The sequence below is a fragment of the Sorghum bicolor genome, chromosome 3, assembly GCF_000003195.3.
Source record: "Sorghum bicolor cultivar BTx623 chromosome 3, Sorghum_bicolor_NCBIv3, whole genome shotgun sequence".
Lineage (NCBI taxonomy): Eukaryota > Viridiplantae > Streptophyta > Magnoliopsida > Poales > Poaceae > Sorghum > Sorghum bicolor.
The window spans coordinates 10,015,711-10,085,567 of record NC_012872.2 but is presented as its reverse complement, the minus strand read 5'-3'; the positions used below and the strand labels follow the sequence as shown (position 1 = coordinate 10,085,567).

The following is a 69,857-nucleotide window of genomic DNA, read 5'->3' as shown; positions in this document are numbered from 1 at the left end:
GAACTCTGTACTGAAGCATGAAGGATGTACCACAATTCGCCTGCAAATCTTTTAAACTTACATGGGAAATCATTGTGGTCAAACTCTCCCAATCACATGGGAACTGAAACACCGTGGAGTGGCGCCTAATTTAACTAGTGTCAGCTGAAGCAGGAAGGATCACGATTCGCGACGGCAAATCCTTATCCCCAGCTAATGATTGAGGTCAAACAGCTGGAACTGGATGACTAATAGCAGAAGAAACCTTCCCAGAACAATGTAAAATTGTGAACAACGACAGAGAGCTCTAAGCCTGTAACTGTGATGCAGAGCATCCTGAACTCACTAGCTGGGCTACGCGAAAATGATAGGAATATAGGTCAATAGGATCACGGACAGAATTCTACCAAGTGTAGGATGGCAGCTCGTGATCGTGGAGAACATGAGATGAAACTCTCCCTTCCAAGGAACAACCACCGCGTGTAGTCACTAATCACAAGTCACAAGACCATAATTCAGGCGGAGGAAGAATCATGTCATGTCACATCGCGTAGATTCATCGGTTGAATTGATTCAGCCATTGGCTGTCTTCATGGATAATCAGCAAGCATCTGCATGTATCTACTGCATGATCGTGACCCATGAGCAAATGATATGATTGATGATCCGTTAATAATCACGCAAGCCACATGCAACGTGCATGATCACCCCTACTGTGTCGCCGGCCAACCGTCGGCTCGCCGGCAGTTGCAAGCTTATAAGTACCACACAAGCAGAGAGAAGACAGTGTGCATCATCAGTCGCAACACATTGCAATTTGCAAGTGATCTGGCTTGGCCCTGCCAGTCAGCCTCCTAGTGAGAGACGATGGAAATGGCAATGCTGCTCTTGTACTTGCTGAGCTTGTGCGCCTCTCGTCTCGGCGGCGCAGTGGCGCAGCAGTATCAGTACTGGACGCCGGCCACCGCGACGTTCTACGGCGGGAGCGACGCGTCCGGCACCATGGGTAACACTCTCACTGAGGCCTGACCCATTTTCTTGGCAATGCATGCAACTCTGATCCACGCCGGCGTTCGCCGCACTGATGCGCATGTACTTGTCGTGCGCCGGCCGTGCGCAGGCGGATCGTGCGGGTACGGCGACCTGTACAGCGCCGGGTACGGGACGCAGACGACGGCGCTGAGCACGGCGCTCTACGGCGACGGCGCCTCCTGCGGCGCGTGCTACCTCGTCACCTGCGACGCGACGGGGACGCAGTACTGCAAGCCGGGGTCGCCGTCGGTCACCGTCACGGCCACCAACTTCTGCCCGCCCAACTACGACGACGCCAACGGGTGGTGCAACTCGCCGCGGCGGCACTTCGACATGTCGCAGCCGGCCTGGGAGACCATCGGCGTGTACCAGGCCGGCGTAATACCCGTCAACTACCGGAGGGTATCGTGCCAGAGGTCCGGCGGGATCAGGTTCGCCATCAGCGGGCACGACTACTTCGACCTTGTCACCATCACCAACGTCGGCGGCGCCGGCGCGGTGGCCGCGGCGTGGATCATGGGCACCGGCGGCACGGACTGGCTGGCCATGAGCCGCAACTGGGGGGAGAACTGGCAGAGCGGAGCCAACCTCACCGGGAAGGCCCTGTCGTTCAAGGTGCAGACGGACGACGGCAAGGTCGTCGTGGCGGATAACGTGGCGCCGGCGAACTGGCAGTTCGGCAGCACCTACCAGGCCTCGGTCAACTTCTACTAGAGTTGGCCCAGTTGGCCGCGCCACTTCTGATTCTAATGAGTGGGCCATGTTCACTAACAGCCCATGAGCCCCGCAGAAAATCCTTACAGTAAACACGTTTATAAATTTTTTAAATTTGACTAGGTAGTGTGCCCGTGCGTTGCTACGGGACAACAAAATATTTATACTAAAAACACAAAGATCGCACGATAAAATGATGATACTATAAAATTAGATATCGACATCAAAGTGACATTTGTTTATTGTTTTCTCACTTCAAAATACAAAGATAATTACCATACAATATTTACCTTTGTCAAATGAGCAAATAATCAATGTTAGGTGGTTTATTAACACTAATATCCCAGGAACAAAAAACACTACTGAATACCAGAGGATCAAGCAAGTACATGAATAAAAAAAAGGCACTTGGATACACAGAGATTTAGTGCTAAATACCAGAGGATCAAGATAATGTTTCAAGTAGCAGCAACTAACCTTTTTGTTGCCACTTCCAGGAAGAAGAAAAATGCAAAACATATCTCTATTATCATAGTCATGTAATGTTGCACACAAGCACACCCTCAGTGAATATTAGTAGGTGGTAAAAAATATGCAGCCTGACCGCGAGCCACTGCTGCCTCACCGCTAAGCACGTCACAGTGGAGCAGAGTTTACTTTCACCATAACACTAGGCATGCAAGCCACAGCCGCGGCCTCGTTAGTTGGCGACGTCTAGCACAGGCTCATCAATCTCAAGTCAATGAATATGTAAACATGATCTTGTAAATAGCTTCTTAATAGGACAGGCTGAAGTGTGCAGCTTTTTAGTTACGGCATATAGTTTCTATAACCAAATAAGTACAATAATTCAGTCATGACACAAATTGTTAAATATTCAAACTCTAATATACTTTGGTTAAGATGACAACAAGGGGAAAAGGAATAATATTAAGTAAAAGGGAGAACAATAAATTAAGATAATATTGGCCTTATTGACTACTGAATCTTTCTTTGAATTTAACACATTTAAACTGTCAGACACCTAAACTGAATATGTGTGGCTATGCTATTTTGAATTATAAGATCTTTTGTTATGATTCGCTGCACTAATGATAAAATTCACTTGTGTGTGTGTGTGTGTGTGTGTGTATATATCATTATAAGTTATTTTGAATTTTGTTATAGTTAGCTAGACCTATATCTAGCAATAGGAACCTACAAAAGTGAATTATCGATCCATTGCTCAGTAGAGTAATGATCTGTTAGCTAGACCTATATCTAGCACATGTATTACAGTTATGTCCTAAAATTTAATATTTACATCTCAACTAACATATAGAAATTGTAGCACTAAATATGGCAAAGTGGTTTTGGTCCGAGGCAGAGTCAGGAATGTGCACTCAATGGGCCTCCTCCCTGGAATTATATTACTGCCTTCTAACATGTTGGTCTGTGATAGAATTACAGAGTATGATAGGGGCATTTCAAGTATCTGGGAAACCAGAAAAGCACTGATAAATAGATCTGGGCACAACCTTGCCTAAGTTCAAAGTTCACTACATAGGTACAGTTTGAAAATCAACAATTACAGGTTATAAGATCTTGTCAAAGGCCATCCTAAGCTTTGGCAGTAATATGCAAAAGAACCGAAGAAACTGGCACCTTCTTATGATCATGTGACAACATTGGTGAGCCAGAGTCAGGAGTCCAGTATTCAAATTTTTCATTATGGCTGCACACCGCCAAAACCTAATTTCAACAACCTTGCGAAAATAGCATAGATTTTCTCTCCAGAAAAGAAATAGACAACACACATTCAGATAGCAGATGTGCAACCGGAAGTATGACAACAGAGTACTAAAAATTGATTTTTGAGTAACCATTATATTCATAAGCTCATTTTTATATAAAAGGGTTATCTTCCACTCATTGTCACACTCAAAACACAATTAGTCATGCATAGTCTTCCAATTTTTTTAGTGTGCACAGTCCAATATAAGAAAGAAATTGTTTTTATGTTCCTATGTCTACTGAAAGGGGTAGTTACATACGTTGACAAATAATTTTTTTGTTTTGTTTTTGCTATGGCATTCGTCATCTATATCAGAATGACCGAAACATCAACCAGTAGATTTTACTCAGATTATGTGGCTTTGGTCCCAATCAGGTAAGAGGAAGTTGAAACCTCCTGCAGAAATATTATAATTAAATGAAAATATTTGATTTTGGATAGTTTATTTTGCAGCACATGTCGTTAGTGTTATCGAATGCTTCGGTGTAACACCGGGCATATGCATCAATTAAATTTATCAATGAGTAGATATTAAGGGTCACATAACTACCATGAGGAAAGCAGAGTTCTACTCAATACAACAGCTATACCTGAATCAAATCAGTATTAAGGTGGAGGAAATGAGAAATCAGTAAGTCACTAATGGGAGTCCAATAATTGACAATGCACGGAAAACCCTTGATTGCACTTGAGAACCCAAATATCAGACAAACCTTGCATGGAACCTTTAAGTAGATTAAAACCAAACCCCCATAAAAAGTAAATTATGAATATGCATATCAGAATAACCTCAATTAAATACGTCCATAAAGGTAAAAGTTATGAATAGCCATACCAAACTAACCTCCCTTAAACAGATATTAATCCATGGAGTATTGTACTGCTGTTTGAAGAACATCCCACAGAAAGGGAGCACACCAGATAGATGTAACATAAACATAAGCATAGTTGCTTGCTCCTAGCATACAATCGGCACCCACAGAAGCACACCCTCAATATTGCAGCAGGTGTGATTACTGGCTTGCTGCTAGTGTCTGCCTCCACCGAATGTTTTATCCTTCAACGCAGAGTTCTTCAACCTCTCCTCCATGAAATCAGTTCCAATAGCTTGTCCAGGAGCTCAAGAATGGCCACAACCTGCACGCATCCATGAAGAAGTTACTATGAACCCCTGAGATCCAGTGAAGTCGGGTGGGCGCAACTTGATCTCCAACCATGAGGCGACTGTAGAAAACACAAGCGAAAAACAACATTATTCAAATACATAGTTTCTTGGTCTCTGCATAAGGTCACCCAAAGAAAAGAATAAAAAAACTGAGAATATTACATACTACTACTTAATGCAAAAATATTATGAACTGACCTAATAAAAATGGAACAACACAGATCCCTAGCTGCTAAGTACGGTACAATATGTAGTACACAATAAGCAGTCCAATATCTGCATGTCATGGAAGCTTTAACAACAAAATGAAAAGATCTTGTGGATACTTAAACTGATAGGATCTGGTGGAGATGATGCTCTTCCTCTGACTGCCCTGTCTCCCATGTCGTCTCTTAAACAACAATTCTTCAGATTGTTCTCTTTTGATTCTCTCACTTCATAAGCAAGGCAACATCCATCAAAATTTAAGGATCCAAAACAGCTCGCCTATTTCTAGATCCAAAATAAAATAAAATTAACAAGAAAAGAGGAAGAACATACCAATATGGATGTATGGATTGGAGGCGGATGTCCTTCAACAATGCTATACAGGACATGGCAGTGATGGATCCATCTCCTCGCATGGCCTCTGTGCCGACGGCCAGGCGGCGGGCGACTCCACGTCGTGGCCATGCGTGGCTTCCGAGCCCCAGTGGCCAGCGCAGAGGACTTCTTATCGGCTTCATCGTGCCGGTGGCCGTGGATTACCCTGGAGCTTCCCCTATTGTTCACCGTGCCGGCCTTCATCCTGCTCGCCGCATCTGTCGCCAGTGTTATGTGAGTGCCTACTGCCGGCGACAAATGGAGACAGCGGGCTCGCGGCGGGGGCGCGACCACCGGCGTGCGCGTGCGCGGCCGCGGGCACCGGTGCGGCCGCTCGCTCGGCCATCAGCGTGCGCGCGGGGCGCGGCCACCGGCATGCGCGTGCGCGGCAGCGGGCACCGGCGCGGCCGCTCGCTCGGCCACCGGCGTGCGCGCGGCCAGCGGGCTCGCGGCGGGGGCGCGGGGCGCGGCCACCGGAGATAGAGAGGAGCGGGCACCGGCGCGCCCTCTCGCTCGGCCACCGCTCGCTCGCACGGATCGAGTGGAGGGAGAGAAACGCTCGGCCACCGGCGTGTGCGCGGCCAGCGGGCTCGCAGCGGGGGCGCGGGGCACGGCCATCGGTGGCCACCGGAGATGGAGAGGAGCGGGCACCGGCGCGGCCGCTCGCTCGCGCGGATCGAGAGGAGGGAGAGAAATGCGAGCAGAGAGAAGGAATGGCGAGTAGGAAAGGAAGAAGGGAAGAAGGAATATATGTTTCCATATTAGGGCCTGTTTAGATTGGGAGGATGTCACATCGGATGTGTCGGAAGGATGTCGGGAGGGGTTTTTAGAAACTAATAAAAAAACAAATTACATAACTCGTCAGGAAACTGCAAGACAAATTTATTAAACATAATTAATCTGTCATTAGTATATGTGGGTCACTGTAGCACTTAAGGCTAATCATGGAGTAACTAGGCTTAAAAGATTCGTCTCGCGATTCTTAACTAAACTGTGTAATTAGTTTATTTTTTTATCTACATTTAATATTCCATGCATGTGTCCAAAGATTCGATGGGATGGATGAAAAAATTTTAGGTAGGGAACTAAACAGGGCCTTAGACGCGCGGGTCGCGTTCGCAGGTGCGAGGAGGCAGGACGAAAACAATTGCTGCAACAAAAAAAATGTCCCCTCTTTAGTCTTTTTAGTTGTAGGAGATAATATACGAACAGATTGTAAGCGCACTTAAGTATATTCCTATAAGTAAATGTCCATCTAAACGAAGTTCCATGTTGAATTTCTTGTACGAGTTCCACCATACTTTTTTATATCATTTCATGAAAAAAAAAGGAATTCCAGCATGAGTTTTGTTACTTTGTTATCCTGGCCCTCTGTAAAGACTGCAGCCTGATGCAGATCTAAATATTGTTAGCAGCTATATTTAAATTTTTCTAGAAACATATATATATATATATATATATATATATATATATATATATAATGTCCTCTCCGTGCTCGGAGAACTTGTTGAGCCAAATGGCCGCAGTACACTGAACGGGCCTAACTAACAGCCCATAAATTCCAACAGAAATTTTCACGTTCAATTTCTTATTGGCAAAGTTCGACGGCTAGCATCTTTTAAAGCTCCTTAAAAAAATTACTTGGTAAACCAATAATTAAAAGTAAGATCACGACCTTACACACCTCAACCTCGCGTCAATCACACATCACACAAATTCACCACGTGTGCGGCTCCGTCGCCCGCCGCGAGTGCGGCCGCAGCTCACCCGGTCGTCGCTGCTCGGCCGCCGCTGCCCGCCCCGGTGCTGCGCCGCCCATCGCGCCCGCCGGAGCTGTGCCAGTCCACTAGCCCGTCCGTCCTCGCAGCGCGCTGCCCGACCATCGCCCGCCACCCGACGCCCGGCGCGCCTCCCGCCGCGAGTGCGACGCCCGCCGCGAACGCGGCCGCAGCTCACCCGGCCGCCGCTGCTCGGCCACCGCCCGGCGCGCCGCCGGCCATGAGCGCGACGCCGGTGCCAAAGCCGCGAGACCGTCGCCGTGCTCCGTCCGTCCGTCGCCGTAGACGGAGAGAAGGGCATCCATGTAAATAGAAACTTTTTACCGTGTTCACTTTGTAAAACTGCTAGAGAGAAGAATTTTCTGATTTGGGTTTGATTAAATACGAGAAAGTTTTGTGTTAACTTTGCAAATAGCCCTAGAAAAAAAACGACACTTATGGTGATTTTACCAAGTTAGAATACTAACTGTTGGAGAGATATCTTTTTTTGACTTGCGAAATAAAATAGCGACTTGCTAAAACTAATGATTGTTAAATAAACCTTCATATCATAGCAGTAAAAGGGTGGCTGCTGCTTTCTTTACCATGGTGGCATAGCAAGCGGATCCCATACCAACTTGAGAAGATTTCTGATTTTTTTCCATGTTGTATTTGATTGTTCCATCTATTTTATCTTCCATAGTTCCTGCTTTAGATTAGTAAAGAAGTAATATCCTGTCAATGGCTTTAGTATTTACATGAGTTTGTTCATGCAGTATGTTATTTTACTTGAATAACAGAATCAGTTTGATGTGAAAATAGATGGGGCTCATTAGCTTTTTCAGTCTAATTCACCAGATTGTCAGATCAATTTATGAAGACTTGGAATGGTCTCAGTTTGAGTATTTGTGCAATACAATTATACAAATTGCTTATAGTAAAATATTCTATCTGGTGATTGCTAAGTTTGATATGGTAAATGTGTTCCTGAATTACAAAAGTTGGTGGAATTTTAGTCTTCAATATTCAGGCCTTAATTTCTGGTTTTGCTCCTGGTTCAGTATTCAAGAGTGAAAATTTTTTGGAACTTTGATGAACTTGGCAGATAGTCCTTCCAGCGTGAGCACCAGAAAAAAATGGAGAGAATATAATGTTACACACTAGAATGCCAACTTTGTATGCACCCTTAATTCGTGATGGGGGGAATAAATAAATTCTATCTATATGTTCTCCTATCTAGAGCAGTTTTGTACAATGATCTAGACCATCTGAAACTTCTGAACAGGAGTATTTTAATTTTCCTTTAGTCTTGTGTATAATTTAGTGTTTGCTTGTCTTCTTGGCATTGCATGATAGACTGAAGATAGGTGTCTGATTTTGTCAGTCATTTTTGTTTTATTATTCCTTTAATCGATCTCTACAATTTTGTTTTTCTTGATTGTTTGTCGAGTAAGGTAGGTATACACATACACTAACTACAATCAAATATCTCATTTTTTATGGACTTGTTACCAAAGTTACAAGACAAATGATGGGCATTTATAGATCAGTCGTGTTTCTCAACTTTTCTACATAGCATTTGTTAAAACCAAATATATGTTCCCAAATGAAGTACCGTAATTTTCATATAGACTTTTTTGTTGGTGAGGTAGGTTTGTTTTTTAGTTTTATGATTTATTTTAATTTTGTATTTTTTTCTAAATGTCATCGTAGCGTTAGCACGGGCAATATACTAGTGTAATACGGTTAAATATTTGTGAGTCGAGGGAGAGATTTATCAAGTGCTTCTCTTTAGGGAGATCAAATAAAAAAAAATTTGTACGGCTGGTTTTTCCTATTTGTTAGAAAAAATGAATTAGTGAGTTGTACTAAGGAACTATTGGAGATGTTTTTCATATACTTTTTTTTCCTAATCATGACTCTTGTTAGGATGTAGTGTGCAGTTTGCTATATGTTATGATAGAGCATCACCAAACAACTACCTAAATCCACCCCTTACTCAAGATTTATTGGGTGGAGCAAAAAAAAAAATCCAACAGACCCCTTAACTAGCCCCAAATATCAAGAAAACCCCCAAATCTCCCTTCCACGTCTTTCTCCCACAGGTTAAGCATGAGGCCTATGCTTTATCTGCTGGTAGTTTTTTTATCTTACTGTCGCTCTCCCATTTTTTTATCCCTTTTGTTGTGGTGCTCGCGCAACGCCCATATGGCAAATGCCGCATGACTCCCCTACATGTTTCGTACCTTCTCATTCGTTTTCCAAGCTTGACGATGTCATAATCCAGAGGAGGGACTCTGGTTGGTGACAATAGGTTGTTGTCTGTGGCCACTCCTCTTTAGCATTACAAAACCTAGATCCGACCACCATAATGCTCACCCATCAGGGTTTTCCATCCATCTCGTTTACTTTGTTACCCTCGTCCAACCCCTTAAAGCTGCCAAGCTTTGGAATTCATTTTTGAATCTAATTTCCAAATAGCCTCGGATGGAGATACAACCTAAACCAATGTTATACTACTCAATGAGATTTAAAGCTTTTCATTTTAACTTTTTTTATTTGAATTTTTAGGATCTCAAATATTTATTATAATATTCACTAAAGCGATTACAAAAGAAAAATAATCATTCACTTATTATGTCATAAGTTCTCTCAAGGTTTCGTGGTTGGTGCGCTTCACGTTAAGCCTTACGGGGTTCCTAGGAGTGCTCAGTCATCAACACTCATAAATGATTTAATTTCTTAGTGGTTTTCATGATTTTCTTAGGTTTTGGCCGTAAAAATTATTCTCTGTTTTTTTTTGTTGGTAGGTGGTGACTTTGACAGCCCGTTCTCAATACTAGGAAAAAATTGGGTGCGGACCGTCCACACCAGAGCGCTGTACGGACGTCTAATCAAATTACGACACGTGGACAAAACGAGTCCGCCTCGTGCGCTGGATCGACGGGTGCTCGAGTCTGTCTCCCTGGTGCAGTCTGCCTCCGCGCGCTGGCGGCTGGCTCACGAGCCGCAAGTCTGAGTCTTAATTCCCAGCGCTAGCTTTAATCTTGGCTGAGTTGCTTCGGCTCACAAAGTCATAGGCTTGTATAGGAAAAAAAGATAGATTCGCCTGTTGACTTCGTAGACAGGAAAAGCGCCGCAATCTGTTTTCTTGCGGCGGGAGACATCGAGAGCGATCTTCGTCGCCGCTGCAGTTACACAGCAACCACGCAGGCCATCAGGCGCAATGGAGCTTGACCCTGCCTTCATCGGTGTTGCTTTGGATGGTGACCACGACCCGGCCAAAGCAGATTCCTCACACACCACTTACCATGCAGTGCAGGTATGTATAGATCGCCATAGATGTTTGTACTAGTGTTTTTTTAATGGTCTATTTATTAGAACATGAGAACACGTGCTTTCTGCAGGGGAACATCAATCCAATTGCTATGCCTATGTTGTCATCTAATCAATTGCAGAATGTCATCAATCCACTTTGCAGTACATCAATCCACAATATCATCATCTGCTAGAAAGTTATATTTCAATGAAAATATGTAACGGTGTTCTATTGATTAGTATCCCACTTTGCAGTACTCTTATTATGCCGAGCTGGATATTGTTGTGCTGACCTCTACTGTTAATCTTCCTTTTGTGGGTACATCCATAAGGCCTTGTTTAGTTCCGAAAAGTGAAAAGTTTTCGGTACTGTAGCACTTTCGTTTATTTGTGACAAATATTATCCAATCATGGACTAACTAGGATCAAAAGATTCGTCTCATGATTTACAGCTAAACTGTGTAATTAGTTTTTGTTTTCGTCTATATTTAATGTTTCATGCATGTGCCATAAAATTCGATTTGACGGAGAATCTTGAAAACTTTTTGGTTTTCAGTGTGAACTAAACAAGGCCTAAGATAATGAGATTTTTAGCATGCTGAGGTGTCTCAAATTTGTGCTTGTAGAGATGTAAATCATCTAGATGTAGTACCACAGAAATTTCAACATTGTATTATTGATTATAATTTGTGACACATCCATGACACTATAAAGTTAAAAGGGGGCTCAAAATGCCATATTTATTTCATATAAAAAATCATATCAGCGTATTACGACATCTGTGTACAAAGCCTGAATAAGTGAAGACGAGCAGCAACTGCAGGTTCGGACGCTGAGGAGCAGTTGCAGGCGGAGAGGCGGCGGCTGACCAAAATTATTGCGGTGCTTTTTCCATCTAGGAAGCCGACGTCGGAGGTGCTTGGCCCTGTGGCTTGCGAGCCGAAGCAACTTAGCCGGTTTTGATCAGGGCAAAGGCTGGGACCTGAGAGGCAGACTAGCGAGTAGCGACTCGCGAGCCGGCGCACGACTTGTCTTGTCCACGCGGCGTAGTTTGAGTGGACGTGGTGCTCTGGTGTGGACGGTCCACACCTAATTTTTTTCGTATTACCGGGCAGAGAAAATTAAATCCCGTATATCCTGTTCACTTCATGAAATGTGTGTATAATAGTAGCCTTTTAATTTGCTGGCACGTCTCCAAAATAAGGAGACACCGGCCTGTATAATTTTTTTGTGAGAATATATAATTAAATTACGCTTGGACTTGGAGCTAGGAGAGGTACTGTTGTTTCCTTGGCCCTAGAGCCTAGTCGCGATACAATAGTGGTGAAGGAACGGCGGTGGAGAAGACGACTGGGCCTTGTTCAGTTCGCAAAATGTATGGTTTTTTTTGTTATTGTAGTACTTTCATTTTTATTTGACAAATATTATCCAATCACAGAGTAACTAGGCTTAAAATATTCATCTCACAAATTACAGATAAACTGTGTAATTAGTTTTTATTTTCGTCTATATTTAATGCTCCATGCATGCGACTAAAGATTCGATGTGACGAGAAATCCTGAAAAATTTTGCGAACTAAACGAGGCCTTGGATATATGGGTAGAGAGCAGCAGAAAAAGGCGGTGCCGCAGCGCCCGGCGCCGCACGCCGTCGTCCCGTCCCTGAATATATGCATGAGCACTCACGACAGGTGCTGGAATATAGCCTCTTCACCTGAGGCCTTGTTTAGTTCGCAAAAATTTTCAAGATTCCCCGTCACATCGAATCTTGCGGCATATGCATGGAGCATTAAATATATATGAAAATAAAAACTATTTGCATAGTTTATCTATAAACCGCGAGATGAATCTTTTGAGCCTAGTTACTCTATAATTGAACAATGTTTGTCAAATAAAAACGAAAGTGCTACAGTGCCGTTTTTCATAAGTTTTTGCCAACTGAACAAGGCCTGATATGTGGCTGCGATAAATTCCGCAGCTTTGACTAGCTTTTTGTACAGCACAACGAAATGGTCCGTGTGTCCATCGTGCATTCGTACAGCTTTTTGATGTTTTCTTGTCTTGACTGATGCCAACTTGATTGCCAAGTCTTGCAAATTGACATCTCACCCTGTGCCAACCATGCATGTACTACCTCCCCCCCCCCCTGAAAAGAATATAGTCATGGGTTACATGTCACGAAAAATGATTTATATTTAACCAAATTTTTAATAAATAATATTTATATTTATAACTTTAAATTGATTTATTACAAGAATATATTTCATAATTAATCTAATAATGTTTATTTGATATATATCTTTTTATTTATAATTAATCAAATTCAAGATAACACTGCTGAGTTGTATCTTTCTAGAGAGGTGGTATTAATTATTAATACTCTAATATAACTCAGGTGACACCTTCTACGCCTGCGACACGAGGGGCGGTGACTACGTACTTGACCTCATAGCGTGTCAACCGTAGCAATCAAATCTTCTCGCCGTATGCATATTCAAACATGTTTGGTTACTGACGGCCGCTTTATTGATCGATTCCTGCGTTTCTTAGGCCTTGTTTATTTTCTCATCTAAAAACTTTTTACTTATACCAACAAATCTTTCAACACATGCATTAAACATTAAATGTAAACAAAAAAAATTAATTGTACATTTTAGTTGTAAATCATGAAACAAATCTTTTAAACCTAATTAGTTCATTATTAATTATAATGGCTACCTAATAATGAATTAATTAGGCTTAATAAATTCATATCATAATTTAATTTGTTTTTTAATTAATCTATGTTTAGTAATTTAAATATGTTTCGGCATATCCAATGTGATACCCGATTTTTTTTCACGAACTAAACTAGGCCTTTGTCTAGCTAGTTTTTCACGTGTGTCAGTGGCGTAGTTAGGATCTAGAACAAAGGTGGTCCGTTTTAAATGTAAAACTAAATTATAGAGTGATTCATATATAACTTTTATAATTTTGAAGAGCTTATCTACTATAGTTTAACCTTGAGCTAAATTTTAAAGTGGTCTATGAACTACCTGTCCACCTAGCTAGCTCCGCCTATAGCTCACACATTGCTGACCTCTCTGTAATTTTTCTGGGAGGTTGCATTTGCATGCGCCCTTTCAAAATTGTACGTCTTGGTGCATGGTTTCCATCCATAAAGCTATGTCAAAAATCCATTTTAATTTCGCACAAAGGCAGTCACGCGTGCACGCCTCATTGTCCAACAGTGTTCGCTTGTCCTGACACTAATATTGTCGTAGTCAGACCTCAGACAACCGGATATAGACGGCGTCGTTTTTATAGACATTAACATAGATTCCCGCATATAATTTTAGGTCGTTAATTACTTCCGAAGTTCCGATATACATATGATAGCTGAAAATCATAAAACAAAATTCTAGTATACACATATTTTGTTGGCAAACTTCTTCCAGTTCCTTATTTTTATTTTAAAATTCCAAAATTTCTTTATGTGTATAAGGAAAAAATAAAAAAAAAAGTTTATTCCAACAAACAGTAAGTGGTATAATTTTGTGCAAAGTATCGTTGGTATTTAGATACTAAGCTATTTTAAGTATGTGTCGGGTACCATAACCTGGGGTACCCAAAGCGAAAAACTAAAAATCTCATCCACTCCCCTTATAAGAAACTAAACCGACAAAAACAGCCATTCTCCACCCCGCCCGAGACCCAACGATGAAGCCTCGAACAGAGCCGAGACCAGTCCACTTTCTATGCCTCGCCCGAGACCCAACATCAAGGCCTTAGACGAGGATGAGACCCGGCAACCTCTGACTCGCCCAACCCCAGGGCTCGGACACCTTTCTCCCATCAGTGCGCTCGAGACCTCTAGTGACATCAGCCACGATCCCACAACGGGGCAATAGTGCAGCCGAGTAAGACAGGAGTCAAACATCCATCATGCCCACGCCTAGGCAGAGCAGGCATGGCACTCACTGTGCTATCTACTCTCATCACTGTGCTATCTACTCCCATCACTGTGCGTACGGCCGAGACCGGCATAGACCATCAAACATCCATCCCAGTCCATGTGTCCACGAACTCATTAGGTTCTAGGGTATGGGCTCCGACTCAGGGGGTCTCATGTCCCTACGCCAATCGATGACCAAGGGTCAACACGTCCGCTATAGGTACAGACATCCTTTTCTCAAGGCAGGCATGGTTCAATGACAGGGAAGCCTTGCACCTGAAGGACAAGGGGCCATCCCTCCACGGGATTACGCCATACCGTCGGTGGCCTCGGATTCATTAAGAAGAGCACAGTAGCACACGCACATGTAATCCTTGCCTCCCCTTGAGGCTATAAAAGGAGGAGGCAAGGTCCCATGCAGGGCGACACAAACTCACCTTTAGCAACACACTAGACATCACAACAACCTACACTCAAGAACTCCACACATGGGGCCGAGACCTGGGTTCCATTCCCTCTCTCACGCTAAGCTTGTAACCTCTACTACAAGCACTTAGATGCAAGATACAAGATCTTCACTTCCACTGGACGTAGGGCATTCTCGGTCTGAACCAGTAGAAATCGCTTGTGTCCTTGCATCACCATCCGAATCCAAGACACGTAGACACAAAATCACTAACCGGTGGGAGGACCACGTGTCCAAGCACCGACATTATGTTTTAAAGTTTATTACTTACTTTAAAAATATTGATAAGGATTTTTAAGTATATTTTTCTTATATTTTAATTAATTATATATTTGTATGATAACATGCTACATTTACCTATGTTTGGTGAAGGCGCGACCAACTTCGGCTTCGGTTTTTGTTCCTTCATTCACTAGAGCAGGGAGTCATTTTTAGGACTAATTTGGCAGACCCCCCAAAGCAGCTTGTAGATTAAATCCAGGAGAAGCTCTACCAAACGATCTTTTAGTAAGAAATAATTCTTTACTTATTCTGGAAAGCAATTCTTTAAAATAAACTAGGAGGTTGGAAGTTAAAAAAAAAATAGCTTCTCCTTATTCACTCTACAGATACAATCACCGTATGCATACAGACTATCCTATAGCAGTCAAATAATTATTTCTCACGGAGAATCGGTTTCTAGAGAGAGCTCTGCTGAACTGAAGATGTGTGTTAGTGGACGTGTTAAACGAGACTTTTTGTATTATTAAAAAAATATATTGAATCGGATAGTGTCATGGTAGCTAGAGCCTAGAGGTCAACGCAACAGAGAATATCAAGATTTTCATACGTCTTTCGGGAGCATGCATGACGCAGCTTCTGACCGAATTCTAATTTGGCCTCTGACTAATATTTGCCTGCTTCTCTTGGAGTCTTTCTCTTTACACGAGTAAATCTACGGCGAGCTAGTAGTAACTAAACCAGGCGTAGTCCACCTACTCGCGTCTATATAAGGCTTTGGAGTTTTGGTGAATTAAAGCAAAACCTTGGCATAAGCACGCCGGAGAAGACATATGGTTACCAGCCATCATAGAGGAAACTAACACTACTCCTACCAATTGAAAACCAAGATGAGCAAGATGCTTCCCATGGCAGCAGCCCTCTTTTTCTTCTACGCCGCCGTGGCCCTGCTCCGAGCTGCAGGCAGCCAAGCGGCGGTGGTCGAGCACACCTTTGTTGTGAGTAGAAATGCATGCATGCCTTCTGATCGGGCAACCGAGATATGTTTTTCATTTTCAAGATTAATATTCAGGAATGAAAATCAGGAACAATTATTCAGTACCTTATTTTTTGCACTTCTCTACATAATTTTTCTTATTATTTTTCATTGTTATATATCATGCAATGTGGAGAAAACAGAGCAATTTGTATTTGTTTCTTTGTGCACATGCTATGAATAGGCAAAACAAGTTAGAAAAATCTGCAGGTGCAAATAATACTGTTTTCTTTTTGGGTAGGTTATCTTTCAACCTCTTTAAACCACTGTCGAATAAAATTTTAAAAACAGATGTTCTTTTTTGAAGAATGGATACTATAGTTTATTTTTGTGAAGCACAACCTCACTGTTAATGGATGCCCTCTATCACTGAAAGAACAACGTCGTTAGTTAATTCTTCGAATAAATCTAGAAATAGATGCTATAGTTATCTACTTCTTGGCGTTGATATATATACACAGTTCTGTTCCATCCAATCAAGATATTACTTTAGCATGATCCCATAAAAGAGTTGTTCACATCTTTTCAACTGCAAGCCTGATAGATTTGTTTGTTTCTTTTTTTTTAACCTGGAAAGGTCATAACCCGGTGCAACTGCTTAATCACAGGTAAAGCAAGTGTATATGCGACACCTTTGCAATGATACGCTGGCCACCGTGGTCAACGGCCAGTTTCCAGGACCACCGGTAGAGGCTACGGAAGGGGACACAGTGATTGTACACCTCGTCAACGAGTCACCCTTTGAAATAACAATTCACTGGTACGTATATACATATCCCCAAGATTGTAACCTCCTCTAAATTTTAAAAAAAAATATTGTAAACGTTAATGCGTATCATCAATTTGGAATGGTAAATAAAACAACTGATTTCAGGTAACATCAATAAGAGCAGAATTCGGTTTTGCTAACGCACAGCTAGCAGCTATGAATCCCTATTGCATAGGAGTATTAGTTTCTTTTAGTATATGTTTTCGGAGCAAATACATAAGTTATCTGACGATTACGGGCGCTGCCCCGAAATGGAGAAAAAGATCACTTAATTAAAATCACAGTACAATACACTAGGATTCGAGCTAATTAAGCCGCCTCCTGGATGTGCTAGCTCTTCTTCATTCTAATCTAATTAACCCTAACATATCCTCCTATGATGATACACAGGCATGGCGTAAAGCAGCGACTAACGTGCTGGGCGGATGGCGCCGGAATGGTAACACAGTGCCCAATCCAGCCAAATTCCACATTCACCTACCGTTTCAAGGTGGACGGCCAGGAGGGTACGCTGTGGTGGCACTCTCACGTCTCCATCCTCCGGGCAACCCTGCATGGCATCATCATCATCCGCCCAAAGTCCGGCTCCTACCCTTTCAAGAATCAGCCTCACATGGATGTTCCTATCATCATAAGTACGTAACTAATTAACATACCTACTCCCTCAATCTCTTTTTATTTGTCGTTTGGGTATATGTGCCGGTCAAATTTTGACTAGATTCCCTCAAAAAAAATTTGACTAGATTTGTAAAAGAATAGTAGCAATATTTATATTTTCAAATAAGTTTATTATAAAAATAGATTCAACAATGTATCTATTTATATTGATTATGTAATATAAATATTAATATTTTTTATATATTTAGTAAAATTAAATACGTTTCACCTCTCGAGAAATGGAAACAAGAAACAATTATAAAGGGAAACAATTATAAAGGGACGAAGGGAGTATGTAAATGACACTTACAATACAGACTCTATCATAGAGTCTAAAGTTATTTATTACCTCGAACAATATGGACTTAGAGTCTAAATAAGACTTGGAGTCTTATTTTTTATACTTTTTTCTTCAATAAATATGTTGACACATCAGTAAAAATTAATTGTCTTGGACTCTGTGATAGAGTCTCGCATTGTGAGGGCAGTCCCAACGGTGGAAACCATACACAATGTCCAAGAGTACCACGTCATCAAAATTTAATCAATAGAAACTACACCACACAATGGGGGTGTCTTTATGTAATAAATATTGTGCTTCTGTCTCTTTCTTCATTTGATAGTCTCTCTCCTCTCGCATCTCTCTCAACATCAATCTGAAGAGGAGCGAAGGCAACATGAGAAGTAGAGCAGCGAGCAGAAAGCCTAGCTGTGTACTACATCACCAGCAGCCTGGGCTCTCGGCCGCTTGCATGTGCGCCGCCACCATAGACCTCCACCGGACAACGCCGCCCGCATGCGACTCTTCTCCCAATATTGTGTGCCAACACGCGAGCTACAGCAAGGCCACACACAAAGATCCTGCTTGCCCGCATAAGAGAGCTCGCGGCGCCCGGCGAGCACTCACAACAGCACGGTCGAGTGCACGTAGCGGCCGGCGAACGTGGCAGTGCGAGCAAGCACTCGCGGGATGCAAGCGAGCATGGCTAGCGCGGGAGAGCGCGACGTTGCGTGCCGGGGCGCGAGCGAGCACGGGCGGCAAGCGAGGGCAGCGGCGCGCGCGAGCGAGCTCCGCACTGCGGCTCTGGCTACTCCCCGTGTTCCAGCGCGGCAGGGCACGCGAGCGAGGCGGCTCCGGCGAGTTCCGTGGACAGGTCGACGGTGCGCGCAAGCGAGGCGACGTCGACAGACAGCGCAGCTGCGAACGAGGCAGCTCCAACGATTTCTAGCGGCGGTACGCGCCTGCGCGGGTCAACGCGGCAGCTCCGGCGAGCTCCCGTGGTGGCGCACGAGCGAGCGCGGCTAGCATGCTGTAGAAACCGGTAGTTTCTCCCCAACGCCGAGATCGTGATTTCTATGCGCATCGGCTCAAGTGTAGACGTCGTTTCCCTCCTAAGAAACGGTTTCCTTTTTTTTTCATCTCTCCTCATTAATCAAGCTGTCATGTCAGTATTTTGTTTAGGTGTCATCTTATTTAATACAGATTGAAACTATCATTAATAACCATTGGGAGTGCCCTGAATTAGACTTGGAGTTAGATGCATGCATCATTGTCAAGTCCAATACATCCATTAATATCTCCAGATATCTCTTAGATTAATTGCTTGTTGGATCGACCTTGCTTGCTTGCATGCAGGTGAATGGTGGCAGAGAGATTTGATGAAAGTGGACAAGAACTTCTCCAATGGGGGCTCATTCAGTGATAACCCCGCTGGGGCCACCATCAATGGAAAACTTGGTGATCAATACAACTGCTCCGGTACATAATATATATATACATATATACTTTCGTAGTCCAACAAAGTCCTTGTGAAAAATAATTATTTGCCAGACATATAATAACGTATGCATGCCTTGTGTTCTGCTGCAGGCGTCGTAGAAGACAACTTCGTTCTGAACGTGGAGCGTGGCAAGACGTACCTGCTCCGGCTAGTGAACGGGGCGCTCTTCTCCGAGTACTACTTCAAGGTCGCCGGGCACAAGTTCACGGTGGTCGGCGCCGACGCCAACTACATCACGCCGTACACCACCGACGTGGTCGCCATCGCGCCCGGCGAGACGTTCGACGTCCTCATGGTCGCCGACGCCCCGCCCTGCCGCTACTACATGGCCGCGCTGGCCAACCAGCCGCCGGCCCCGGACCCCCAGATCCCGGTGTTCGCGTCCAGAGGCATAGTGCAGTACACGGACATGGACAGGTGCAGAACCCAGGCGCCGCCTCCGATGCCGGAGATGCCCGACCAGCACGACACGACGACGACGTTCTACTTCCACGGCAACCTGTCCGGGCTCCCCACCCACCCGCTGCTGCCGCAGCTCCGTGGCCGCATCGACGAGCACCTCTTCGTCACGCTCGGCAAGGGCACCGTCTGCCGAGACGACAAGCCGTCCTGCAAGAGGGGAGGCAGCGACGAGGCCGTCGAGGTGGCCTACATGAACAACGTCTCCTTCCGGCTCCCCGACAAGATGTCGCTGCTGGAGGCGCGGCAGTACGAGTACGGCGGCGGCGGCAACGACGTGGCGGCGGTGGTGGTGGAGGAGCTGCCGACCAGGCCGCCGAGCGTGTTCAACTTCACCGACCCGGCGCTGATCCCGGTCGGCCCCGGCGCGCCGCTGGAGAAGCTGGAGGCGACGCGGAAGGCGACGACGGTGCGGCGGTTCAGGCACAACGCCACGGTGGAGGTGGTGTTCCAGAGCACGGCGACGATGCAGAGCGACTCCAACCCGATGCACCTCCACGGGCACGACTTCTTCGTGCTGGCGCAGGGCCACGGCAACTACGACCGGGCCAGGCACGTGAGGACCTACAACCTGGTGGACCCGCTGCTCAAGAACACGGTGCAGGTGCCGAGGCTTGGATGGGCGGCCGTCCGCTTCGTCGCCGACAACCCGGGGGCGTGGTTCATGCACTGCCACTTCGAGTTCCACATCGCCATGGGCATGGCAACGGTGTTTGAGGTGGCCAACGGAGCCACGCCGGAAGACACTCTGCCCCCGCCGCCGTCAGATCTTCCAAAGTGCATACACAAGAAGGAATAAGCTAGCTAGAAAATACAGGAAGTGTGATACAGTATTACTAGTATCTTTGTATTCGAGGAGGTTTGCAGAAGATGGACATTATATTTATATTTATATTTATATTTAACCACGCTACACGGCTGGTTAAGGCATCTTGCATTTTGGAGTAATAATGCTATTGTATTAATTACCTTAGTTTTGAGTAATTCTTGTAACGACACCAGGCAGTCTAATTTTGAATAAATTGATTACTGCTTGTATTATTATGTTCTTATTTCTAATGAACACGTGAAATCTAAAAGAATAAGGACAGTTGTATTTAGAGCATCTTTAACAATTTGCCATCCGGCTTTCGCATCCTTAATTTTTTGGCAAAATAAGAAAAAACTTCTCTCCAATAATTTGGCATTTTCTTTTCCCATCTTTTCCAACCTTGTAAAAATTTATCCCGGGTGTGTATATATGCGCGCAGCTTACAAGCGACCTTTTGGAGTTTCTTGACCCGTCTAGTAAAAAGAAAGAAAGATGGGGTTCTAGATGAGTAAAATATAAGAGAGAAAGATCCGGTAGAAAGGTTTAAACACGTACAGAAACAAATTTAGGGTTTCCTTATATAAAATATGAGACCGAGTCATAGAAAAAAGTGCCGAGAAAAAAAATTAAGATAGAAATATAAGAAACTACTGGCGATGAATTTTTTTTCTCCTCATACTAATTTAGTAGTTGACAAACACTATATTTTGAGGAGCAAAATATAAAGATCTCTTGGAGATACCTTTAAGAATTGGCAAACACTATATTTTTTTTTTACATCTGTGACCACTAGTACAGATGATTTCTCCTGGTGGTGATGATGACACAACTAGTGTAAAATCGAGCCCAAGCTAAGAACCGCCGGTATAAACGGCTTTAATAAGCGGTTTTACTACAAATATCGTGAATGTTAATACTGTATTGTGTATTTACACTGGCGCTTCTTGTTATAGAACCGTCAATGTAAATTACATTGGCGGTTTACTTAAACCAACTGCCATAATTTCTTGCTAGCTAGAAATTACACGAAGTGTGATACAGTATTACTAGTTGTCGGTGTTTTTCCCCCGGGGGGTCACACCAACGAGTAAATTTGTATGCGTGCTCCCCTTTCCGGATGGTGATGCAAGAAGACACAGAGATTTATCCTGGTTCGGGCAAGAGAAGGCCCTACGTCCAGCGGGGGGAGAGAGTTTTTATTATTTTGCACCTAAGTGCTTGTACAGGGGCGAATACAAGCGTGGTATGAAGTGTGTAGCTCTACTACGTGTGTGTTCTTGTGTTGTGATGTCCTTCCCTTCTATTCCTGTGTCTCTCCTTTTATAGCTCCAAGGAGAGACACAGGGTACATGCATAGATGTTAGAGTAGGGATCGATAGCCGCATGGAGCGCTGACCTACTCGAGGCTTCCGTACGGCATGGCCTCGAGCCGTCCCATCTTGATAGCTCGGTGATGATTACGCGTGCTCCTGTGTTCTGCCCTACCTGCCGCCTTGTGCTGGTTCTGAGGTCGCATGCTTGTACGGTATGGTGGCGGACCCGACGGGGTAGCTGTGATGAAGTCAGTCGACGCCCAACTTGTCCCTAGGAAGGGGCCCTGTTTGGTCGAGGGTCTGACGCCGTGTAATATGCTGGTATCTGGAGCGCTGACCTTGGGTGTCTCGAGGGGGTCCCGATTAGATGTTCCATCCTGGTTTCCTACGTCCTGACACGCCCTGGGTCGTTCGGTGGGAAGGCTGCAAAAAGAACGATGGGACAGAAGCTTGCTCCCTATCACGCCTTCCATGACCTGTGTGTTAGGTGGGGAAGCGTCAGGTGCATTTAATGCTCCGGCTCGCGTGCGCGCGTCGGGCGGCGGACAGTGTCCTCGCGCCCGACACCTCTCGGTTCGCTCGAGCCCGCTTCCGTCATCGACGGCAGTCGTCGCTCGAGTCCTGAACCGATTCGCTCGAGGCTATTTCCGTCTTCGAGGCTGCGACCGTCGATGGCGGCGCATACGTAAGATTAGGGCGTCGAATTAAGGGTCTCGACCTTCGTACGGGCAATCTCATAATGCGTATCGCTGAGGGTACCCCTTACCGATACCCTCGACAGTAGCCCCCGAGCCCTCGAGGGAGTTTTTGACTCCTTCGAGGGCTATGTTATCTAATTCGCAGAAACGCTTTCGACACCAGTGGTGGAAGATTCCGATTGGCTCGTTTTTGCCCGGGGGTTTCGACGTACTCTCGATAGAGCGAGCGTCTTCCATCCCAAATTGAGTTCCTAGCGGGTAGTCCAAGTGAGAACCTGTGCCCCTTTCGAGGGGGTCAGCTGTAGCCCGGAGGCGTCCTCATAAAGCAGGGTCGACGTGATCGGGGATACCGGTCTCATTCGATAGAGTCCAGCGGCTCGATGCCTCCCTTCGGGGGGATTCCTCTCGACTGTCTCGACCCTATCTTGAACATCGCCAGCGAGTCCTCGAGGCGGGCCTCGATCTTCGACCGCTCGCTGGGGATCCCTGACTCTGGCGCTCGAGATCGGCTGTCGAACCCTTTCGGCGGGCCAGCCATCGACCTCTCGAGACTTTTGCGGTTATGTCCCTTGGCTTACGAGGGAAGGAAACGGCCGTGGCGGTTCGCCTTTCTGCCCGTTGGGCGCGTCTTTTTAGGCGGATGACGTTACGACACCGTATCGGCGAGGAATTCGGAGAGTCCGGCCTGTGAGGAGAGAGAGAGAGCTGTCAGGCGGCGCATTTATGGGGGGAGTTACCTTAGTTCTCGGATCTGTCCGTTGGCGGACAGCTGCCTATAAATACGTCGTCGCGTCACCGCCGTTCCTCTCCCTTCCGCCTTCTCGCTCTTGTTCCTTTGCTGCCTTTGCTTTCTCGTCATCTCACGCGCACACGCCCCCTCGAGCCGTAGCGAACCCACCGTCCCGTTAGCCGAGATGCCTGTAAGACTCGTCGCCGCCGACGACTGGCGCCCGTCGTCGATGACGGAGCGCCGGCTGTTAGAGCTCGAGAAGGAGGGACTGCTGCGCCGCCGCACCTCGCTGTCGTCGCCAGAGTGGATCGCGCCGCCAGCGAGCCACAGGGCACCTCAGCCACCCGAGGGCTACGTGGTGTCGTTCGCCAAGTTTCACCGCCACGGTCTGGGCGCGCCTCCAAGCCGCTTCATGCGGGCCCTCTGCTTCCATTATGGGGTGGAGCTGCAGCACTTCTCTCCGAACGCCATCACCGTAGCGGCGGTCTTCGCCGCCGTGTGTGAGGGCTTCCTAGGGATGATGCCGCACTGGGAGCTGTGGCTCCACCTCTACAGGGGCGAGCTGTTTCACGCCTCCACCGGAACCACGGGCGTGAGGAAACCCGTGCGGGCGGGTTGCCTCAATCTGGTGCAGAAGACGGGGAAGACGGACCGGCCGCGGGAGTACATCCCGGTAGGGTTGTCGACCAACCACGCCGGTTGGGACTCCCAATGGTTCTACCTGCGGAACGACGACAACCTCCTACCTTCCTACTCGGGCCGTCTGATCTTGGAGCGCCCAGCGGACTGGACGTACGGCGTCGTCCAAGCTCATCAGCCTCGGCTCGACCCTCTCCTCGACGCCCTGAAGAAGCTTCGCCAGGAAGGTTTGACCGCCGCCCTCGTCCTCTCGGCCGTCCATCATCGGAGAGTTCTCCCTCTGATGTCACGACCGCTGAGGATGGACGAGATGGGCCCTGGCGTCTCGTCTCGGGACCTCGAGGCATGTCGGATGTCCAGCGAGCCTCCGGCGGACGATGAAGTCGCGGCCCGAGTCAGGGCCGCAATTGCCGGTGATTTTAAGCCGGAGCATGTCAACGGCTTCCCCATGAGACCTGACGCAGGCTCGATCGATCTGGTACGCTTTCTTCTTGCGCGCATCCTCGATTCTAGGTTTCCCCTCTCCCCTCTCTTTTTTTCTAAGTCTACCTTAGTTTTGGCAGGGTCGGATTGATGTCCGGTCCTCGAGGCCTCCGGTAAAGGAGGACGAGGTCGATCGCGACAAACGGTGCCAATCCGCCGAAAAGCTGAAGTCTGCCAAGGACTCCGCAAAGAAGGGGGAGAAGAAGAAGAACCTCGACCGCCAAGCATTAGAGGCGCGTCGAGCCAAATCCAGGCAGAGGGGGGAGCCTGAGGAAGAATCCCCCAACGATGACGATGACGACGACGAGGGTAGCGACGACTCCGAGGGGATGGCGTCGCGCCTCGATCGGATCCTCGAGGGCCCGCCTCGAGGTGACGTCGACGCCCCCCGGACGGAGGCGCCGGAGGAGGGTCCGGTCGGATCTCGTCGTCCCCGGGCCGACGCTCCTTCCGCGCTCAAGGCGGGCCAAGACGCACCGCGCCCTCCCCCGGCGCCCAGGGAGAGCGGTCCGGCTAGGTCCCAGGCGTCGGGGCCGCTAACTCGCGGTCGCGCCGCGGCCTCTGAGAAGGGAAACGCCGGCCGTAGGAGCGCGAGTCCCGGTGCCCGCCAGGCGGGGACCGACGTACCTAGGCCAGTTTCTGCCCTCGAGGGGCCTAGCGCCCCGACGCGGGGTGGCTCGAGGCCCGCTGGTCGGGGTGGCGGAAGGCGAGCCATTCTGCCCGTGGGGTAAGCCCTTTTGTTGTTGCGGTCTTTGTCCCCCCATTCTTTCACCTTTCCTCACATGCTGACTTTTTCTCAGGCTGAAACGGACCCTCGAGCAGGCCCAACCATCGATGGCCAAGAGGCTCAGAACGGGTGCCGCCTCCATGGAACCAGGTTCGTAGTTAATTCCTGGGTGTCGCGATATTATTACGTCGGTTATCATAACGTCTGACCCTTACCCTTTGTTTTGTAGGCTCGTCAAGCACCCAACCTCCAGCCGGCGTCGAGATTGCTTCACCTCGTCCCGCGCCTACTCTGCCGCCACCGACTCATGATGCGGCCCCCCAGACGCGAGCGTCAGAAGGAGCCCCCGAGCCCTCTCGATTGGGGGTCGAGGGGGAACCCATCACCATTAGCGATACGTCTGATGGCAACGAAGCGTCTGGGGGCGCTCGACCCATGGAGGAAGAAGCGTCGACTCCCAACGTCGCGGGACGGACTCCCTGGCCCGCGGGCCTTCGAGCCCTCGAGGCGCAAAGGAAGATGGTGGAGGAGGAGGGGCGGGAGCGCGAGGCGACGCAGCCGTCGCTGGAGGAGCAGCAGCAGCGACCCCAGCCGGAGGAGCAGCTGCAGCATCAGCAGGAGGAGCAGCAGCAGCAGCTGGGGCAGCAACAGCAGCTGGGGGGCCAAGAGGACGAGCTACTCGAGCCCCCGCCTCAAATTTTGGCCGAACCGGCGCCACTGGCGTCGCAAGAGCCCGGCGATCAAGAGGGAAATTTGCCGGTGTACGGACCTCCCACCCCAGCGTGGCTCCTCCCGGGGGCGCCTGCCGCGATCCGGGCAGAGTCGGGGCGAGCGGACGGAGTGGTGGCGCTCGCCTGCATGATGCGCACCCCACCGACCCCGAGTCCGAGATCAAGAGGACACTCTACGGCATGGACGGGATCGCCCCAGGGTTCCTCCGGGAGCGTCGAGCATGGGAGGACCGCTTTCCCTCTGAGGAGGATGAGATCGGGTCGTCTGGGAGCAAGGACGGTACGTGGAAGACGGTGGATGACGACGGGCGGTTCCCTTGCCTCGCCGACCTGTTCTTGCGCCACGGGGGTTCCCTCGAGACCGTCGAGAATTTTCTCCGCGGCGTCAAGGTGCGGGCTGATCGGGAAATGGAGAACTGGTGTCCCGATCGGATTCGTATCCGAGCTTCCACCGACCCGTCCGAGCCCAATATCTTCCTCGACGACAAGAAGGAGGTTGAGAAGTGGGAGCATGTCGAGGAGCTCCGCCTTTGGATGAAACACGTGGTGGGGCTCCTATCGGACGTCATCAACAACGGGCTCGGGCCAGCTTATTTTGTAAGTGTTTCTCGAATTCCAATCTTTATGGTGCTTTCTGGTTTCCGTATTCTAATCCATCCGACCCCTGATTCGCAGGATATGAAAGAGACCTCTCGCATTAAATCCAGCTTCATACATGCCACGAGGGGCGGATGGGAGCAGCTTCCCCTCCTCAAGGATCAACTCCTCGAGTCGCAGGAAAAGCTGCTTAAGGCTTACAAAGATCTCATAGCGCTCGAGGAGGAGAAGAAGGCGAGGGAGGCTGCTCTGGCCGAGGCCCGGGAGGTCTCGAAGAAGGCGGAGGAGGAGGCGATGCGGCTACGGGAGCGGGCTCTTACGGTCGAGGAGGCCGCGTCCAGAGCCCGGGAGGAGGCCCTGTCCTACAAGAGCGTCATTGCGGATCTGGACAAGGAGAAGGGCCTTCTCCAAACCGACCTGGACTCCCTCCGCGATACCTTCCAGAAGATGAAGGTGGCGTACGTGGACAACGAGGTCGCCAGGGGTGCCGCCGAGGACGCAAAGAAGAAAGCCCTCGAAGACCTCGAGATGGAGCGAGCTCGATCCCGCAGTCTCTCTGACGACGTCGAGCGTCTGAAGGGAGAACTGCTGGAGAAGAGTGGAGCCGTCGCTCAGGCTGGCAGGGTGATCGAAGATCTCCGCGTCGCCAATACTGAGCTGACGCGCTCCAACAGAGAGATCGAGCGTGCCAACACCAGATTGGTTGGCGAGAACACGGCTCTAGAGGAGAGCATCAAAGGTATGTTCCCTTTGTCGAATTTCCTTTTCGAGGTGTGCTTGAGTTTTTCCTAAAGCTCCTTTGTATTGGCATTTGTAGGGCTCAAGGACGAACTCCTGGCCGCCCAAGCCGAGGCTCGCAACGCCAAGGCTCAACTCGAGGCTGAGGTTGCTTTGAACCGTCGAGTGCGGACGGCGATAAGCGATCTCTCGACCTCTTGGGAGGTCGAACCTATGGATGAGTCGAGGGAGGACTCTCGAGGCGACGCACTGGTCGATCAGCTGTGCTACTTAGGTGCGACGCTGCAAGATCGGGTGCGGGATGCCCTCCACATCGGGGTGAAGCGGGCGATGGCGGTTGTCTGCTCGGGCTTCTCCTACGACAAGGAGGTAGTATCCCACGGCTTCGTCACCGACATCTCTAAGACCGACGCGGAGAACGAAGAAAGGCTTCACGCTTTGATCGACGACGCGGAGGCTCCTGGAGAGAGGCTGGCCAAGCTATTTGAGCCTGAGGTGCTTCCTCCTGAGACTGGCTCGGGCGGAGGTGAGGGTGGCGAGGATCGTACCATGGACTGAGGCCTGCGAGCCTGCTCGGGGTGCCTGGGGCCCCTTGTATAAGACTTTGTTAATCCTGTTTTTAAGCGATACAGTATTTTTGTGGTTGTTAAATGTTTGTTTGTCTTTCCACTCGAGGTTCTTTTATTTCTTTTTGCGCCTACATATGTGTTCCTTGTTCGATTTTTCGTAAAAGACAGCTTCGATCGCCTCGAGGGTGAGGGAGTGAGTAGAGTTTCCATAGCCCGGGGGCGTAGGTGTTCTCAGGCTCGCTATCCTTCGGTCCTCGAGGGGCTCGAGGCGCCTCAACTACTCGATCGTTCAAGGTTTACTAAGTAGGAAAGAGAAAAAACTTTTTGGCTTTTTCGACGCTTGGGGAGGGGTCGTCCCTCTGGTAGCCCCCGAGGGGGTGCGGACTATGATGGGTCATGGTCGGCATCCCCTTTTGACGTCGAGACTATAACTCGTAACTATTTTTGGTACAGAAAGAAGCCGCTTGAGGGAAAGACTTTATTTATTCATGCGTTCATTTACAAAGTCTTCGTACAAAATGTAGGATCGTAAGTCTAGGACTTCTAGGGGTAGAATCGACGTAGCTGTTCGATGTTCCATGCGTTGGTGAAGACTGCCCCCTTTTCGTCCGCCAATTTGTACGTTCCTGGCTTAAGGACCTCGGCCACCACATACGGGCCTTCCCAAGGTGGGGTCAGCTTGTGGCGTCCTTGGTTGCTTTGCCGGCGTCGTAGGACAAGGTCGCCTACGTTGAGGTCCCTCTTGCGCACGTGCTTGTCGTGGTAGCGTCGGAGTCTCTGCTGATATCTAGCAGAGTTGAGGAGGGCCATGTCTCGAGCCTCCTCGAGTTGGTCGACCGCGTTTTCTTGAGTTTCTTTGTTCGATTGCTCGTTGTAAGCCTTGAGTCGAGGTGACCCATACTCGAGGTCTGTGGGGAGGACAGCCTCAGAGCCGTAGACCATGAAGAACGGGGTGTCTTTGGTGGCCCTGCTTGGCGTTGTCCTTAGGCTCCATAGGACTGAGGAAAGCTCCTCGACCCATTTCTTGCCGAATTTCTTCAATCGATTGTAGATCCTTGGCTTGAGTCCTTGCAAAATCATGCCGTTGGCACGCTCGACCTGGCCGTTAGTTCGAGGGTGGGCTACTGCGGACCAGTTCACACGGATGTGATGCTGATCGCAGAAATCCAAGAACTTTCTGCCAGTGAACTGGGTGCCGTTGTCGGTGATGATGACATTGGGGATCCCAAACCGATGGATGATGTCGGAGAAGAAAAGGACGGCCTGCTCGGAGCGGATGTTGGTGATGGGTCGAGCCTCGATCCATTTGGAGAACTTGTCAATAGCCACCAGCAAATGGGTATACCCTCCTTTCGCCTTTTGTAGAGGTCCTACTAAATCGAGCCCCCACACCGCAAACGGCCAGGTGATGGGGATCATGTGAAGAGCGTGGGCGGGCAGGTGCGTCTGTTTGGCGTAGAATTGGCACCCATGACACGAGCGTACGAGCTCGATGGCATCCGCCACGGCCGTTGGCCAGTAAAAGCCTTGCCGAAAAGCGTTTCCTACAAGGGTCCGTGGGGCGGCGTGGTGGCCACAAGCCCCCGAGTGCAGGTCGTCGGGGAGTTTTCGGCCTTCCTCTACGGTGATGCAACGTTGTAAGACCCCCGTCGGGCTCCGTCGATATAGCTCGTTGTCTTCGCCATAGATCACATATGATTTGGCCCGTCGAGCAATACGACGAGCTTCTGTCCTGTCTTCTGGCAACTCACCGCGGATAAGGCAGTCGAGGAACGGTGTGCGCCAATCGAATGGTCGACCCGGTCGTCGTTCTATTTCCATCACCTCTTCCTCCATCAAGAGCGCATTGACAGCATTGGTTGGTTGGGCGATGGTGGTGTCGACGCCAGCCCCCGTGCCTAGGTCGACGGATGGCTCGTGTAGATCCTTTGAGAATGCATCAGGCGGCACTGTGCCTCTGGTAGATGCAATCTTGGCGAGTTCGTCGGCTGCCTCGTTGTAGCGTCGAGCGACATGGACAAGCTCGAGGCCGTGGAATTTGTCTTCGAGTCGACGCACCTCCTTGCAGTATGCTTCCATTTTTGGGTCATGGCAACTCGAGGTTTTCATTACCTGGTCGATGACGAGTTGGGAGTCGCCTCGGACGTCGAGGCGTCGGACTCCTAACTCGATAGCGATCTTGAGACCGTTGACGAGGGCCTCATATTCTGCGACATTGTTAGATGCGGCGAAATGAATCCTGATTATGTACCTCATGTGGACGCCCAAGGGTGAGATGAACAGTAGGCCGGCCCCGGCCCCAGTTTTCATGAGTGACCCGTCGAAATACATTGTCCACAGCTCCGCCTGGACCTGAGTTGGGGGAAGCTGGGAGTCCGTCCATTCCGCGACGAAGTCTACCAGGGCTTGCGATTTGATGGCCTTTCGAGGCGCGTAAGTGAGAGTCTCGCTCATGAGCTCGACCGACCACTTAGCTATTCTTCCCGTGGCCTCCTTGCTCTGGATTATCTCGCCCAAGGGGAAAGAAGAGACCACCGTGATAGGATGACCAAGGAAGTAATGTTGCAGTTTGCGGCGGGCAAGGATTATGGCGTAGATCAGCTTCTGGATTTGGGGGTAACGCGCCTTGGTCTCCGAAAGCACCTCGCTGACGAAATAGACTGGCCTTTGGACCGGCAGCGCGTGACCCTCCTCTTGTCTTTCGACCACCACCGCCGCGCTGACGACCTGGGTCGTCGACGCGACGTAGAGGAGTAGCGGCTCCGCAGGTTGAGGTGGAACCAGGACTGGTGCCGAGGTCAGCGTCTTTTTCAGTTTTTCAAGTGCTTCCTCGGCCTCGGGGGTCCAAGAAAAGCGCTCGACCTTCTTTAGGAGTCGATATAACGGTAATGCCTTTTCTCCTAGCCTCGAGATGAAACGGCTCAGAGCCGCCAGGCACCCCGTGACTTTCTGTACACCCTTGACGTCTCGGATCGGCCCCATTCTCGTGATGGCCGAGACTTTCTCGGGGTTGGCCTCGATGCCGCGCTGTGAAACAATGTATCCTAGGAGCATGCCTCGAGGCACGCCGAAAACGCACTTCTCGGGATTAAGCTTGATCCGGCTGGTGCGTAAGCAGCCGAAGGCAACCTCGAGGTCCTGGATCAGGTCTCCTCGTTGCTTTGACTTGACGACAATGTCGTCGACGTAGGCCTCGACCGTTGAGCCTATATGTTCGCCAAATACGTGGAGCATGCAACGTTGATACGTGGCTCCCGCGTTTCGAAGCCCAAATGGCATGGTCACGTAGCAATACATCCCGAAAGGTGTGATGAAAGAGGTCGCGAGCTGGTCGGACTCTTTCATTTTTATTTGGTGATAACTAGAATAAGCATCAAGGAAAGAAAGGGTTTCACATCCCGCGGTAGAATCGACAATCTGATCTATGCGTGGCAATGGAAAGGGAACTTTCGGACATGCTTTATTCAAACTAGTATAATCGACACACATCCTCATTTTCCCATTCTTTTTCTTAACTAATACAGGGTTTGCTAACCAGTCAGGATGATGAACCTCCTTGATGAATCCGGCCGTCAAAAGCTTGTGGACTTCCTCGCCAATGATCTTGCGCTTTTCCTCGTCGAATCGGCGCAACCGCTGCTTCACTGGCTTGGAACCGGCTCGAATCTCCAAGGAGTGCTCGGCGACTTCCCTCGGTATGCCCGGCATATCTGAGGGACTCCATGCAAACATATCAGCATTTGCACGGAGAAAGTCGACGAGCACGGCTTCCTATTTGGGGTCGAGGTCGGTGCTGATCGTCAGCACCTTGCCGTCGGAGTTGTTGGGGTCGAGCGGGATCTTCTTAGTTCCTTCCGCCGCCTCGAAGCTGCCCGCATGACGTTTAGGTTCTGGAGCCTCAGCGGCCATGGCTTCGAGCTTTGCAACGAGCTCGGTGGAGCTCTCGACCGCCTCCCCGTGCTCGACGCACTCGACGTCGCACTCGTACGCGTGCTCGAAGGAGGAACTGACGGTGATGACGCCTTTGGGACCAGGCATCTTCAGCTTCAAGTATGTGTAGTTGGGTATAGCCATGAACTTGGCGTAGCCCGGGCACCCGATGATGGCGTGGTACGTGCCTCGGAACCCAACCACCTCAAAGGTGAGGGTCTCCTTCCTGAAGTTGGCCGCCGTGCCGAAGCAGACCGGTAGGTCGATTCGACCTACTGGCAGTGCCTTTTTCCCTGGTACGACGCCATGGAAACCGCCGGCGCTTGGCTGGAGGCGTCCTCTATCGATGCCGAGGAGATCGAGGGTCTCGAGGTAGATGATGTTGAGGCTGCTGCCGCCATCCATCAGCACTTTCGAGAGTCGGGTGTTGACGATGATGGGGTCGACGACGAGCGGGTAGACGCCTGGGGCGACCACCTTGTCAGGGTGATCTTCTCGGTCGAAGGTGATGGGAGTGCTTGACCAGCTAAGATACTGGGGCACCGCCATTCTTGCTGCAAAGACTTCGCGACGCTCCCTTTTGCGCTGCCTCGCGGTCAACTGAGTCGAAGGCCCGCCATAGATCATGTAGCAGTCGTGGACGGCGGGGAAGCTGTCGTTATCTTTGTTGTCCTCCTTGCCGCCAGCCTTCTCCTTCTTGGAGTCCTCGCGCGTATCTTTTTTGAACCCCTGACCGTCCAAATGCTTTCTCAGCATACGACAGTCCTTGAGTTTGTGGTTAGCGCCTCCCTTATGGTAAGGTCACGGCTCCTCCAACATCTTGTCGAAGATGCCTCCCTCCGGAGGGCCTCGCGGCTTCTTTCGATCCATCGTGGCGACGAGGTCGTCACCCGAATCTCCCTGGTGGAACTGCCGCACTTTCTGCTTCTTTTTATTTTCCTTGAGGCCTCGACTGGAAGTCCCATCTTTATCGACGGGCTGCTTGCCTTTTCTTCCTTCTGAGCTGAAGAAGGCGCCGACTGCCTCCTCCCCTGCCGCGTAGTTAGCTACTACGTCCATCAGCTCGTCGACGGTCTGAGGTCGATTGCGGCCTAATTCCCGCACCAAGTCTCGACTGGTGGTGCCCGAGACAAACGCCAAGATGACGTCGTGGTCGGGGATGTGTGGCAACTCAGTGCGCTGCTTCGAGAAGCGTCGAGCGTACTCCCGAAGAGTCTCTCCTGACTTCTGCTTGCATTTGCTGAGGTCCCACGAGTTCCCTGGCCGTATATAGGTCCCTTTGAAATTACCCTCGAAGACTCTGACCAGGTCAACCCAGTTGTGAATCTGATTGGCTGGGAGTTCCTCGAGCCATCGACGGGCGGTGTCAGAGAGGAAAAGGGGTAGCTGTCTGATGATGGCTCGATCATCCCCCCGAGCGCCACCTAGCTGACAAGCCAGCCTGAAATCGGCCAGCCATAGCTCTGGCTTGGTTTCTCCATTGTACTTCGCGATGCTGGTTGGGGGTCGGAATGGACTAGGCAGGGGCGTGTTGCGAATCGCCCTGCTGAACACCCGCAGGCCCGGTGGCTCGGGGGCCACCCGGTCCTCGTCGCTGTCGTACCTCCCACCGCGATGCGCGCTATAACCACGTTCTTCCGCGTCTCCGTGCCGGCGGCGTCTATTTTCTTTGACGTCGTGTCGCGCGTCGTGTCGACGTTGATTGTCGGCAGGGAGGATGAGAGCGGTCTTTCTACCTCGAGGGGGAGGTTGTTGCTGGACAGACACCTCCTCTTCGATTAGAGGCTGTTCGTCGCGCTTCTCTGTGGCAGCCCCTCGTCGTCGAGATGCCGAACTTTCGGCTTGTTGAACTGCTGCCACCTGGAGCAATGTCTGAACTTCATCTCGAATTCGTCGGGCCTGGGAATTTGATGGTTCTGGCATGTTACGTAGCAGCATCGTCGCTGCCACTACATTCTGGCCTGCTCGAGGGAAACGGCCGACAGGTTGCTCTGCCTCTGTGTCACCGACGATCTGTCGATGTACCTCTCGAGCGCGTCTGCGGACACTTCCGCCCGGCGGGTAGGGCAGGTCTTGTTCGAGGATTTGCTCGAGCAGGACGAGGCGCTCGCGATCTTCGTCGAGCTTCATCTTGAGCTCCCGCAGCTGCGCGAGCTGCGCAGTTCTATCTTCCTGAGGAAGAGGGTCGAGCCGTCCGTCGTTCCCAGGTGTCCTGGGGTCTTCTTGCGCCGCGGGGGCTCGACCACCCGCAGCAGCATCCCGTGTCTCGTCGGTGGTTTCTGCCGCCCCGTCGAGGTGATAGCATTCCCTCGTAGGGTCATAGCTGTCTGTCTCGGAGTCGGAGTCCGGTTCGGCAGCGTGGAAACACCCACGTCCTTCCTCCAGCCATCGTTGCCTGAGGGAGGTGATCGAGTATCGTCCGGGGCCTAGACGGCGGAGGCCTCGTACTCGGGAAAGGTCCGGCAGTTCGGACGTCGGCCGCCGCGCTTCAGAGCTACGTGGGATGACCATTGGTCTTTCCACGTACGTCTGAGCGTTTGGGCATATCGTCTTGGCGAGCGACGCCGCGGCGTTGTCCAACCCGAACGGCAGTGCCGCCCTTGGAGAGAACAACCCGTGTGGAAGTAGCCTAGCTGCGGTGGGGGGGGGCGCGCGAGACGCGTCTCCCCCCGTCGTTGCGCGGTGTTGAGTCGTCGTGCTTGTTGCTCGGTCACACGGTGTTGCCGACCCGTGGCCCACATCCTGCCTTGCACGAGTTGTTGGTCGTGCCGAAGCAGAGGGGCCGCGGTGGTGCTGCCCGCGCCTCTTCTTAGGCGGGGAGGCGTGGTGGTGAGGGCGCCTCGGAGCCTTCAACCGTGCTGGCGTAACGCGGACTCCTCCTGGTCCTTTGACTGAGAGCAAGATCATGTCGTAGCCGGAGCCCGTAGACACGAACTCGAGACTCCCAAACCAAATCACCGTGGAGCGCGGAAGTGGCGAGGCAAGAGTAGCCATCCGGGAAGTAGTGGGAAATCGGTGAAAAACACGCAGGACCCCTACCTGGCGCGCCAACTGTCGGTGTTTTTCCCCCGGGGGGTCACACCAACGAGTAAATTTGTATGCGTGCTCCCCTTTCCGGATGGTGATGCAAGAAGACACAGAGATTTATCCTGGTTCGGGCAAGAGAAGGCCCTACGTCCAGCGGGGGGAGAGAGTTTTTATTATCTTGCACCTAAGTGCTTGTACAGGGGCGAATACAAGCGTGGTATGAAGTGTGTAGCTCTACTACGTGTGTGTGTTCTTGTGTTGTGATGTCCTTCCCTTCTATTCCTGTGTCTCTCCTTTTATAGCTCCAAGGAGAGACACAGGGTACATGCATAGATGTTAGAGTAGGGATCGATAGCCGCATGGAGCGCTGACCTACTCGAGGCTTCCGTACGGCATGGCCTCGAGCCGTCCCATCTTGATAGCTCGGTGATGATTACGCGTGCTCCTGTGTTCTGCCCTACCTGCCGCCTTGTGCTGGTTCTGAGGTCGCATGCTTGTACGGTATGGTGGCGGACCCGACGGGGTAGCTGTGATGAAGTCAGTCGACGCCCAACTTGTCCCTAGGAAGGGGCCCTGTTTGGTCGAGGGTCTGACGCCGTGTAATATGCTGGTATCTGGAGCGCTGACCTTGGGTGTCTCGAGGGGGTCCCGATTAGATGTTCCATCCTGGTTTCCTACGTCCTGACACGCCCTGGGTCGTTCGGTGGGAAGGCTGCAAAAAGAACGATGGGACAGAAGCTTGCTCCCTATCACGCCTTCCATGACCTGTGTGTTAGGTGGGGAAGCGTCAGGTGCATTTAATGCTCCGGCTCGCGTGCGCGCGTCGGGCGGCGGACAGTGTCCTCGCGCCCGACACCTCTCGGTTCGCTCGAGCCCGCTTCCGTCATCGACGGCAGTCGTCGCTCGAGTCCTGAACCGATTCGCTCGAGGCTATTTCCGTCTTCGAGGCTGCGACCGTCGATGGCGGCGCATACGTAAGATTAGGGCGTCGAATTAAGGGTCTCGACCTTCGTACGGGCAATCTCATAATGCGTATCGCTGAGGGTACCCCTTACCGATACCCTCGACACTAGTATCTTTGTATTCGAGGAGTTTGCAGCAGATGGACATTGTATTATATTTATATTCTACGGCTGGTTAAGGCATCTTGCATTTTGGAGTAATAATGCTAATTGTATTAATTACCTTATTATTTTTGAGTAATTCACACGAGGCAGTCTAATTTTGAATAAATTGATTATTGCTTGTATTATTCTGTTCTTATTTCTAATAAACACGTGAAATCTAACAGTTGTATGTAGCATCTTACCATCTGGCTTTCCCATCTTTAATTTTTGGCAAAATAAAAAACTTCTCTCCAATAGTTTGATATTTTCCCTCCCCATCTTTCCCAACCTCGTACAAATTTATCCCGAGCGCGTATATATATGCGCGGCCTACGAGCGCTCTTCTGGAGTTTCGCGGCCCGTCTAGTAAAAAGAAAGAAAGATAGGATTCTAGATGAGAAAAATATAAGAGAGAAATATTCGGTGGAAAGGTTTAAATGCGTACGGAAAAAAATTTAGGGTTTCCTGATACAAAACATGAGACCGAGTCATAGGAAAAAGTGCCGAGAAAAAAATTAAGATAGAAATATAAGAGACTCCGGGAGATGACTTCTTTTTTCCTCCTCATACTAAGGCCTTGTTTAGTTCCAAAAAAAATTACAAAATTTTTCAGATTTCCCGTCACATCAAATCTTTAGACGTATGCATGGAGTATTAAATATAGACGAAAATAAAAAACTAATTGCACAGTTTTGACGGAATTGACGAGACAAATCTTTTGAGCCTAGTTAGCCCCTGTTTAGATTGAGGATGAAAATTTTTTGGGTCTCACATCGTATGTGTCGGAAGGATGTCGGGAAGGGTTTTTAGAAACTAATAAAAAAACAAATTACATAGCTCGTCAGAAAACTGCAAGACAAATCTATTAAGTATAATTAATCTATCATTAACATATGTGGGTTACTGTAGCACTTAAGGCTAATCATGGAATAACTAGGCTTACTCGTGATTTTCAACCAAACTGTGTAATTAGTTTATTTTTTTATCTACATTTAATGTTCCATGCATGTGTCCAAAGATTTGATGGGATGGATGAAAAATTTTTAGGTGAGTAACTAAACAGAGCCTTAGTCTATGATTTCCTAACGAAAGTGCTACAGTGTCGATTTTCTAAAAAATTTTGGAACTAAACAAGACCTAATTTAGAGTTGACAAACACTATATTTTACGGAGCAAAATATGCTGATCTCTTGGAGATACTTTAGGAGTTGACAAACATTATATTTTTTTATACATTTATGACCACTAGTACAGATGATGTCTCCAGGTGGTGATGATGACACGACTAGTGTAAAATCGAGCCCAAGTTAAGAACTGCCAGTATAAATGGCTTTAACCAGCGGTTTTACTATAAATACCGTCAGTGTTAATACAGTATTTACATTGGCGCTCGTTGTTATACAACCGTCAATGTAAATTATATTGGCGGTTTACTTAAACCAACTGCCAATATAAATACACTATTAACCTTGGCGTTTGGCATTTGGTTTAAGTGAACTGTCACTGTATTTATTTTAGGCCCTGTTTAGTTCGCCACCTAAAAATTTTCATTAATCCCATCGAATCTTTGAACACATACATGGAACATTAAATATAGATAAAAAATTAAACTAATTACACAGTTTGGTTGAAAATCACGAGACAAATCTTTTAAGCCTATTTAATCCATGATTAGCCTTAAGTGCTATAGTAACCGACATATGCTAATGACAGATTAATTATGCTTAATAGATTTGTCTTGCTGTTTCCAGACAAGCTATGTAATTTGTTTTTTTATTAGTTTTTAAAAACCACTCCCGACATCTTTCCGACACATTCGATGTGACACTCAAAAATTTTTCATCTCCAATATAACAGGGCCTTATACTAGGGACTCTCATCTACTGCTGCTGCTTGTGGCTAAAGAATCAGGCATGCGCGCGTGGAAGCCTGGGCTATCCACCACGCCACTCGTGTTTGCGGAAGCCTGAGCTCTCCACTGTTTCTTGATTTGTCGTGTTTGGCTACCAAGGATGAAAACAGATCAGATACCGAGGATATCATTAATATTATATTTTTTTTCATATTTTTGTCAGATTCGAATTCGAATACAGATAATGTTAACCATGTCGGATAAGATAAGATTAGATATTGATATCATAAATATACGATTTAAGTATTTATATACGGATACGATATCGGATGTTGAATATTTGAAATATGGACAAATCTGAACCCCTTTAAACAAATTCGGTCTCGAATACAGTCGAAAAATATCTGTACCATTTTCATCCTGTTGGCCACTATACATAGAATCCACTTATGTATCGGCTCTTTGTGGGAGCACACAAATTTTACTAGAAAAATGTTTTTGAACAGTTTGGAAATGACTTGATGATTTCATTTAGCTCTGCATGCATATGCATGGTATAAATTTAAGGGTGGAAAATATGATTTAAAACGAAAAGGAAAAAAGATGTTCATACAGCTCAAGAGTATTCGGTAAATTTTAAATAAATAGCATACTATGTATACGTAGAAACTATATAACCAGTTGTCAATTCTTATATAGTGCCACAAGCAACTAATTGGAACGGTCTGCTATGGGTACTACCGTTGGGCCCTTACTTGGGGACCCACTATTGTTGGTGTGTGATCTGGCGATCACCCCAACGACGAGTAAATTTGTATCTATGTGCCCTTGATCTGGATGGTATGCAAGAATAACACAAGCGATTTATACTGATTCGGGCAAGAAGTGTCCTACGTCCAGTGGGAGGGAGAGGTCTTGTATTATTTTGCACCAAAGTGCTTGTAGTATGGAGATGGAGCTAGTTGCTCCCAAGTCTCAGGATGTGGGTGTAGTATGGAGAGAATGCTCTCAGTGTGTTGCGAGTGTTGTGGACGTGTGTGCTTGCCTAGAAATGGCCCCTACCTCTTCCTTTTATAGTCACAAGCGGAGGTAGGGGTTGTACACATGTGTATTATATTGTGTTCCCTATCAGATCTGAGGCCATATAGCCTTGCCCTCCGGGAGTATGGCACGGCGTAGTGGAGGCATGGCCTCTGTCCTTTAGATGCTGTAGGCGCTGGGGTAGTAGTGCTTGACGTGTCCGTCCCTATAGATGGCGTGCCAAGCCATGCTGAACCTTTGAGAAGCGTGCCTGACCTTACAGATGACAAGTTGAGCCATACTTATCGACCGACAGGGCGATCTGAGGCCTCTGGGATCGGGAGTCACACTCTGACATTGCCGGGTCATGGGTATAGGTGAGCTTGGAATGACGCCTGCACGTCACGCATGTGACCTTTACCGATGACCCATGCTTATATAAGTTAGAATAACACACGTCCAACAATGATATAGTGTTTGACTACAAGATATGTCCAACAATACTACAGTGTATGACTCCAACATGCATTGGGAGAGATGATGTAATCCTTAAATAAATCACCGAGCTGCAAGTTGTTTAGGTGACTACATCAACAGGGTCTCGGTGTGAAAGAGCCTCTAGCCTAATGGTTGGAGCACCTGAGTAGCACCAGCAGACCTAGGTTCGACTCCCCGTAGGAGCAAATTTAAACAAGTATGTATTATAAAAAAATAAAAAAAAATAGGCTGGGGTTTCGCTTGCTGACTTCGGTCAAAAAAACAAGGGTCTCGGTGTCACGACAGTTGGAGAGAAAATGCATAGGCCGAAGTGGTAGAGAAGGACAGATCCCATAGCACGGGAGATTATTGTTGCCTCCTCCTTCCCGTACTGGACATTGTTGCCCCTGTCCCCCTCCTTATTTGCATAGCTCTTCCTCCATGGGCAGCGGCCATGGAGCATCCATTGGCTAATGGTTGAAGTCAGAGGAGCAGCCTCCTAAGAAGGTTTTAGCGAAGACACAACATAGGAAAGCTCTATGCCAAGACGGGCCTAGATGACGAGAATTAGATGTAGGCGAAGGCCCCCTTGGGATTCATGTCTCAGGATGAACATCCGTCGTTCACGGCACCATTGTGGGAGCAATGGTGATCGCAGAGCAGCGCATCATTCCAGTTAATGTTAGCGGTCGAAGGCCACGGAGCAATCTTTTGATGCTATAAATTTCTTAAACTAAATTTTTTATTACTATTTTTCTAAACTCTGGTTCTTTAAATGGTACAAAATGCAATCTTCCCATTTTAATCTGCTATACATGGACTTAGTAGAGCATTGTTATATTATTATCAATATTGATTTACATAAAATAAAGTATAAATAAAAAACTCTCAATAGACATATCTTTTGATAACTTTTTCTCCAGTTGCAACAAGTTTGCTCGTATACTTACGCGTGGGGAGAGCACACTTACCTTCTGTTATTTCTTTGGATATTTCTTTCTTTCCCGGGCCATTAGTCCCTGAATATGCCTTGCCTTTTTATTTATTTTTCTTTCTCGCACTTTGCATACACGAAGAGCACACTATCAATTTATTTCTTCATATATTTCTAATAATTTTTCCTTTCCATCCATTATTTCTTACTTCATATTTAGTACTCCCTCCATCCCAAATTATAAGTCATTCCAATAATTTTGGAGAGTCAAAGCATTTTTCATATTTGACCAAAATTATAGAGAAAAAATACTAAGATTTGTAATGTAAAGTGAGTATACTATAAAAATATAATTAAGAAAGAATCTAATAATACTTAGTTAGTACCATAATAATTATTATTTTATAATATAAATTTGGTCAAACTTAGAAAAGTTTGACTCTCCAAGATTCTTGGAATGACTTACAATTTGGGATGGAGGGAGTATTTCCTTTCTTGCACCTTCCATGCACGCGCTATACTTGATTGCTCGTCCTATTCCATGCATTGATGTATTTAATCAAGCCCGTGCAGGGTTGCCCTAGCCATTATCCACATCATAAACATCACACATAATTGTAGCCAGTTTACTATGTCTATATATCTGTATGCCTCATATGCTAAAAAAAGATAATAATTATGTTAATTTATAGGGGAGACTTTATAGTTGTCAGCGTAGTATATGGTACAAAGACGTGACGATAAATAGTCGTGATGAACTTGGTTGTTTTTGTTTACAATATGAACTAGATTATTTCAAATTCACATTAAAACTTTAATGTTGCAAACATCACGTTTAAAGTATCTTTTTTCAATAGTACAATAAAGTACATGTTTAAACTCAACAAAACCATTGTGGTATTATGTTTTTTCACGTTGCAACACATGGGAATGATCCTAATAGTATTATGAATTTAAAATGTAAACTGAACGGTATATCAAATAAATAACGGTACAATAAAGTATAACACAAGGTAATACATGAATCCACGTCAACTCTACCTAATAAACTTGTGAACAACTGGTACGCAACTCCTACTTTTTTTTTTCTTCTTTGATTGATGAAAGAGCAGAACAAATTACCACTAGCATATAGTAGCATAGAGAATTAGAGACGGCGATGGAACGCACGCCGGCCGCTCCGGGCAAAAAGGACGGTGGTCAGGTCAATAGCTAGAACTGGGGCATTGGACGTGTAGGTGGCGCCGAACCACCATCCGGCGGGCGCGACGTTGTACGCCGTGACGACGCGGCCGTGTCGTCGGACCTGAGGCGGAACGAGAGGCTCTGCCCGTTGAGGTACGCGTTGCTCTGCCAGTTGGCGCCCCAGTTGCGGGTCATGGGCATCCAGTCCGTGGCGGCGCCGCCCCTGATCCAGGCCTGCGCCACGACGCCGCTGCCGCCGACGTTGGCGACGGTGACGAGCTCGAAGTAGCTGTGTCTCCCCGCACGGTGAACCTGACGCCGCCGGACCTGCCGCGGCACGGCACGCGGCGCGGTAGCTTACGGGCACGATCCCGGCGCGGTACACGGCGATGGCCTCAAAAGCCGGCTGGGACATGTCGAAGTGGCGCCGCGGCGGGTTGCACCACCCGCCCCCGCGTCGCCGCGCGCCCGGCAGCGCCCAGTTGGGCGGGCACAGGTTGGTGGGCCGTCACCGTGATGGAGCGGCGGCGGGCGCCTCCGGTTCCCGGCTTGCACCACCGCGACCGGCGCGCGTCGCAGGCGATGGCGAAGCACGCGCCGCACATGGCGCCGTCGTTGAACAGCGCCGTGCTCAGCGCCGTCGTCCGCGTACGTGCCGTACCCGGCGTTGTACAGGTTGCCGTACCCGCACGCGCCGCCTGAACATTTGATTAATTTCGTCGTTAGCGTTGTTCGTTAATGCGAAACCTGTCATGAATGATGGAGCAGATGGAACAATTACCCATGGTGCCCGACGCGTCGCTGCCGCCGTAGAACGTGGCGAAGGCGGGTGTCCACTGAGCTGCGGCCACTGAGCCTCCGAGGAGGAAGAAGAAGAAGGCGGACAGGGCCAGGAGCGCGAGCGACTTCGCCATGTCCATCGTCGTCAGCGGTCACTGCTCACACTCACTAGCGAGTACTTGCTGGTCGATCGAGGCTGAGAGCCAGTACTTGTGCTGAGGTAGGGTCACATATAGGACCCGTATATAGTACGTACTGGACTGCTGGTACGTGCCCGTTGTTCTTGGCAAGCAAGCGCCAATCAGGCAATCATCGATCATCAATAGGATCGGTTGGTTGCTACACCGGCCGATCGAGTAGACCGGTCAGGGCGAGTACCGGGCGATCGTATATATTTGCATGATGTCCAGCGCGTGGATGGTTTGGCCGCGATTGACTTTTTGCGAGCATCCGCAATTCCGCATGTTCACGTTAATGATTGGATTACAACACTTGGATAACACTTTGGTGCGGCGCGCAGGGCGAAATGTAAATCTGGGCTAGCGCTGAAATTTGTGATTCGCACGCTCATCAGAGCAAGTATTATGGTAGGCTGTAAGCTGGCTAAATGCTGATGTGGAGGAGGTAAGGGAGGAGAGAGAGGAAAAGTAGGTTGTAAGGTTACAGCCAGCTTAGACACAAGAACCAAGAAACTTTATGAGAGAGATAAGTGGGCCATGTATTAATAGTGAATAGATAACTATTGTATGGATGGGCTGGGAGAAGGCTGTAAGGAACCTTACAGCCAGCAAGTGGGGCTGTATTATTAAACTTGCTCTCAGGACGGTGTGCAACGCCAGCGGCCATGTGCTAGCTTGTCGCGCAACTCTTGCATGCAGTACGTGTCTTCTATGCAGTGTGATGAAAATAGAATCATCAGCAACTACGTAATGATCATGTCATGCGGTCCTGCAAATACTTGTGTACCGATATCTACATCTACGATCTACTCCCTCAGTCCCTAATAGGTAAATCCATGCCTATCAACTAAGGTTGTAAAAAATATTAGCAATATTTATATCTCAGATAAGTTTACTATAAAAATAGATTTAACGTGCGAACATAAGGTCGAGAAGTACCCTTGTAGTACGTTTTGTGATGAGTGATTGTCAACGTGATCCACGAATAGGTTGAGTTGGTGACTAATATTACCATGACGAAAGCTATGTGTGCGACATGTCTCTTGCCTTGTGGTGTTCAGCTGTGGAGTTCGGAGGCGGTGGTCGACGGCGAGGTGAAGGTCAAGTAGAGACGTGCCGTGCTGATAGACCTGGAGCGGTGAAGGACGGACGTGAGGCTTGGACTGACGGACCAGGAGGCCGGGTGACCAGCCGTAGTGGCTGACATCTGGGACATCGACAAGTGCAAGTGTACATAGGAGTGACCGTGTTGACCAAGTCAAGACGGCGGACGCGAGTCGATCGAGGCTCAGGAGGACTTAGCGGGCCGACCAGTCGAGGACGGCGGTGACACGTGTCGAGTGGCGGAGAAGCGTATGGAGTACGCTACTCGCAGCGGGTTTCGCGGGTTTGGACCTCAAAACCCGGGTAGAGGTCCCGATGCGGACGGATGGCACGTGGCGGCATCAGTGAGATCGCTTCGGAGTGAGGCTACCGGTGAGGAGGCGGTGGCCGTCGGATTTAAGTCATGTCGAGTTGGACTAGAATGCCCCTAAGGCTAGCTAGTTCGCTCAAAAAATATTTAAAGACATTTGGGAAATATATAATGTGACTGATAAATAAACCGGAGGAGTTCTCCATCTCCCTCACCTCCTTCTCCCACCTCTCTCTCTCATTTGTGTTATCTCCACCTAGAGTTAGTTTTCCCCCTTCTCCTTAGTTCATGAAAGAGATCACTTGAGCAAAGATTCATAGTTGTTTTCAGAGTTTTTTTTTACGTTGGGAATGGAGACCCTAACCTCTTTTTGTCCTCTGGACGTAGAGATCTGAGTAGAGTTTGTTTGCGTTCATGTTCTTTATTTTCGCGAGTACTGTTCACCTGTTTTTCACTTCCATGATTCGTGCTAGGTTTGAGTTTTTCTGTGGAGTTTGTTTGGTCAGTTTGATGCTTTACCAAGTGATGAACAAGATCACCAAGTGATTTGAGCTCATTCCTCTTGTGCATCAAGATCCAGGCAGATTTGCATTTTTGGAGAAAAACTCGTTCTTGTCTACAATCTGAATATTTTCTAGAGTTTGGGTTAATCTTAGCCGATGATTTCTTGGGGATAAGTTCGTAGCAAGTTGAATTTCTATTGTGCAATTTTTGGGAATTTTTCATGTAGGTTTGGGTAGGTTTTCGTTGAATTTCTTGGAGCCACCTTTTCTGTTTGCTCTTAACTGTTCTTCGTCAGGTTCTTGCTGTGCTTTCACGAGGCCTTCTGTGAGCCATCAGTGCTAGTATCCTGGCCGTGTGCATCTCCTGGCCAAGTTGTTTTTGCCGCAGGGTTCATCAATCCTCTAGGCAAGCACCTGTTTTCATCTGGCTCCTCTTTGTTTCTATTTATTTTTTCTGTTTGTTCACAGCAGACCTACGACAAGAGCATGGCCAGGACCGAGCGCATCAACGCCAGCAAGAGCTTGCCTGTGAATTTCATTGGTCTGTTTAACTTCCGAAGGATCTCTGTATCTCATCTCAGGCAGCTTGTGATCTATCAGTTCACCTCCTGAATCGTTCTTCTCACTCTCTGCTTGATTTAGTTTCGTATCTGTACGTACTACATGTCTGGCAAATCAGTGAAGCACAGCTCGCACAAGCAGCTGGTTTTGTTCCTAATCAACTAGTACAGATCGATGCTTGCAGTGACAACAAGTTTTCAGCGCAGTTCTTGCAGGAGACGATCTCTGTTGTGTGAGGCAGTCTTCTGGCTGTGCTGTGCATCGTTTTCTTCTGTGTGTGGAGAGCAGACCCTCTACTGTCCTTGTTTTTCAGACTGTGTTGATCGATTATTTCATGGGATATTCTGTCCATTTTTCTTAGCTTTGATTTCCTGTTATGCTCGTAGTTTGGTCGTTTGAGCTCCGATCTGTGTTCCGTCTGTTGTTAGCTTTCTATCGTTCCGAAGAATTTTTCTAAGTGCTCTTATAATCAGTTGGCTTGAGTAATTTAGTTTTTTGGGTACTCGTTTGTGTTTGGCGGTGATTTGGGACAGTGGCCAAAAAATATTCGAGAAAAAATTTACGGCTCCCATTCACCCCTCGCCGATTTCGGTCCTTCATAACGATCTATCTAACAATACTAATTATGTACTATAAGTATTAATATTTTATTGTATATATTTGGTCAAATTTAAAGACGTTTGACCCCTTGAAAAAACGAGAATAACACTTAATTAGAGACAAAGAGAGTATATCCATATCTATACCTATATATATCTTACAATCCTAAGCCCTACTAGAGATTATCTCTACATGCAAATTGTCTATCTCAATAGTCCACTATTAGATACAAATTCATGGGGACGTGACCTGATCTTCCGACATGTATGATAGATTCAGTTTGTGAAGAACCCAATGTTCACGATCCAGGCTTCAAATAAAGTACAGTTTGGACCCCTTGCAATTGTTACACTACTCTATTAGTTATCAACCACGCATGACATGATTAACCTCACCAAGAAAGCTTTTCCTATATATAAACAAATCAAGAACACAAGTAAGAACATGAAGAACACAGTCTGGTATTGCAAATAGAGATGAAGTATATCAATTTGGTAGGAGGTTAAAATCTTCAAATGAAAGTATTTATCGATACAGTCAAAGAAGAACAAGAATAGGAACCCTGATTCACAACAGTCGAACTCGGAATTACAAGTAACATATATGAAGAATGTCTGTTTCACAAGAAAACTAGTAGAACTCAATAAAATCCAAACCCTAGCAAGTATGAAGCTACCAATTATAGTCTTGGGGCATGCATACCACTTGGACACGCACCCTAATTGACTCTAAGACGATAGATGGGCCAAGGAACTAAAAGACGATGTCGTAGCACCTTGTAGGTTCTAAATGCAAACTTGTTTAGGCGATTCCCGTTAACTCTGATGAGATTTTAAGGTGAAAAATTAGTGTTATTGGAAAGCTTATTTATCTTCCGAAGCATAGATAGAACGTGAAAAAACAGTTCGTATACATCCTAATTGTTGTTTTTAGCTAAATCTGGTGCTCAAATCCGAGATGGATTGGGCCTCCATCATGACTTGTACACCCAAGTTGGTCCTCTCTGCCTCGACGCCTTATATTCAAATAACTGATATCTTTGTATAATTTGAAGTTTGATCAAATTTATATGAAAAACTAATAAAATTTATGTTACCAAATTAATATTACTAGATTAGCTTCAATGTATCTTTATAGTAAACCTAACTCAAAATATAAATTTTAATATTATTTTCTATAATCTTGATCAAACTTTAAAAAATGACTTGTTCTAAACATACACTACGTAAAAAACTTACTAAGAGAGCCCCCCACTGTAGGGGCGGCTAACATTTGAACCGCCCTTACAGTGGGTGGGCAGCCAACCACGGAGCGAACCTTATAGAATTGTATTTTTTTTCTTTTGACAGTTACTGTGTCTTTCATGCCCTCATGGTACAACGTCCAAATCATCGTTCCTCTGTAACCTAAAACTGGTGGACCTTTTCGCAGCAGGATGAATGCAGACAAGACAAGCGCTGAATCAAGTTGTGGCATGATTTAGGCCTTGTTTAGATGCACCTAAAAACCTAAAACTTTACAAGATTCCCTATCACATCAAAATCCAAACAAATTTTGAATCTAAACAAGTCCTTATGGAGCCGTACCTGATGGTACCATCCGAAACGGTCGGCAAATAAATTCGTCGGCCACCATGCATGCGCCACAAAAATTTCTTTCCGCGCCATGCAGCCAGTTAGGTGAGAGCATGTGCTCGAGCGGATAACGCGCGCCTTCGAGCTCACAGGTCACAGCTTATTCTCCAAGTACGACTTGGTTTAAGCAATGCGATCCGTTGCCAACTATGGTAAGTACACAGAATGTTAATCATGAAATTAAAGTTCATATACATATCAGATTGATCGATATCCGAAAATCCAAATTAGCAATACTGAGCAGAGTTATATATATTTAAGACCAAAAGCACAATTTGATGCACAACATATGCGCGAAAACTCCACTCAAGATGTGAAAAGGATAATGCAATTCCTTCGCAAAAAAGGATAATGCAATTTTGATATAGCACAAAGTCAATACGTGCATTAATATAGATATAGATAAACACAAACAGTCGATTCTAAACTTCCGCAATTTTCTCCATTCATTAGACTACTTCACAAGTCAAACATTTAGTATCAATGCAACACACATCATCCTCATCGTCGTCTGTGTTCATTCTCTTCCGCAGTTGGTGGTTAACATCAAGAGAGTAGTATGTGAAATCTGTGAACCAAGAAATGCCAACAAGCAGGTCAACTGAATAAATATAAGCATGCATGGGCAGGTTTGCAGGTCAGACCTGCTGAATACAATAAAATCAGTCACTAAATCAACATGTGTGTCATGCATATTTCTGCGTTCGACGTGGGATTAAACCTGAACACAAGGACTGAACTTTATCGATTTCTGTTAATTAATCATCTAAATTAAGTTGTCAGTTGCGCGCCTACCCTTTAAACCGAAAAAAAGAAGATAAATTGATATAAACAGATAAGCAGAGGCAGGATCCAACCATTTTGTGGAAGAATTAATGAAGAAGAGGAGAGAAATAAAACAGGAAGGGAGAAGAAACCCCTGGAATCCTTGGCACCATTCCAGTTCCAGACTTCCAGTCCATGCCAAGAAAAGCTCACATAATGTTGTATGTACAGACTGTATGCATCCACTGGAGTGCCGGTGGAACCGACAGTCACTCGTGCCGACACGCTGGGCGGATGGCGGTGCGCATGCTTCTTCCCGTGTGCTGCTCTGGCTCTGCTGGTGGAGAAGCTGAATGGCTGGGAGATGCCATGCCAACATCCAAACGTTGAATAGCTGGTAGATTCGGCAGAGATAATCTCAAGCGAACAAGTTGTCGATCATATTGTAAGTAACTGGGAGATGCCAAGTTGCCAACATCCGTCTGGAGTCCCGACGAAGATCTCGAGCGCTTGTGCGGAGCCAACTGCAGCAGGTGGGGGATTGGGAACCAGGGCAGGCAGTGTGAGGAGACTGCGCCGTTGGGTCGACGACGAGGCAGCAGAGAAGCTGGAGTGGATCAACAACAATCTACGTGTGGGCTATTACCTGACGAGGAAAGCCCAGACGGACGTCCCTCAGTCCCTCTAACTACGGGGGGACTACCGTGGGCTTGGCCTGCCTCCAATCCCCACCCCGGGGGCCTCTGTACACACACAGCACTGCGACCCCCCTGTCCGCCATGTCGCGGTCAGCCCGGCGGCGGCCAGCGCACGGAACGGAACCAACCAACCAGACCAGTGGGCACTGGGCAGTGGCTCGCGCGCTCGGCTGCCGGCTGCCGGCGGCCGGAGGCAAGCAGTCAAGGCGTCATGCAAACCAGGTGAGCCCAAGAAAGCAGCGTCGGAGTAAAGCTGCCTTTTTTTCACAATGATGATACTACTGTTTTCATTCGCCAGGAGTTTTCAGTTTGTATAAGCGTCTTTTTTTTTTGTTTGGGCTGATTGCTCAAGAATAAGCACAGATAATCGATCGCTGGGGGCTTCATCGTTACGTCAAAGCTACTGCGCTACTCCACGGTCGTCGAGTAAAGCATGCCTGCCAGTCTTTTTCAGCAAAGGGAGATGCCTACGAATCCGATACTATCTCGCACTGGAACCAGATGCAGCATATCTAAAGACTACAGTATTTTATACGAGTTCATCGTGTTACCGAGTGGTCGATCTCCAAATTAAAGGTGTCCCTACTACCGTTGGTGAATATCAGATCTCCAAAGAAACCGTGGCTGTCCCACGATCTAATGTGTCAAACCTATACTTTGTCCATAGAAGAAACCCTTCAAATAAAATGAATTAATAACATCCTATCCTTGCACTGGGTAGTCCTAAAACTACCAAACCGATGAAGAAACCATGGCTGCCCCACCATCTAATGTCAAACCTATACAGACTCCATGGTGGTTGTCCCACTAGGGGTGTAAATGAGTGATGATTAGGTGCACCTCTAAACCTCTTTAATTCAAATATTTATACTATTTCTCCAAAAAAATTAAGAAGTAGTACAAATATTTAAACTAAAAATGTTTGGAGGTGCACCTAAAGGTTACCCCTTTGCACCCCTATGTCCCACCATGTAATGTCAAACCTATACTTTGTCGATTGAAGAAACAGTGTGCTTGCATATATGAGTATCTGTTTCCCAAAAAAAGAAACATTTCTATTGTTTGGGGCGGGTTCCTAATGTGTTGCTACATATCTTAATAAGTGAGCAAGTGAGAAATAACACCACATTATACTACTACCTCTGGTTCGGTTTATAAGATGTAGTCGGACAAGAAGCAGTCTTTCATGTTACAATTTAATCATTTATTTATTATATATTTATGGTTATTGGATAGTATTTTTAATTTTGAAACCGTATCAAGTTTGGGATTGCTCTCGCTCTATGTTTTTCACCATATGGACCAGTCTTTTCGTATTACAATTTACTCCATATGGTTCTCCTAATTTAAAAAGTATTTAATATTTCAATAGCTATAACCAATAAAAATAAATTACCGTAGTGAAAAGGGTTATGGGTCTGTTTGGGATTGCTCCGCTATATGTTTTTTCATCTGTACTCCACGTTTTTCACCAATGGAGTTACGAGAGCATCTAAAGGAGCAATACCAAACAAGTGCTATACGTTATGAAATTATTTTTCCATGAGAAATCTAGTAGTGTTTTTTGTGCTTGTCAATCATCAATAAATTATAAATATTAAAGTTAAAAATTTTGAATTAAGACAAAACTAGATGGACTTCTACTCTACGACATTTGATGGAGTTTAGAAAGCTATAAGTTTGAGAAACAAAAGGAATTGGAAAAATGTCAAATTTGAAAATAAAAAGTACTACACTGTAGTACTTTGAACCGGCATTTGAAGTCAATAGGTCACCAAGCCGGGGGAACCGGCAGCCAGTCGGCTCAACGCTCTGTTTTGATCATCATCCATGACAAGAACTGGCCAACAAACTTGATCAAACTAGATTGTGGGGGTCCGCAAAACACCATCAACTAGAAAAAGCCAACCACCCTACTTAAACACATCACCATCCTGCTTTTAATTTTATTTTTATTTTGCGATGAACTGTTAGTTAGGCCTTGTTTAGTTTTTTTTTTGCAAAATGGATACTGTAGCATTTTCGTTTATATTTGACAAATATTATCCAATCATGAACTAACTACGCTCAAAACATTTGTCTCGCAAATTACAGTAAAACTGTATAATTAGTTATTTTCTTTTATCTATATTTAATGGTCCATACATATACCGCAAGATTCGGTGTGATGGAGAATCTAAAAAATTTTGCAATTTTTTTTAAACTAAACAAGGCCTTAGTGGCACAGCGAAGATCTCCAAACTCAAACATCCGATCATACGAACACAAATTTAGGTCAAATTTGTATTTAGAATTCATGAATTTCACATAAGTACAGTAGCATAGACAAATCCCCGCTCTATCTCAAACGGTCCTAATGGTGAACCAGAGTCATCAAGTGCTCAGCTGCAGGAGACTGCGGCGTCGATGTGGTGCCACCTGGACCACCCGCCGAAGTAGCTGTCCCAGACGCCCTCGGCGAGCCTGTCCACCCGCAGCGCCAGGAGCTCCTCCTCCAGCGCGCCGCGCCTCTGGCCGCCGCCGGCATCGGCGCCGACGCCGAAGGCGCCTGCCGCGCAAGGTGCCAGCGTGCCGGCGAAGACGACCTCCTCGCCGTCCTCGTCGACGCCTTGCTTCGCGGACCTGCGCAGGAAGCATCCCACCTGGACGCCGTCGACGTACGCGCTGGCGTTGGCCTCGCCGATCACCTGCAGCAGCCCGGCCTCGGCCTTCCCTTCGCCGCCCACGAGCACGACCTCCACAGCGACCTCCTTGGCCGCGGCCCGCTCCTCGGCGGCGAACAGGCACGCCGCCGCGCAGCAGAGGGAGGTGGACGCCACCAGCGGCAGGAAGAAGGCCGCGGCTCGCGGGAACGCCGCGGCGCCACAGATGAGCAGGAGCGCGCCGAGCGCGGCCACGGCGGGCGACGCCGGAGTCGAAGAGGACGCGCCGGCGAGGGAACGGTGGCACGCCCGCAGCTGCAGCTGCAGCTCGACGGCGCGGAGCTTGTCGTGGAGCGCTCTGCGCAGAGCGTGGCAGCTGGCGGCGGCGGCGAGTGCGAGTCTGCGAGCAGCCATGGCTGTGCACTGTGCTTGACGGAGCCGAGAGTTTGCAAGCGAAGTGATGGTGCGGTGAATTAAGCTAGCCGTGGGCGTATTGGTTGGTTTATGGAGGAGAGAACATATTCGCGCGGTGCACACAAGTGTGACATGTCGGCTCGTGCATGGCGTAATCGCTTCGCTTTTGTGGATGGAGGATGGGGGTGGGCGATCGGCATTCGGCACTGGACAAAGAATCTTGTGACGAGTGCTCCGTGTGTGTTATAGCACAACACAAATCGCTTTTTACTCATGTTATTATTTAGAGGAAGATGTCATTATCAATACTGATTATTCAGAGGAACACCATACAACAACCGAGTGTTGCAACACTTTGTTTCTCAACAACCACATCTCCTCTCTCTCTTCTCATGCACGGCGACGAGTTCTGGCGGCAGCGGAATTAGCGCTAGCAAGGAGACGCAATGTCCCCCTCCTCCTTCTTCCTCGACTCTAGCAGGCTTAAAAGAGAAGGGGATGCGAGAGGCAGGCCGATTGGATAGGTTGTGAGGATGACTTTAGGGTCCTAGTACCAGTGAGGACGAGTGGCCAAATTGGTGCGGTGGCACCCATGGCAATGGGAGGGGGGGGGGGAAGACTGCAGTGGGCATGGTAGGATCTCGACGGAGCTCCCACAAGACTTTAGTGGGATTGTGGGTGCTGGGCGGCAACGACGTGTCGGCATGAGGAAGAAGGTGCCATGAGCGGATGAGAAGATTGATGGTCCAGAAATCAGGTCTTGGGAGAGAGAAAAACAGAGTATTATATATAGACACATTTAGATGAATATAGGATATAGGAGTACAAGAATAATTAACTAAGAACCGCACTTTTTTTTTAATTTGAGGGGAACAACCGCACTTATACAGGCTACTTGGGGAGAAGATAGCCCGTCAGCCCACAGCTGCGAACTCTGGTCCTTAACGGTCCATAACGGCCCATAAAGTGGGTTGCAACTTTCACACTTCAGTGTCACTCCACTTGGAAGCCCATACAGCCTTTTAGGCCGGGACAAGTAATCGCTCCATCATGAGATCTGAGCAGCTCCAAAAAAAAAAAAAACGCATCGTTTTCACGTGTTTCCGATGAGCCGGCCAGTCCCCACAATCGGCGTCAGTCAGTGCTGTCTGTACGCCATGAACCGCGCGAGGTGCAGCAGCGGCACCGCACGCGCGGCGTCGAACCCGTCGAGCTCCGCCTCGGCCTTCGCCAGTAGCTCGCCCATGTATGCGCGCGCCCCCTCCATGCCCATCAGCCGCGGGTACGTGGCCTTGCCGGCGGCCGCGTCCTTGCCCGCCGTCTTCCCGAGCTGCTCCGACGTGGCCGTCACGTCCAGAACGTCGTCCACCACCTGGAGCAGAAGCCCCAAGAAGTGCGCGTACCGACGGACGCGCTCGACCTCGCCGTCGCCACCGCCCCCGACGACGGCGCCCGACACCGCCGCGGCCTCCACTAGCCGCGCCGTCTTGTGCACGTGGATGTACTCCAGCGCGGCCAGGCTGACGGAGCCGGAGGAGGCTCCCTGACTCGCCATGTCGGCGACCTGCCCCGCGGCGATTCCGCCGACTCCAGCTGCGCTCCCGAGCTCCAGGACGGCTCGGAGCGCGCGGTCCGCGGGGACGCCGGCGCCGGCGCTTGCACGGGCGACGTGCTCGAACGCGAGCGCCAGGAGCGCGTCGCCCGAGAGCAGCGCCGTGGGCTCGCCGAACGCGACGTGGTTGGAGGGTCGGCCGCGGCGGAGCGGGTCGTCGTCCATGCACGGCATGTCGTCGTGGATGAGCGACGCGGTGTGCATCATCTCGACGGCGCAGGCCACCGGGACGGCCGCCGCCGCGGGACCGCCCACGAGCTCGCACGCGGCGATCGCCAGCGCGGGGCGGAGGCGCTTGCCGCCCGCGAGGACGGAGTAGCGCATGGACTCGCGCAGGACCTCGGGGCACCCAAGGCCCTGCAGGGCAAGGTCCAGCGCGTCGTGCACGGTCCTGGCGTTGGCGGACAGGTAGCGCTCGATGTCGAAGGTGGTGGTGCCGGTGACGACGGCGACGTCGACGGTGGTGGCTCTGGCAGCATGGTCCGCAGCACGCCGGGGCATGGAAACGGATCGTCTGTCAAACAACTGCAGTGAAGGGGATCTCTGGACATGGCAAGGCTTCAACTTGAAGCTTTGGGAGGAGGGTGCTCCGTGCTGGAGGAAGCAGGACGATGCCAACTTGTTCATGGAGCCTTGCTGTGTTTTTGCGCGGGTGTGGAGACGAAGGAGAAAAGGTATGCAGGTAGCTTACCTTCGGGGATGAGTGAGCACATTAAATAGAGAACTTTTTTTTGAGAAATAATCAAAACGAACATTTCTTAATATTAATTCATAATACATATCTACATATCTATATTTATATTTTATCTTTTTTTCGACCTCCACCTAACTACATGCAGCATCACTCTTCTTTCGTTCTCGTAATCTATCACTTATGTCTATAGCTATACTTTAATATTAAAGAACCAGCATTTCATCCTCTTTTTGCTACCCTCTCCTAACTACTTGCGGCATCACTCTTCTTCTATTCTCACTATTTCTCAATTAGTTTGCAGTTGAAAGAAATCTTATTGACATTGCATAACTCAGTACCACAGCGGCACAGCCTAGTCGGTCAAACCTAAAACTATGTTTGCCGTAACATGACACACATTATAGTGGCTCACCTTCCACTTTTTCTAACCTCACCTGCAGGAATCAATTATTTGAACCAAGTAATGTTTATTATGGGACTTAAGATTTAATTAAAATAGGTGGGTCAAGCCAATTAATATCTTGCCTCGATTTTGATAGAGACACCTCAATCAAAAAGGAAGATGTCTCTAAAGATAGTTTATATATAATAAATAAATTATATATAATAAATAAACAATATAGCATCTTATCAAACAGAACGAACAGCGCCCAATTATTGAAAATTAGTCTGCATCACGTGGAACACATGCCGACATGCGCCAGGCCACTGAAACATCGTCGGCCTCCCACACCAAACCCCAATATTTTCACCACTGCATGTGAAGGACGGTTTGCATTTTATATATAGGTGAATCTTCTTTTTAATAAGACCTTGTTTGGATATAGTTGGATTCATCTCAATCCACATGTGTTGAAGTGGATTAGAGTGAAATTTGAACTCAATTCCACTCCAATCTACACGAACAAGTAAATCCGACAACATCTAAACAAAGCCTAAAGATGATTTTTTTCACTTGTGTGGGAATCGTAGTCGGACATGTGTTGATCGTGGTGCGAGTCACATCAACTGTGTCTATTGTGCATGGTATGTTTCTTCTGCACGTACACGTTTTCCAGCATACTGTACATAATATATAACAGCTTAGATTTTTTTATCAATTGTATTATCACATTTCGCCTTTTATTACAAAAATTGCTCAAATGTATTTTTAGGTGACCTTTTATCCTTGAAAAAAGATCCAGGGCAATTGGCTCTATTTAGAAACAACCAATTAATGAGTTTAATTGACTGAACTATAAAACCAACCATGTCAACCAAATGAATTTAGTTCGGCCAACTGCATTTAAAATCACATGCTCAAAATTTTTTTGCACAAGAAAATCGCATGTTCAATTAGCAGTACCTGCTTATACTAGTTACCAATGGCGGAAACAAGGCACACTCTCAATGGATAGGCCATTTACATCACGTGGAGCCTGTCGAAAGAGCGCAATTGTTCTATTTAGCCACCAGATCTTTTTTTTTTGCAACTTAACACTCTTCAGCTGTTCCGGTGGCTGAGTGAACCAAAAAAATAGGTACTCTCTCCGTCCAAAAAAAATCGGTAATACTCCTTCTAGAGCGTCCAGATAAATCGGACGGACCCACATGACTCAACCGACCCACGAACGCCGCGCTCTCGGCACCTTATCTGTTTCCACCCTGTCCTGTGACCTCGCGTCCACTCTTTCTCGCACTCGCTGCCCCTGCCGCTCCTGCTGCCCACGCCCACACGCCCGCCTCTTGTCGCCCCGCTGCACTCTCTCCGCTCGTTGTGCTGCCAGCGTCCACACGCCACCCTCCTGCCGCGCCGCCGGCGAGCTATCCCTCGCTCCCTACCTCCTTGTCCCGCGACGTCCATGGCCACCGGAGTGGGGGCGATGGCTACCTCCTTGTCCCGCGACGTCCATGGCCACCGGAGTGGGGGCGATGGCGAGCAGCTTCCGGTGAGCCCACGCACCTCCCCTCCCTCCCTACTCTCTCATCTTCGCGCGCTGTGACCTCCATGCATCTAGAGACGAGGACGACAACGTGGCTCCGACGAGGTAGGTGAGGAGGGATCTAGATCTGAGGCCTCTCCCTCCTCCTTTCCTGCGACATCCATGGTTGTCGGAGTGGGGACCATAGCAGGCGGCTTCTAGTGAGCCCGCGCGCCTCCCCTCCCTCCGTGCTATCTCATCCTTGTGCGTTGTGACCTCCATGCATGTGGAGATGAGGATGACAGTGTGGATCCGACGAGGTAGGTAGAGAGGGATCTAGATCTGAGGTCTCTTTCCCCTCTTTTCTCCTACTAGATCTAGATCTGCTCTCTCTTACTACACCTTCTCCTCCTTCTCTTCTTTCCCTTGTGGATCTAAGGATTTTGTGGTAGCTAGTGTTCCGGCGAGTCAGATCTCGCCGTCGTTTTGCAATTATTCATTTTTAATGTTGCAACAGATGATGTGGAATGTTGCAACAGTACCTTTTTTGGTTGTTGCAACATGCATTTCTCCGATGTTGCAGAAGTTCTTGAGATGTTTTATTTTGCTTTTATCGTTGTTGCAGCAGATTCTCCCCCGATGTTGTAGTATATATTTTTGTCGCAACAGATATTTTTTCGATATTGTATTAGTGGTGCTTGAGATGTGGTAATAGCTTTTTCTTATTGTTGCAGCAGATTTACCCTCGATGTTGCAGTAGTTTTTTTTGTTGCAGCAGGCGTTTTTTCTGATGTTGCATTAGTAGTGCTTGAGATATTGTAATAACTTTTTCTTAATGTTGCAGCAGATTTTCCCCCGATGTTGCAGTAGATGTTTTTGAATATTGCAGTAGACTTTTTTTGATGTTGCAGTTCATATTTTTGTTTGTTGCATTAGATGTTTTCTTTATGTTTCAATATCTTTTTTCCGTTTGTTTTAGCAGTTTTTTTCTTTTTGTTGCGTTTTTAGATCTGCTTCAATGTTTGCAATAGCTTTTTTTCATTATTGCAGCTAGAGGACAGACTATGTTGGTGAGCTGGTGGTAGGGTCAGAGGTACTAGGTTTGTAAGGTTGTGGGCGGACAGATCCGTACATGTGGGGGTTGCCTTTCTTCTCTGTGCGGGCGCGGGACGGGGGTTGGTTTTTGTGGGGACGAGTTGGCGGGGGGCGGATGTGCTAGGGGCGGCGAGGTGAGGGGCGGGGTGGATCCCGTGCTCGTGAGGGTGGGGACGGGCTCCTTGCGCGGGGAGTGGACGAAGGGTGATCCTTCGCACGGGGCGAGTTGGTTCGGGGCAGACGGGTTTTGTTTTCCTTTTTTTTTTCATGCTTCGGGTGGGGGAGCTCGCCGTCTTGACGTGCTGCTCGCGCCGAACGTCCGGACGCTAGCAGTACCGAAAAAATATAATTCTCATTTTTTGAGAAGTTAAATAGTTAAACTTTAACTAGATTTATATAAAAAATACTTTATGATATAAAATAAGCATCATTAGATTAATTATATAATATACTTTTATAATAAATTTATTTAAAGACGTGAGTGTTAATACTATTTACTATAAATTTATTAAATTTACGTCAGTTTGACTAGCATGCATCTTATAATTATATTCTTTGCGGACGGAAGTACTTGAGAACACGCTCCTATGAGCTTTTTTGCTGTTTTTGTTTCTTCAGAGCTGATTCAAACCATTTGAGTTGGGTGTCCCGTTCTACCGTGTCAGCCACAGTGGCGGAGCGTGGCCAAAGAATAAGAAGAGTGGGCCGAATTCAACAGCTCCTAGTCGGCCCGAACCTTCCATGTGTTGCACTAGCAGGTCTTCTTGGCCTTTGAGTTTCTTGTTACCTTGTATATAGACCTTTTTTTCTCTATTTATTATTGATGAATGACAGAGTTCCTGTCATTATATTAAAAACATTTCTAATCTAGATAGTGAGGTAATTTAAACTATTTTAAGAGGTGGTTAATAGCTCGACAAAACTGTCCACCTCCATAAATAAAACCGTCTATCTTCGTTAATAGTTCGGCATTTTAGAAGACGGTTGGATTTTGTGACCGCCTCTGTTAATGTTTGGATGCTACCTTCTAAAATTATTTGTGTAGTAATGACAAGATGTCTAATTTAGAATCAACGAGGAAAATCGGACTAGGCAAGAGGTATAGATTAGATGTGACATTTTCTTTAGAGCGTCTCTAAGAGTATCCTAAATCTCCTCCTAATCCTTGTTTTTTAGCAAGATGGGAAAAAACCCCTCTCCAACAACTCATAATCCAATCTCTTAAAATTTTAGAACTTCGTAAAAACTACCCTGTTGCGCAACTTTACGCGCACCGGCGTCGCGTGGATCCGTTCGCGGCAGGTTTCCTGGACCTCCGCAGGCGACGCTTGCAGGATCCTCTCCAGGGAGAGCTTGAGTGCGAGCCGGCCACGGCATGGAAGGAGACCACGACTATGTTGCCAAAAAAAATATCTTTGTGTGGCCAATTTGATATTTTAGAAGCCATTTATTAGGTACTCAATTGGAGATGACCTTGTTTTCTCCATTCATTCAAAGAAAACCTTGTTTTCTCTTCCCAATATCTTTTTAGAAGTTTCTAAACTACATATTTTTAGAAAAAAAAATAGAATACTCTTGAAGATGCTCGAAGACCTAAACATCCAACCTCCTAGCCTTCGAAAAGAGCCGTCAAAAGGAATAAATATGCACTGCACACCAATCTTTAACGAAAAAAGGACTAGTTTATGGATGTGCGTGCAAATCGATGGACGATTGCACATTACTGGGACGGCCATACACGCCATATATAGCTTAGGCCTTGTTTAGTTTCAAAATATTTTGCAAAATCGACACTGTAGCTCTTTCGTTTGTATTTAATAAATATTGTCCAATCATGGACTAATTAGGTTCAAAAGATTCATCTCGTCAGTTTCGACCAAACTGTGCAATTAGTTTTTATTTTTGTCTATATTTAATACTTCATGCATGTGTCTAAAGATTCGATGTGACGAAGAATCTGGAAAATTTTGCAAATTTTTTTGGGAACTAAACAAGGCCTTATTTGCCAAAACCCGCAGGCAAAGCAGCAGGTTGGTCTTTGGTCCAGATCAGCCATCCCAGCTAAGAGCAAGTCTGCTGCGTCCCGTCGGAGAGATGGAGCGTGCAGCCTTTGGGCGCCAGGCAGCAGTTGCACCTCGCCGGGAGCTTCTCGGAGCCGGACGACGGGCAGGTCACGTAGTCCACTTCGAGGCAGTACTGGGGGCAGGCAACGGCGCCCTCTATCCCCTGCTGCCCCAGCAGCACGACACCTGCGGTCACACACGCACATCGTAGTTTCAATTGAAATTAAAGTTAAAGACATGGTTTCCCCGCTCATTAGTCTATCTATCTATCTATCTATCTATCTATCTATCTATCTATCTATCTATCTATCTATCTATCTATCTATCTATCTATCTATCTATCTATCTATCTATCTATCTATCTATGCCTTTAATCTGAGTAGTTCTATCATACAGGATTGCGCGGATTTACCGATCAGGAGGAGGGCGCAGGTGACGTAGAATCTGGATGCAGCCATGCCTGCTTCACCCCTTGAGCTGACTCGATCGATCTGATCTCGATGACCACGGCAATGTGAAATGGTGGTGTCTTCGCCAATGCAAGCTGCCGGCTGGCGGTCTCTTTATATAGGGAACTGCTACTGGCCATCTCTCTGGGAATACTGCTGTGTGCTCCAGCGTCTACGTTGAAATGCACACTTTTCCGAATTTGAAGTCAACTAGGTCAGGCTTGAATTGTTGGTGGCCACATGCCGACCTGATAATGATAATGACCTTTTTGGATCTTGGACCAGAATCGTCAACTAAGTCAGTTTGTCCATGGTTGGGTTTGACCAAGGAAAGATAATTGTTGCAAGAGCTAACGGACTTTCTTGTACATGTGTACTTTCTTCTAATTAAAGATGCATCGAACAACGCCGGCACTATAGAGGCGGCTGGGCTAGCCGCCCCTAACAAACAAGCGCTACAAATCATAATGTCTCTATATAAAGATTTGTACAAGACGGCTGATGATCTAAGCCATTCCTAGAAATCGTTTGTAGGACGACTGGTGATTTAAGCCGCCTCTAGAAATTATTTTGTAGACACTGTATTAATGACGGCTCGTGAGTCGCCACTACTAAAAAAAATAAGGCGTTGCTATGAATTATTTCTGCAGTAGTAATTATTATAAAAGTGATACCACATGTCTCAACAATAAAACATATAGTATAGCTAGGACATCAAAAAATTTGATGTACCAAAGGAAAACATGCATCAATCAAACTAAAGTAAGAAATTCAAAATCTTTAAATCGTAGCTTGAGTAATCGTCCTTTTGTGGCTTGTTCCATAATGTAGATATGAGAGACAAATCCAATACCAGGTCATCACCACACACTAGGGACATAACAGCCAAAGCCTATAGGGTTGACAAAGCATGTCCTATACCATGTCATCACCACACACTAGGGACATAACATCCAAAGCTCGAAAACAATGGAAGGGCGCTCCATACCACACCATTGCCAAACATCGAGGCCATAAGCGCCTATTGCTAGTCATGTCACGCATGACTGGGTCACCGGATTGCGCTTCTGGCAAAGATAACCACACGATACAAGGACAAGCCCTGCAGGGACAAGCATATGGATGAAGGCGCCAGGGACTACCTACACTACACAAAGAGAAGCCCAATTAAGCCGCTGCAACCAACACATTGCACGGAGGTGGAGAGGAAAGCACCGCCACCAAGTCGATCATCAAGAACGGTACCATCCATGATCGTAGTTGTACGCGAGGCACCCACGCATGGATTCAACTGAATGCAACACTGATTTTGTCACTCTGGAGCAAGAAGCAATGAAGGTGGTGATGAGTAGAAAAAATGCCATGCATAGTGGTGTGTAGGAGGATTGTCTGGCTGTCGCCGTCCTTGGAGCTAGTTAGGCTTCCAGATGACGTACTTAGGCAGTGGCAATGTGAGAAGTGGTGTTGAGTATGGTTAGCGTCGTTACATAGTATGTGTATAGTAGGGTTTATTTGCTAGCCAGGAGTCTTCTCTTATGTGCACCCCGACTGACACAGAGGAAAACGAGGTTCTTTCTAAGTCTGATTGGTTGCTTGTATTAGCTTTAGCCTGTATTAGGTTCTTGCGCAGTATAACCTAAGCTAGCTAGTATAAGCATATGTAATCTCTTGGTATTTGGTTGTTCTGCACAGACAAACCATATTTAATAAAATTATATTTGGTAATTTATATTTTGATTCATGTACCTTCATCTTTTAGTTAAGATCTCATATTTCTAGTAGAAGTACATGAGATAATAAACATATTTTTTTTTGTATGTGCGCATCAGCTTGGGCAATAAACTTGCATTATCTAATGCGACCAAATCCAACGTATTAGCTGTGTATAAGTAACATCAGACCAGCTTTGAGCAGCGTGCAAACCTTAAGGCTTTGTTTGGATGTTGTCGGATTCATCTCAATCCACATGTGTTGGAGTGTATTGGGGTGAAATTTAGTTCAAGTTTCACTCCAATCCACTCCAATACATGTGGAGTGATGCGAATCCGACTACATCCAAACAAGGTCTAAACCTGCATAAGAAACTATACAGACAACAGATCGATAAACTTATCAGACCCTCTATACCTTCCGACTGCGGTGCAGCCTGGATCCCAAGATGCAATGCAAAATAAGTCACACAAACACAGAGGATCGATGCATGGCCCTGCGCAAGCAGGCTTTATTTGCTGAAGAAGTTATCTTGCCTGCTGGTAGCTAATTTAAGCAGGTTGCTGGGTCCAGAGATCATTATTAATTACTTACATATATGGCTTCTTCCTAGCCAGTATTCAGTATACGTAGTACTACTTGTGAAAACAAGAACGCGGAGGAAACCAGCACGCCATCAGCCATCCCAATTAAGACCTTAGTTGGATTCACATCAATCCACATAGGTTAAGGTGGACTGGAGAGAAATTTAAACTAAATTCCACCCCAATCCACACCAACACATATGGATTGAAGTGTCCGACAACATCCAAACAAGGCCTAAGAGCAAGTCTGCTGCGTCCCGTCGGAGAGATGGAGCGTGCAGCCTTTGGGCGCCCGCGCCAGGCAGCAGTTGCACTTCGCCGGGAGCTTCTCGGAGCCGGAGGACGGGCAGGTCATGTAGTCCACTTGCAGGCAGTAGAGAGGGCACACGACGGCCTCGGTGCCCATCTGCTCCTGCTGCCCCAGCAGCACAGCACCTTCAACAACTCCTTCACAGTTAGTTGCATAGCATAGTACATACTAACATACATGCATCTCTATCTAGCTAGTGTCACAGCCTCACACAGCCTTTGAGATCCAACTTGATTAAGAGTTCAAAATAAAGATCGGTTAGGAGTTTTTAATTACCAAGTAGGAGGAGAGCGCAGGTCATGTGGAATCTGGAGGTAGCCATGCCTGCAGGTCACTCTCACTCCTGCTGGTCAGCCAGCCAGCTGATCAATCTTATGATGCAGCACCGCGAGTGCAAAACCTAAAGGCGGTGTGGTTTCGTTCTGCGTTCTGCTTATCGGCTGACCCCTTGTATGTATATATAGAAAAGTATTGCCTTAGATTTCAGATCAGTACGTACTCATATGGGCACTAGCGTCCAGTGGTGGATCTAAGATTTTAATCATGGTGGTATATATAAAAATGATATAGTTCATGAACAAGGACATAATATAATTAGATTACTAAACGATGATAAAATAGTTGTGAATGTAGAATGTTGAGGTTGTTGTATGGGCTGAGCAGACTAGTAATTGTATATAATAATATATTATACATGTACGTGTTATTAAAAGATATATATACTAGATGTTTTTCAAAAAAATTTGGAGAGACAGCTGTACCCCATGCTACTACTGTAAATCCGCCCCTGGTAGTGTCTACGTAAAAAATGCACGATTTGGACCAGAGATTGTGCCAGCAGCTAAATATCCAGAAAAACAACGCCAAAATGCACGGTTTTAGATGTTCAAGTCAACTAAGTCGGGCTGAAGTTGAACCGGCCAGATTGTGCCAACATGTATATATGAAGAAAACCAACGCCAAATTTGTCGGTTTTCGTAGTTCCAACAAGTCAATTAAGTCATGCTTAAGTTGTGGACCAGATTTTTCCATCAGGTAATATCCAAAAAAAAGCTTCCTAACTGCGTTAGATTTTTTTCAGTGAAACCTACCACCTAGGTACTAGGTTTAAGTTCTTGACTTAATCTGAGTATGCCTATTTTTCTAAATGTATTTGTTTTAGAAATCATCGATAATGTTCTTTCAATATTAGATGACATGTCCATCAATAACATTACTCAATCATGTAATGCAAATGCAATTCGTCAAAACACTTCCAACCTAAGATAAATCACGGTCGTTATTGCCGCCTCTCCACTTCACGCCACTGCCTTGGTCTCCCAAAGCGGTAGAGCTAGACAAAATTTGAGGAGTGTAGATCATGACTTTAGCATGAAGTATGTTATCTAGACGTAATACAACTGCAATTTTCATATAAATGGTCATTATAGGTGGGACCGTGGTAGCATTCCAAGAGGAAAGTAGTCATAAAAATATTTGCCAAATATTCTCTCCATACCGTAAAGAATGTTATTTAAGACAACGACACGGTTTCCAAAGCCTAACTTTGACTTCTTGTTTTTATAAAAATATTTTATCAAAAAGTGCTATATTTTTTTATGAAAGTATTTTTCAAGATAAATCTATTTATATGGTTTTCATATTTCCAAATTCAACAACTTAAAAGTTATATTCCCAGTGTTTAACCTAACCTTTACTCAAAATGACTTTTTCTTTACCGGTATGAAGGGAGTATCTAATAATACTGACTAGTTTAGTTTGTCAAGGAGGAGGCTATAAAAAATAGTGAAGAGAAATGGAAAAATTATAAATAATGCATTATTGACATTGACAAAATCCTCGTTTCACTCTAAAGGGATGTAATGAGAACATCATGTCAATTTTTTTTACTCAACAACAGCAACAATTCTTAAGAAAATAGCTACCACGATCTCTCTTTGAAGATTATTCAAAATACTAAAAGAAATAAAACACTGGAGTTGAACCTTTTAATATTTTTATGCTCTAATATGCTTTCTAGTTATGTCCTAGAAAGTGGATGTGCTAATGATGGTTCATAATTTATTACATGCTAGAATGGTACAATTCTTATCATATGAAGCTTAGTACCATGCTAGAATGGTACAAGTCTAATGCTCTATATCACACATAATTGTGAAACCCTCGAAGATGTAACAGGCTCCCCATCACCATATGACCCTTGAATTTTTTTGTTTTCTAATCTAATCATAGGCTCTCATATCACTTGTTAGAGTGCTTAGCGAATTTGGCCCACCTCGCTATACCCATGAGTTAGGGCCCCCTATATGACAGAACCGCCAATTTATACAAGTTCAAGTACGACTGTCCCCGTTTAACACGTTGACACGCGCATACTCTCACTTATATAAACCCGGTAGTCTGCCGAGTGTCACGAAGGACCTCGGTAAATCAACTTTACACCAAGATCTCGTATGATTAAGCAAATAGACATCACATACACGGAGATTTGCAGCGGAAATAATATTACAAAAGAGTTCACAAATAATAATACAAGTTTGGATTTTTCCAAATCGATTAGAAAACAACATAGCTTTCAAATGATTACAATAACGTTAGTTATAAATACATTGCTAGCATAAGTGACATCCTTCGACAAAAGCATGTAGGTGAGAACACTATATAGAATCACCGAGCCCACCGGCAGTTAGCCACCATCCTTAACAGACTGAAGACTTCACCCACTGCTCCCTACGGTACTCCGCAATGTCTTCCCAGTCATTGCGGTCCTTCTGAGCTTGCTCCAGGAGCCTAGCTTGCTTGCAAAACTTGCGAGCACGCTTTTCAGCCTTCTGCTGCATCTCCTGAGCCTGGCGAACAACCACCATCACCTGTGCATAGGTGTACTCTCGCTGACTGATCAGCTTGAGCACAGCCATCATAGCACTCATAGCAGGACTAGAACTCTCGGCTCGCTCACCCCTGCCTCGGACCAACGCACAACCATCGGTCTGCTTCCACTCCGCTGCCGCTGGGTCAGCACGGGGAATGGAGGCCGCTGGTCCTCCTGTCAGCTCATCGCCACACCTCTGACAAATATCGAGTAGCATAGTCTGGGCTGCAACCTGAGCTGCTTCCCAAGGAGTCTGCCCATCTGAACTACAGGTCCACCCTATCCATGCAGGCCTGCCCCCATGTGGAGGGACAACTCCCTGCACAGCAAACCACTGCAACTCTCCTGTCCTATCCATCTCCCACCAAGAATACTGAGGTGGCTCAGTATACCCCACAGACTGTAGCACTCTCCAGAGCAAGGTAGGAGTGCCAAACTCGCTCAGAAAGGTGTCACTAGGGCGAGATGAAGTGGGCACGTCCATTTGTGGAAAGGAATAGGAATACCATGGGTAAGGAGGATTAGTTTTAAGCAACCTTTATTTAATCAAAAGGGACGGCATTGTAAGGGAAGGAGTAGACAGAATGTATGTATGAATGCAACATGATGCATCCACGAACCGTACGTCCTCACAAACTTAGAAAATTAATATTCTAACGGATATACGGTGGCATACATTCGTCTCTCGATACGATAACTAGCGAATTACACGTGCGCTGTTAGAGTACCTGCAGAAAACTTCATTTCAGCCCCAACAATTCCCAATATATCACTCAAGAAAGTAGTAAACTAAGTGCACATTGCTTGGACATGCCCAACATACACAAACAATGACACCACAGCTACCCGAGAATTTAAATGCTCCCCAATTAAGTTTCTTTCGTGGTTCCATGGTTTTGACATGTAACCACTCCAGAAAACCACCGCGAACACTCCCCTAGACCGCAGTTTGGACGATCATGCTCTCACAGCTCACACTTACCAGGGCGTAGGTACGACGTTGCATAATTTAAATCTAGCGACATATGTGGCTAATTCACATATGAAGGCTACCTCTACCATTAGACCATAGGGTAGCATAGTGCGGTCATCACACATCCATACCTGAGTACTGCTGGAGATGTATAAATAAAACCCCCCAAGTCAGTACTTACATAGCCACCTATAGTACTTATATGGGCACGGATGATTCGACCACTGGCATAACTTAAGTGTTGATGTCAAAATTTTATTTAAAATCTCTTTTGTTTTTAAATACACAAACGCTGCATTTATAATGCTGAACTTGCTCCGATGCCAGCTGTCACAGAACCGACCAAATTATAAGAGTTCAAGTGTAGAAACGATCGACAAGCAATCAAGTTTCCAAACTTGAGCCCATATAATCCCGGTAGTCAACTGAAATCACGAAGGACTTCAAACCAACTTGCAACAAACCAAGATCGTAATAGTTCAACACAACACAGCGAATGTTACATAGTCATTCATTGCCGTCGAAGCGGCACCACATCGGATTTACTTAGTTATTACAACCCAAGTTCGAAGTAGCGGAAGCAAAATAATTACACACACTTTTCAAGTTCATTTCACAAGTCTTGTTATAGCCAGAGTCGTACACCATCCATCCAAAAGCAGCAGGTGCGAGTTTGTTAGAGAACCGCGCCCAACGGTTAGTCCTCATCCCCAGCGGGATGGAGTCAGGTCTTGCAGAAGCCATCATAAAAGATATCATCTGCAACAGGTGGGAATAAACCCTGAGTACGAGATTGTACTCAGCTAGACTTACTCGTCTAGTAAAACATAAAAGACACCAAGAATCATGCAAGGCTAATATCAAGTGGAGATTGTTGACTCAACAGTTGCCAAAAGCTTAATTATAACTACAAAGTTGTGAGAGCCTCATATTAATCATCATCAGCCTACCACTAGATTAGCACCTGTACTAAAGCACTTCACTTGATTATTACAAACAATAATAACTATATCAAATTCATCATATGTACTTCCTTTCTATCATTATTATCATGAACCAAAGTTCTTTAGTGAATGCTACGTTTGCCGCTGCTCTGTCAAGTTCTCACTAACCGGGAGAGACGGCGATTCGAATCGAATTCCTATCCAGCTGGAGGGTTATTCCTAGCACTCACCCAAGCATCCCCCGTCGGAGAGCCAACGGGTCACCTTTGGTACGACTTAGGAATCGTGGCTCCGATCAGTGCCGCACTCCCAGGGCTACCACTCTGCCAGGGAGGTCAGGAATTTTAACTCACCTGCCTTTGGGCTTACGCCAATGGTCCCCCGCACAGCGCACTTCCTCCGGTAGTGCGCACTTTATACTTGCCGGTCTTCCGGCCTGAGTCATACTACTCGGCTTCGCGGTCGGAACGAGTTATCCGGCCAACTAAGTGTCAGGCATGCGTTCAACATGACAAGAGGACGTACAACGGTCGGTCCTTAGCTGCCACAGACGGAGTCACTACAACCTTGCAAAACTCCGCCCGGCTTAAGTCAAATTAATCAGGTTCCCTCCACGATAGCACATATAGACCATCGTGATCCGACATAACCCTATATCGCGCAGGTGACAGGATATCACCCGACTGCTACTCGATCCTAACTCTATGACCAGGTAGTGGTAAGATATCTGGACAAGGATTGAGTAAAAATGCAGCAAAGGTTTCATCACAACTCCTATACTTAATGCATCAATAGATATAACATATTCAAGTAAACTTTTGAAAGTAAAGGGAGATTTAGGATGCTCCGGGGCTTGCCTTTCACGAACGAAGCTGGCTCGTGGTTCGGGCACTCAACTTCTTCTTCGGGCTCCTCGAGTCCGACTGGCTGGACCTCCACCTCCGGGCTGTCCTCCTCGCCTTCGTGGTTCACTTGGAGCTCGTAGGAGGCGGTCGCGTCCGATGCACCTATTGCATGCCCAATGAATAAGAAAGTGTGCATACTAAAGGATAAATGCTTGATGCAATAGACTCACTGGACACTCATTTAAGGAGTAATGGTTGCAACAAGTTTCCACAAGATAGTAAGTTAATTAGCCAAAATCTACCAAGTTACTATAACAGCAAACATCACATAACAGAATTAGCTCAGTAAACAGGGCATAACTAATGCTAGACAGATTCACCAAACATGAGTGAGGATATTCTGGAAAGCTTATGAAATTGTCTACAAATCATCTTTAAACATCACAGCAAGATTCATAAGTTAAACCAGCCTTATAAACAAAGTTCCAGGTTCTGTCCCAGAAAAACAGAGAACACCTATTTCTGAAACCCCAACTTGGAACAGCCATAACTTTTAAACTACTAGGTCAAATGACTTCAAATTTAAACCACAGCTAGTTTATAAAGTTTACAACAACTTTGATTTAGACAAATCTTCCAGAAAATCAAGTTATCATCAAGCAAAGATTGAATTACTCCCTTGCTGTCCAGAACATCTTTTAATCCTTTAATTAATTCTTTGATGACATAGCCAAAACATAAACAGTGTCAACCACATAGCTTACCAGCATAAACACATCATAGTACAACCAGAACATCATATGATAGCCTCTAAACACTTAACAACAAAGTATTTATTAATTAAATTCTATAAAAGAGTATAATTACAAGATACTAGTCAAAGTGCTCAGAAAAATCTACAAAAATTACAAAAGCACAAGCATAGCATCATAACATCACCATAAAATTTTCATAGCAAATGCACATGCCAAACTTAAGATAAGCATTTAACATGTGACAAGGTATTTATTTCATAAATTCAAAAACATTGCTTACATGGTGTCAAACAGCAGATTTCAGATTATTTACATGTTAACAAAACCATAAACAAGGTTACCACCAAAGTAGAGCACCAGCATAAACATAAATTATTTATTATGATTTTAATAAGAAAACAAGCCATATCTCAATCATAAAATACATATCACAGATGCATGGCTCCAAAAATCATGAAATATTTATCATAGCATTGTAATATCACACAGAGACTACCATAAAAATTTCATGGCAAAAGGAGCAGTATAACAAGAGAGATAAATTTACTCATGAATAACAAGATTAAATCCTAATAACTATTTTCTCAGAAAACATGGTTCATTTTATATTTTTATTAAAAACTAGCCATCTCAAGGAACACCACAAAATTGGTTTCACAATTTTTGGATCTCAGCAACAGAAGATATGATTTTTGCAAGAAGGACAAAAATCAGGATTTGAATAAAAGAAAAGGAGGGAAGAGAGGTGACACTGACAGTGGGCCCTGCATGTCAGGGTCATCTTCTCCACAGCCGAGGCGACCCTCGCCGGCGATTTCTCCGCGACGGCGAGGTCTCCGGCCAAACCCAGGGTACCAGCGTGACCGCCAGACCCTTGCGACTCGATTGACCCCCTTTTCCCCGTGGCGGAGCCACCGGAAGTGGCTTGCCGTCGACCATGGCGGCTCGGCGGAGGTGCTCGGCGTTACGCCAGAGCTCTCAGGCCGGTAGAGCGCGACCTAGGGTTTCCTACAGCACCAGCGGACTATGGCGAAGCTTCCTAGGTAGGCGGCTTGGCTTGAAACGGTCCGGAACGAGCTGGCCACGAGAGCGTCCAACTCCGGCGGAAACACGGCGGCGCTGCGCGTCGTGTTCGGCAACGGTGAGCGCGGTAGAGCGTCCACCATGTGGCGCAAACGCTCGCTAAGGACCTAAGCTACCTTTAGGACCTAACCAGAGAAGACGAGAGGCTACAAGGAGCTCGGCATTGAGATCGCCGGAGAAGAAGATCGCGGCGACCTGATTTGGGGGAAGTTGGGAATGTCGGCTCACCGGAGGGTTTCACGGCGAGTTAGCGGGTGGAGAATGGAGAGCGGTTCACGGCGAAGCTTTGGGTGAAGTTTGGTGAGCAATGATGCAACAAGGAATGCGCACGAGCTCGCCGGAGTGAGCTCGCGACGGTGAGCTCACTGCGGCCGCGTTTCTGGCGAGAGAGTGAGTGGAAGGAGAGAGTGGACGCGTCCACTGCGTCCGGGGCGTCGCCGTGGAGGTCATGCGCGCGCTGAGAGCTGACGAGCGGGGCCAGGAGCGACGTGCGGGCACCAAATGTCGACGGAGCTCTGTCGCCGGTCGGCCACGTCGACGAGCTCGGCTCCGATTCAGTTAAAACGATG

General features: G+C 47.1%; 7 protein-coding genes and 1 pseudogene across 8 annotated transcripts; 2 read left to right on the top strand and 6 right to left on the bottom strand.

Annotated features, from left to right (window-relative positions):
- On the top strand, nt 780–1,946 carry LOC8072396 (expansin-A9). The gene is made up of 2 exons (XM_002457518.2): nt 780–985; nt 1,100–1,946. Exons 1-2 carry the CDS (start codon nt 847–849, stop codon nt 1,723–1,725), a joined length of 765 nt encoding a protein of 254 aa, XP_002457563.1. The 5' UTR covers nt 780–846; the 3' UTR covers nt 1,726–1,946.
- Nucleotides 4,253–5,615, bottom strand: LOC110433961. Of its 2 annotated transcripts, none has more exons than XR_002451417.1 (3): nt 5,205–5,615; nt 4,863–5,098; nt 4,253–4,723 (listed from the first exon to the last, which is right to left on the bottom strand). XR_002451417.1 is itself a non-coding variant. In XM_021457217.1 (3 exons), the coding sequence occupies exons 1-3, from the start codon at nt 5,387–5,389 to the stop codon at nt 4,594–4,596; spliced, it is 423 nt and encodes a 140-aa protein (XP_021312892.1). In that variant the 5' UTR covers nt 5,390–5,606; the 3' UTR covers nt 4,253–4,593. The 2 variants fall into 2 exon arrangements, 1 of the variants encoding a protein (XP_021312892.1); XM_021457217.1 differs by having other exon boundaries at nt 4,991–5,098; nt 5,205–5,606.
- LOC8085073 (laccase-20) lies at nt 15,762–20,507 on the top strand. The gene is made up of 5 exons (XM_002457517.2): nt 15,762–15,937; nt 16,584–16,735; nt 17,135–17,379; nt 19,038–19,160; nt 19,272–20,507. Exons 1-5 carry the CDS (start codon nt 15,830–15,832, stop codon nt 20,438–20,440), a joined length of 1,797 nt encoding a protein of 598 aa, XP_002457562.1. The 5' UTR covers nt 15,762–15,829; the 3' UTR covers nt 20,441–20,507.
- Nucleotides 41,181–42,181, bottom strand: LOC8085072 (annotated as a pseudogene).
- On the bottom strand, nt 50,600–51,963 carry LOC8085071. The gene has a single exon (XM_002455321.2). It carries the CDS (start codon nt 51,396–51,398, stop codon nt 50,724–50,726), a length of 675 nt encoding a protein of 224 aa, XP_002455366.1. The 5' UTR covers nt 51,399–51,963; the 3' UTR covers nt 50,600–50,723.
- LOC8085070 (geranylgeranyl pyrophosphate synthase 7, chloroplastic) lies at nt 52,167–55,352 on the bottom strand. The gene has a single exon (XM_021455793.1). The coding sequence runs from the start codon at nt 53,635–53,637 to the stop codon at nt 52,537–52,539; it is 1,101 nt and encodes a 366-aa protein (XP_021311468.1). The 5' UTR covers nt 53,638–55,352; the 3' UTR covers nt 52,167–52,536.
- LOC8085069 (proteinase inhibitor PSI-1.2) lies at nt 58,621–59,289 on the bottom strand. Its single transcript, XM_021457812.1, has 2 exons — nt 59,176–59,289; nt 58,621–58,949 (listed from the first exon to the last, which is right to left on the bottom strand). The coding sequence occupies exons 1-2, from the start codon at nt 59,219–59,221 to the stop codon at nt 58,762–58,764; spliced, it is 234 nt and encodes a 77-aa protein (XP_021313487.1). The 5' UTR covers nt 59,222–59,289; the 3' UTR covers nt 58,621–58,761.
- Nucleotides 61,406–62,250, bottom strand: LOC8072395. The gene is made up of 2 exons (XM_021457722.1): nt 62,093–62,250; nt 61,406–61,941 (listed from the first exon to the last, which is right to left on the bottom strand). Exons 1-2 carry the CDS (start codon nt 62,136–62,138, stop codon nt 61,742–61,744), a joined length of 246 nt encoding a protein of 81 aa, XP_021313397.1. The 5' UTR covers nt 62,139–62,250; the 3' UTR covers nt 61,406–61,741.

What these genes read in the sequence shown, in the direction of transcription:
- LOC8072396 (XM_002457518.2), top strand. Translation starts at nt 847, where the DNA reads ATGGAAATGGCAATGCTGCTCTTGTACTTGCTGAGCTTGTGCGCCTCT. An exon ending in CGACGCGTCCGGCACCATGG is followed by an intron (nt 986 to 1,099) that starts GTAACACTCTCA and finishes GGCCGTGCGCAG; the next exon opens with GCGGATCGTGCGGGTACGGC.
- LOC110433961 (XM_021457217.1), bottom strand. Translation starts at nt 5,389, where the DNA reads ATGAAGCCGATAAGAAGTCCTCTGCGCTGGCCACTGGGGCTCGGAAGC. An exon ending in CAATCCATACATCCATATTG is followed by an intron (nt 5,099 to 5,204) that starts GTATGTTCTTCC and finishes TTGCTTATGAAG; the next exon opens with TGAGAGAATCAAAAGAGAAC. An exon ending in ACCAGATCCTATCAGTTTAA is followed by an intron (nt 4,724 to 4,990) that starts GTATCCACAAGA and finishes TGTTTTCTACAG; the next exon opens with TCGCCTCATGGTTGGAGATC.
- LOC8085073 (XM_002457517.2), top strand. Translation starts at nt 15,830, where the DNA reads ATGAGCAAGATGCTTCCCATGGCAGCAGCCCTCTTTTTCTTCTACGCC. An exon ending in TGGTCGAGCACACCTTTGTT is followed by an intron (nt 15,938 to 16,583) that starts GTGAGTAGAAAT and finishes GCTTAATCACAG; the next exon opens with GTAAAGCAAGTGTATATGCG. An exon ending in TGATCAATACAACTGCTCCG is followed by an intron (nt 19,161 to 19,271) that starts GTACATAATATA and finishes GTTCTGCTGCAG; the next exon opens with GCGTCGTAGAAGACAACTTC.
- LOC8085071 (XM_002455321.2), bottom strand. Translation starts at nt 51,398, where the DNA reads ATGGCTGCTCGCAGACTCGCACTCGCCGCCGCCGCCAGCTGCCACGCT.
- LOC8085070 (XM_021455793.1), bottom strand. Translation starts at nt 53,637, where the DNA reads ATGAACAAGTTGGCATCGTCCTGCTTCCTCCAGCACGGAGCACCCTCC.
- LOC8085069 (XM_021457812.1), bottom strand. Translation starts at nt 59,221, where the DNA reads ATGGCTGCATCCAGATTCTACGTCACCTGCGCCCTCCTCCTGATCG. An exon ending in CTGCGCCCTCCTCCTGATCG is followed by an intron (nt 58,950 to 59,175) that starts GTAAATCCGCGC and finishes GTGTGACCGCAG; the next exon opens with GTGTCGTGCTGCTGGGGCAG.
- LOC8072395 (XM_021457722.1), bottom strand. Translation starts at nt 62,138, where the DNA reads ATGGCTACCTCCAGATTCCACATGACCTGCGCTCTCCTCCTACTTG. An exon ending in CTGCGCTCTCCTCCTACTTG is followed by an intron (nt 61,942 to 62,092) that starts GTAATTAAAAAC and finishes GAGTTGTTGAAG; the next exon opens with GTGCTGTGCTGCTGGGGCAG.